Source organism: Phoenix dactylifera, chromosome 10 (genome assembly GCF_051530095.1).
Source record: "Phoenix dactylifera cultivar Ajwa chromosome 10, Ajwa_hap1_PhDact_Kaust_v1.1, whole genome shotgun sequence".
NCBI classification, from domain to species: domain Eukaryota; kingdom Viridiplantae; phylum Streptophyta; class Magnoliopsida; order Arecales; family Arecaceae; genus Phoenix; species Phoenix dactylifera.
In genome coordinates, this window is record NC_143199.1 from 22,714,861 (window position 1) to 22,786,949 (window position 72,089).

Here is a 72,089-nt window from a genome sequence, read left to right on the forward strand (position 1 = left end):
AAAACAAGAACAAAGAGTGATATAATAACATTTGCTGCAGTTAATAGAAGTTTTAGCTCTTTGTTTATTCTTCCTGTGTTGCCTTGATGTTTCTTTGATTCTTGATTGATTGCCTCAAACCTAGGGGTTCATGCCATGCCTTAAGAACATATATATACATATAGACACACCCTTCTAGCTGATTTTCAACAAATAGGCTGTTATTATCAGATTTAAACAAAATAGAGATGAATATTTAATATAAGATCTAGGGACTTGCAGGAGATCCCTATGCAGGTTGTCAACCCTAAAGGATGAATTTTGATGATTACAAAACACTTGAGATCATATTGTGTACTAATGACATTGGCCTAATTGTGAAGATTTCTAAGTCAAGAAAAATTAGAAGGAATGAAGCACTGCAAAATCATAAGTTCTTCGCAAACATCTCATTGGACATGTTTCAAAAGAAAATGATCATAATCTAATCCATGGAGATCAGAGATGAAGTCTAAAGCTTTCTATTTGAAAAACTTGAGTCAACCCCCTAAGCAAAAAGGACAAGTTTAAGTTGATTCTGATAAGTTTTATTCAAGGAACACAGTCAATGAGTCGACCCCCGCAAAACATGAGTCGACCCTTGTAGTTTAAAGTAAACAGAAAGTTTTTACCACCTGAGAGAAGCTTGAAGAGTCGATCCTTGTTCAAAATGAGTCAACCCCCGAAATTGAAGAGTCAACCCTTGCGTTTGAAGAGTCGACCCCAGCTCAGTTTAAGCGACAGACGGAAAATTATGGTATGAGTCGACTCTTGCATTTAAAGAGGCGACTCCTGAAGACGATGAGTCGACCCTTGTGTTTAAAGAGGCGACTCCTAATGAAGATGAGCCGACCCTTAAGAATTAAGAGTCGACCCTTTGAAGATGACAGCAAAAGCTTTCTCCACATTTTGAAGTGCCGACCCAGAATGAACATGAGTCGACCCCTGAGTTATATGAGTTGACCCTTGTACTACTGGGACCACAACGGAAAGCTGTGAATGACTTTTGTCTTCTTCTGTAACAGAAAAAGATTCTCATCAGAACGGAAAGAAAGAAATTCAAATCCCGCCGAAGAATTTGTCTATAAATACGAGGGAACCTCAAAATGGAAACAACAAGGAAAGAAAAAAGATTATATTGAAAACAAAAGGTTTCCACTGAGTAAAAGAGAAGAAAAGCTTAACAGTTCATCATCCTCACCAGCATTGTAATCTGAAACTTTCTCTCGAGGAGATCAGTCGAAGTTTCTCACTGCATCGTGAAGAGCTGCTGTTCGGACATTGGAACATCCTTCCACAACCAACTTCTTCATCAGCTTCAGCTTTTACTTTCATTGATTTATTCTTTATATGCTCTGAAGCTTTAAGTTTTCTAGTTACAGCATTCTTTTAGTTGGATTAATTGCTGCTGTAACAGTTTCATTGATTTGAAACTTGTAAAGACTCTTCCAAGCCTCGATTGGAAGTTGCTGAATCGGGAATATTCAATAAGGAAAAAGTTTCTAGTTGGTTTATCTGAAAACCAACTGGGTTGTTTGTGAGCCCAGAAAAACAAACGGTGTAAAATTTTTGGTTGGTTTATTTGAAAACCAACTGGGTTGTTTGTGATCCCGGAAAACAAAAGATTTTCGGTTGGTTGCCTGGGAAAACCAACTGGGTTTTGATTGTGAGCCCGGAAAATAATCAGGCTGTAATCTACTAGGTTATAGTGAAATCTCAAGCTAGGCTTGAGGAGTGGACGTAGGTGCTAGGAGTGCACCGAACCACTATAAACCTTGGTATTTGTGATTGTAGTTCTTCTCTTCCTTTCCTCTGCATATTCCTGACTGCTTTCCTAACTTTATTCACTGTCGTATTTGTAATCTTATTTCCGCTGCTGAATCTATAAAATAACAGTAACTCATACTCTCCATACGTTTTAACTTTAATTATTTTTAAAGAGACCCAATTCACCCCCCTTCTTGGGCTGCATCTCTGGGCAACACAGGTCCTGCTGCATCAAACTCCCTTCAATTTCTCATTACTATCATGAGCTTACTTTTCGTTCTCCTTATCTTAATCACTTTCTTTTGAGTAACAGTAATTCTCCCCACTACCCTTGTGCAGTTTTTCATACTCAATAATAGCAGTTCTACCAGGAGGTTGCTCAACATTTACACTCGTAGGCATGACATGACAAAGGAGCTTTGTTCTCTCTCCGCACCAATCAGCACATGCACGGAATCTTGTTGCCCTCCTGGAGGGTAGACTTCCATTGCCTTAAAGTGAGTTTACAGAGTCAATAGACTTCTGTTGGGAGCTATAACACTTGTTCCTCATGGTTTACTCAAGGTCAAGGCCAACATCCACAGCGAGGAACCAATTGTTGTTGCAACTAAGGCCAAGGACATAAGCATAAAATGTTGGTTATAGGTTGGCATGGTATTGTACCATGCCAACCAACCTTGTGTCCAGAATCATTCCAAGGCCCATCTCAAAATATAGGGATCCATAACAGTTCAATATCAGTCTATAATGATCGATATGAAATAGCATGAACTGGCACACACAATACAAATAGTACTGTGCTCATATGTGAGGGTGAGCCTTGGCACAATTATAAGATTGCTCCATTGTGACCTAGGAGTCACGGGTTCGAAGCACAGAAACAACCTCTTCACACATGTGGGTAAGGCTGCGTATATCTAAGCCTCCCTAGGCCTTGCAATGACACAAGCCTCATGCACAGGGCCACCCTTTTATTAATGTGCTCATCTATAGCCAATAATGTACGTAGAATACAGTATAGATAGGTACATGATGGAATTTAAATATTTTGCCAAGGTTAACCCCAAAATGTGAAGAATGTCACAGCACAGTTTGCATTCAATTACGAGTTAACGACTTTCAAAACCCTTCTCAACATTCTGTTACTTGTTTATGTTATTGAAGATTGGCAGAGCACATAACATCAAGATAAGTTGACTCCAATTGTATAATTTCCGACATGAGTAGATACTCTCTCTTCGAGATAAGGTGGAGATTAGAGAGAAGCAACAGACTGAATAATGAAATTTGAGTACCGAACGTATGAATTATGAAAATACTTAGAACAGTTTGGATCTTTTGCTTAGTTTAAGCATCCTGGTTTGGACCTTTTTGCTTAGTTTAAGCATTCTGGTTTGGACCTTTTTGCTTAGTTTAAGCATTCAGATCAAGTAGGACTTAAAAATAGATCCACCAAGAACCTCCACATCTATGCTTAGTACAATATCTTTCTCAGTCCTTATTTATATGAATGACATGGTATTGTATTGACACTGAATTGAAAACAGCTTGCAAACTCTTGGTCCATGACATAAAGAGCTTTGACCTTTCTATAAGTTTGATTTACATAATAAACCCAATAATTTTATACATTAAGTTAAAGAGCTTTGATATATCAAAATTTTCAGGTTTGACATTTAAACAAATGCTAGAATGATATTGCAGTACTTATAATTAATTTATTGACTCTTTGTCTGGTTTAAAAGATGATACTAATGTGAATTTTTCGATGTTTACTTATATATCATTACCAACATGAGAAACCTATATTGCCATCCACTCTAAGAGCTCTACCCTTGAGTTCCCATTTATGACTTCTCCTTTTATATAACACTACAGCTCAATTAGTCTGGGTAGAAAAGAAAACTATAAACCATTCAAGGCCACTTCCTATAGCATGCTATGCATTTCTTAAGAAGTAAACCATGTTAAAAAAAGAGTTGCAGCCAAGAACTTGACATGCTTTCTGCATACGCAATTCTTACCATTAAGAACATGTGCAGAAAACGATTTTCTGTAACTCCCAATAACTGATTGTTGCTGACATCCATTCCATTCTTTCCTGATATAAAGAATGCTTATAATTGCCAACAGTGCAGCTGGAGCTGAGGGGGAAAAGAATCCTTTGTCAAAATCCTTGAATAATAAATTTGCCAGCCCTTGACTTCCAACAAGAGATGCAGATTCAAAAAAGGTCATTAGCCAAAAGGTGTCACTTAGACAATCCTGCCTGTGACCTTGCTGCAAAGTAAGAAAAGGACATTAACTGGAAGACGTAGGTAACATTACGAATAAACAACAGACTAAAGCACAAACCTTCTCATGTTCAGTTACCATCCATGTCTCAAAGCAGAAGGAGAAAACAGATGAGGCGAGTGACAGGCATACACTTGCTACCCATACACTTGGATGCCTGCTTATGCTTTTCAAGACACCCAGAAGAAGATGAAGGATGCAGAATAGCAGACAAGCCTTTCTTGGGCCTCTACAGATATCAATAAATGAATCATTAATTTCGATGCACCGGATAACCAATAGCAGAAATCATGAATGTGATAATTTACTACAATATAAATAGGAAAAATTGTTTCTTTTAGAACATAAATAATGACATCAAGAAGATAAATCATAATTCCATATCAAAGTATGTGGCTAAAATGGATGGAAGTGAATCAAATTGTTCATGGACAGCTCACTTTCAGCTCATTAACAAGCTAATTCAAGCTCACAAGCCAATAGCTTTTGTCAAGCTCAACTGGAGTTTGGCTCAAGCTTGACTAACACTTTCATATAATATGCTGAGCCTGAGAAGCCAAGTACTTGGTTCAGCTCATTTTCTTTCGTAATGGTCAACAAAACTCATACCAAACTAGGGAACTAATTGGAATTTATAACCAGAGTGGCTACAGGTCATAGAATCAGAGACAATGTAGCAAGTAGATTGGATCTACAATGCGGTGATTTAAAAGTTGAGCCAACCTTATGCTCAAAGTATGATCCATCAAGAATTGAGAACAAGCTACAATTGAATCTCACCCCAAAATTTACTCTCCATAAATTGGTGCAAAGTTATTGGTCAAGGCAAATTGAGGCAAGGGATGGACTTGCAGTGAAAACAGAAAATCCAAATCACACGAATACAAGCCAAACTTAGTAGTTACATAATTTGACCTCATACGAATAAGGAAAACCCTGTAAATCAGAATGGGAATAAAAGGAAAAGAGTAGACTTGATCCAGACACAGAAACATAAAACAAATATACTCTGAAAATATGAAGCTGTCAGTAAGGCAAACTCTGTTGGGGGATACTATGGCAATGGGGATACTATGGCAATGATGAACAATGGAATGTGAAGTTAACAGTGCTTGAGAGTTCTTTAATTGGATTTGTCTCGAAGACACTTGCAGAACTTGAAATAAAGTATTGCATGAACCTCCTGTTTGGGGAAGCATTTCCATTAGTTATAGCTAACTATGTGTTTGCTTCAAGTGTTCTAGAAGACTCACTAGAAACAAGAAATAAATCCTACTGATGCAGATGAAGACCATCACAGAACTAGCCTATGCTGCAAATCTGTAGGGCCTGCAAGAACAAATGAACACCAAAGTTCTCAGAAGGAAAAAATGCCACAATACAACCTGTCTATACTCTATAGTAATGGTAGATTTTCCTACCATGTGTCAAAGTTTTGTAGCTTATATATATATTTTACCTAGGGTATCATATAGGGATGTCAAACAAACAATGCAGTTTGAGCTAAAAAGCAAGCTTGACCTAGCAAATAGGCTCAAAATTAATTTCATACCACAAGCCAAAGACAGACCTAGCTCAATCAAGCTTGGCTTGATAAGACTCAAATATATAAAAATATAGTACTATTACATATAATATATCATTTGATTAAATCCTAAATTAGAAGATATTATTCAAGAGCACAAAACTCTATTCTATGCCTACAATTTCTAGGTACTTCCATACACTAGAGTTACAAGAGCTTTGCTTCCCTACTCATCCACCCAAATGCAATACAATGCATGTTCCCAATTACAGTTACTGATTGCGAACCATCAATGACATTTACTAGAGCACTATAGAGCTCAGTTAGCAGAGTAATCTATGATAATTACATGTCCTTTTCTACACCAGACATGAGAATCCAATGCTTGAATTTATATCTGCACTACACCAGCTCCCGCTGCAATTGAGCACAAGTTAGATCCTGCCATCTTTAATTATTTTGCTGTAATAGGGAACTGATGAGAGGCCAGGATTGCAAAAAGGTCAGAGCAATTAAATTTATGGAATGATCAAGCTATCTACACATTAAAAACTTTGACCACACTTCCAAAGTTCACAGTTACAACCATCTCTAAATGCCAGCCATCAATAATGAATCTGATATTATGCACCGGCTGTAGTTAACTTGGATTATGAACGAAACAGCAGCTATACTGTCTGGATATTCTTGCCTAAATTTGTCCAGGCTCAAAAAGAATGTTGGACCATTAAGCATACTTGGAGGGAATTAAGCCCCTGCAGACTAACCAGCTACCAATATGAAGAAATTTGAAGTTTAGTGATATCCATTTGTCCTAGGCAAATTAAATTTATAGTGAAAAAGATGTGCATTGAGATTCATTAGAATGTGAGCAGCCCTGTGCCAGCCTGTAAAGCTCATTAACAAACCAATTCTAAGCCTAGAAAAGCAAGACCTTGTCGACATGATTATGGATTGGATTACTCAAGGTAGTCCTTCTGGCAATCCCAATCTATGCACTAGCAAGCAACTTCTGGCATGCATCTACACAAGGCAGTCAACTTTAGAGTCAGATGTACAGCCATAATTTTCTCTAGAAAGAAAAATATGTGAATAGCAAAGGCATTGACCCACTAAACTGGCAAGTTATTACAAGGAAAAAGGAAATAGAACTTGCAGTTAGAGATGCAGAACTTATTAGACTGGCTCTATTATGCAAGCGAGAGGCAAGCTTTTGAGGAATAACAATCAGTTTTGGACCAGATAGTTAAAGAACAATACACTAATAGTGCTGGGTAATGGACTATGCCACCTCGCAGATAATTTTCTCCTGTTTGGAAAATGAAAACTAGTCTTTCAAGTATTTCTTAAGATTCATCAGCGGATAGACAGAGCATTGGAATGGAGACAATCAAATTTTATAAGGATCACTTGTTATGTGGCCCACCTTTAAATCATCGAGTATTCCTACTGACATGAATAAAGTGCCACACTACAGAAAGGTATATCAACTACTTTTACAGAGCACAGAAAGTTCAAGTGCTAAAAGACTTATTCCCAGATGATATAAAAGAGGAAATCATCAGCCAAAATGTGCCTTGGCACTATTCCAAAGATAACAAAATTACGAGTTAGGGCCTTCACTCCTCATGGACATATAAATATCAATACAGCATACCATTACCCAGGGTAACCAAAGCAGCAATCAACCACCTAGCTGGATGAAAAAATGGCTTCTCCAGTCCACCTGCAGGTCCAGCTATTTCTGTCTAACTCTTTGCATGGCACACTTCATGCACTTTCTTTTCTTCAATCTCATATATATAGTTATACATCTAATTGAACCCTATGTGATTTCTCAAATGATGATATTGAATACATTCTCTATTATTGTCACCCGACATCCTAGGAACAAATAAAACATCACCTTTATACGTGGTGAACTATGATTAATGTTGGGAAAGTTATAGCCCAATGGTTCTGTTGGGCTGTTATTTCAAGTTCTTGTTGCATCCTCAAAAAAACAGATGTTCATACATATACACTCATTATTAATAAAGCTCAACGAAAGTCCTTATTCAATCTTTGGCACTACCAGCACTGTCTCGAGAGTATTTGAACTCAATTTAGCAGTGCATGGCATGTGATGCATCTAACAAGCATTAAGAAGGAGATTTCAGAATGAGCCAGCTAATCAATTAGCAACAAAAGTTCGTACCAAGATATGACATAATACTTAGCAGATGTTTCATCAACTCCATTGCCCCTTAGATCTCCAATACAAAATGATTAAATCAATGATCACCGAATCGACCCAAATCAGGTGACTCAGCCCACAATGAACCAAACTGACACCAAGTTGGAATGGTTCAGCAAGTCAAGTCGGTTCGGCTATAAATCCATCACCCCCACTGGTTCGATGCTTTGAGAGCATAAAGAGGCTCTTGTTTGTTGTTCAATGGTTCGAGGGTTCTCCTTTGCTGTTTGATGGTTCGAGGGCTCTCGTTCGTTGCTCAACACCGTTCGCTTCACCGGTAAGCCTCTCTCTCCCTCTCTTCTCCCTCGCATCCACGGCGGCTCCCCCCTCCACTGCTAGCACTTCTTCTTCGCCATTGGAAGGCTAGGTTTAAGATAGAAACAAGGGATTCTTTTCCCCATCTCTCTCTCTCCCTGCATCCACGACAACCCTCTTCCTTGGATTCCAACCTCCCTCCTCTCTCTCCCCTTTCCTCCCTCCCTTCCTCTCCCTCCCTCTTCCTTTGACTCCCTCCCTCTCCCTCTTTTCCTCTCTTTTTAGTACATCCCGAAACAGCATGATACGGTTCCATGCCATAGCAAACCGGTCACCGGCCGATACGAGCCCCAGTACTGGTTCGGCAAACCTTGGATTAAATTGTAAAATATGTACAATTCTAATGTAATGCCTTAGGGCCTTCTCTTACCACCACCCTCCCACCTTCCCACCCCCAAAAAAAGAAAGAAAAAGGAAGAAAAAGCAATTGACAAACTACATGAGATCAATAGAGGGGAATGTCCCCTATATGAAACTTATTCACAAGTTGATGCTGCCATACTGTTGAAAGAAAGCATTTTGTTAACCATTTATATTGACAAAGTTTGCACCTATTATCATAGAACCTTTCAACATGAAAGAGGGAGAGGATAATCACAAGATATATCAAGACCAATATTAAAAAACTCCAATAACCATGGAGACAATTTACACATGGACAAGTGCAGAAAGATTTCAAGAGAGGAGAATGAACCAGCATGTAATTGATATTAACTTGGATGAAGCACATTATTAAATACCTAGAAAAGTAGTCTGGTCTATGATACAAAGGAAAAGTGGATTGATTGATATTTATAAAGTGGATGGGGAACATTTTGATTGATGAGTGCACATCTAACAAAAGTAAAAAAAAATGAAACTAAGTAGGAATCTGACAACATATATAAATCAATATATAAAAAATGAAAATAAAATACCTTTAGAGTCCTCAATCATATATAAATCAATATGTACAACAATAGAGGGTCCAAGCACATGAGTGATTGAGATGGGAATGTTATGATAGATGTCAATAAGCTAAGAATAAGAGTAGAAATGGGTATATTTTACAAAGCACAGTAGTTGCACAATTTGCAAAACAAATGTACAGAAAGAATTGACATGGTATCATCACAAGCAACAATAATCTTAGGATACCTTTAGTAAGAAGAATACTTCAGATTTATTTAACAGTACTAAGAAATGCTCGCTAGAAAAGACTTTGTGGAGGCAATGGGAAGATCTATGAAAAAACTGATGTTACAAAAAACAAAAAAAAAACAAAATGATGAAACAGAGAAAGGATGCAACTCTTAGTATGAATAAAGCGAGACAGATCTGTAAAGTCTACCAAGCTGCTTTAAAACATGGATAAGCCTTACTATCTCTAATAATGGTTTGAGTAAATATGCAGCATGATAGGCGGTGCAGGATATGCAGAGGACTGCACAATTTAAATTACAAAAGCTCCAAATAGTTCCACCTTCATTGAATATGTCATTGTTATTGAATCAATTTTTTTGCCCAACTGGTCAACTATAGGTTTTTATATTCTCGGCCATTTCCAGGTATTAGTTGACTTTTGGCATCCAATGAAGCAGCCCCACCATCTAAATTTGAGAATATAGAATGTCTAAAGGAATTAATTACCAAGAAGGTAATTTTCAAACAAGCCTCAAAGTAGGAAGTCATGCAAGAAATAGTTATATTCGAGGTCTTTTATACCAACCGTATTGTACCATTCACAGTATCGAGATTTGGTTTGATATACGAGCTAAACCGATTCGTACCCACCCGAATTGAGTGAAATTGCCTGGTATCGACCCATACCACCTGATTTTAGGCAATACTATGGTTGCAAATGAAGAAAATGTTGAAATCTTGTCTCAGTGGAATGCATACCATACCGTACCCGACCATTCCATACCGACTGTACCATACCAAATTGGTAACATACCGATATAGTTCTTGGTACCAATTTTGTGGACCTTAGTTATACTTCTAGATCATAATTGATGAAAAGAAACATCAGAGAGTATGAAAAGTATTCTAGTCATTATTTCCAAAATGAGATGGAAGAGTTCCTACTGAACATTCAAAAACTACAATAAGATGAAGGTATTTATGATATTTTAAAGAAAGTTATTCATTAAAAAAGAAGAAGAAGAGGAAGAAGAAAGTCCTCCAGCTTGAGTACCCAGATTTCTCAAGAATGATGAGATTGTTTTGACATTACTCTCAAATTCATCACAAAGATGAAACAATCTTGTGCTGAAGCGGAGATAAAAGAAACAATTATGAGATTTTAGAAACTCCCTGATAAAATCCTGATAACTAATTAAGCTACTTATTTGCTTAATCCACCATTGGATGATTAAAATAAAGTCTTCAGAACTAGAGATCAACTGAAGATGATAGTGCAGAAAGATAGGAATTGAGTGGATGGGTAAATCTCACAGGATAATTTCCGAATTCTATTCCATTAAACCTTTTCAGATGCAACTGAAGCAGATTAAAAATATATATATCATGGGAAGATGATTCAGGTTGTCATCATTTACAACTAAAACCAATGTGACTGAGGATATCAAAAATCCTTTTTTTTTTTTTTTTGAGGAAAGGGAGGGCAAGAGCCCACTCTGATCTCAGAGGATACCAAAAAGTCATCACTTCGTCTCATCAATTTTCTGAGTATAATGATTTCATCCTGAATGTTCACCTAACAGGATATTCAAGAATGTGTCCAGCAATATGCCCTCTACCCAAAGTGGAACATTTTGGAGTACTGTCATAATACCACTGCAAATGATTAAAAAAAAAAAGAAGAAGAAAAAAAGGAGAACAGACTTACTTGACATCAGAAAGAATGCCTAAGAAAGGACCCACAAAGAGAGCAGCAGCAGCTCCAGCCGCGAGACACATCGCCATCTGCTCCCCCTTAATTCCATAATGTGCATACTCATACTCCCCAAACACCGACTCAAGCCCTTCCATTACTGGGGGGGGAAACAAAGAAAGGAAAGGAAAAGAAAAAGAATCCATAAATACCAGAGAAACCTGCAACAAATTCGAAAACAACCCAAAATCCAACACCCATATCTCAACCCGCAGATCCCAAAACTATACATAAAATTCACAAAACAAGAAATGGTATTCAAGAAACCGGATCCAGAAACCTGAGGCGAGGGAGTAGAGGAGCAAGAACTTCCTCTGGAACCGCAGGAACGGCGCCGTAGAGGCGCCGCCGCCGCTCCTCGAGCGGAAGGGGCGAAGGGAGATGGACGCGAAGCACGACGCGAAGAGGAACACATACGAGATCGGCTTCGGCTCCCATACCTCCCTCTCGATCACCACCCCCATCGAAACAGAATCCCCCCTCCGGTCTCCCAAACCTTGGATCGCGTCTCGACGTCCGACGTCCCGCTTGCGTTCTTCTCTCTCGGCAGTCGGCACCCAAACCGAAGACGAAATAATAATTTCCGACGAACGCGTGATGGGCTTCGACGGCGACCTCCCCCGTCTCCCGCGCTAGGCCCATTATGACCCGCTGCCGATCGGACGGCCACTGTTGCTCCGGTTTCCCATGATCTACGTCATTCCGACTCCGAGGAACCGCTAATGAAACTGAAAGCGGTCTGGTGAGCCCTCTTTCATTTGTCGGCCTCTCTTTGCTGTCTCCATCTCGGCTTCTCGTCCGTGCCATCCTTTTTCGGGCTTGCGGGTCTTTGTTGGAAGTTGGAAAATGGTATGCTTAACTAGATTGAGCGAGAGGTACATCATAACTGGTCATTAAGGGATCTAACAATTTGCTGTGAGACCCATAAATATGGTGCTATTATTGATGGCAATGCCTGCCCTTCATAAAAGCATCGAGGACTCGTGGTTGAGACGGCATCAGCAAAATTGGATACGGCAAAAGGCAACTTCGACCCATCGCAAAAAGCATTCTTAATTGGAGGGAGCTGAACTTGAGAATGGAAATAAAAATAAACGGCTTACAGTTCAGCGATTTAGTTAAAAAGAGTTTTATCCCTGCTCCGTAGGAATGCTCTAATCTTCTAAAATTCAATCTCAATTTTTTTCTAATATTAAAATTTTGTTTTGATTCTAATCTTGATTCTAGTCACCAACCAAACGCATCGAAGAATATAATTATTTCAATTTTTATTTTAATTCATTCCAATTTTGATTTCGATTATGAACCAAATATACTTTAGATGAATCCTGCCTGGGAAGCTGATGGAGGACCACTGCAAGGAGAATAGAGAAAGAAGAGGAAGAAGAAAAGAGGAGGAGGAAGAAAAAGAAGAGGAGAGGAGGAAGGAGGAGAAAGAGAGGATAATTTTATTCAATTCTTCAATGCCCTAATTTTTGAGAGGGGTGGCCTTTATATAGGCCTTATATTAGGTCAATCAGTTGACTACATACCAAACTTGGCCCCTTACAAATTAGACCTTACATCACATCAATTAAACACTTACTAATATTAGATCATTAAACCAAATGATTACACCCAAAATTAGACCTTTATAATTAGGTCTTACATCGATCAATTGATCTAATCACTTGACTCAATAACTAACCAAATCGACTCAAGCAATAACAAAAGCAACTAATAATGCAATAAAGTAGAAATGACGCAAACTTGATTGGACCCAATTCGGAGCCCATCTCAAGTTGGTGGCTCAAGATCATCTTTTAGCCATAATGATGTCAATCTCTGATGCGAACAGCGAGTGGCTCTGATGGCGCGATTATTTGAATGAATAGCTCTGATGTCCTTATCAACTCATCCTAGATGGAAAAAACTCGACCCCGTCGAGTGCAGGTCTGGCCGGCTGTCGTACTGCTCCAAAAGGTCAGGATCAATGCGCTGCAACTCAGCTCTCGAGATCCATGTCACGTCAGCCTCTGGTCGGCCTTTCCATCGAACAAGGTAACGTTGGTATCCACCGTTTTTGGTTGACATAACCTGCTCATCTAATATATATTCTATTTGTTCTCTGCGTGCATGAAATTTTAAAGATGGCGGATCAACAACAGGTAACGGATCAGGGTGATCAGGTCAGAAGAAATAATTGTTCTCTTTTTGTAGAGGACTAAATCTTCAATATTAAATGTCACATTAATCCCACGGTCCTCAGGAAGATCCACAACATAAGCATTGGAGTTGATTTTCTTTAGAACTTTGAACGATCCCGCACTACGAGCTTGTAATTTCTTGAACGTTCCTAAAGAAAATCGTTCAGGTCTAATTCTTACTATGACATAATCTCCTATATTTAGCTCTTGATAACGTTTGTACAAATCAGCAAGAGATTTATATTTTAAGTTATTAGAGTGAATGCGTTTGCTGAGTTCTTGATGCAATGAACGCAGGTGCGATACAAATGACTATGTAGACTCAAATAGTCTATGCTGATGAGACATGGAGATCAGGTCTAGGGCTGCCTAGGTATGTAACCATGCACCACTTTGAATGGACTCATCCCTATGGACTTATTGACCGAACTATTATATACAAACTCAGCTGTCGGTAACACTAAATTTCAGATCCTAGCTGTTAGATGTATGCCCTAGAAGCCAATCTAGCATACACATTATTTATTCTGTGACATAAATTTGTACTTGACTTTATTATTATTGAATAATAAATGGGCATCTTTTCATTCATATTGTTTATGTGTCTATGAATCATCCAAGAATTAATAAGATGATGATACATATTCTCAAGAGTTGAGAATTTGAGCCATGTATCATTGGTGATTAATTTCTAAATGCTCCTGATCAATGGATCATCACGAGGACGGTAATCGATCCGATCAGTGCACAGATCGCTTTCCTTATGGATGGACGAGACTCGAGTCCACAGTGTAGGGACACTGAAGTGAGAGTGCAGGTGCTTGTTAGAGAATAAGGGTACTGAGCGTGACCAAGACAAGAAATCACTTGGATGTCTATCCACTCGTCAGTGACTTACTTGATGTTGCAGTAGTGTGACTGGTCCTTTGACCTGCGGTGCTTCGGCTACTCACAGTGATTATTGTAGTTTGACTGCACATATACATGGTCTCTAGTCATATGGGTCCTTGTTGTGTAGATTGGCTGCAGTAGGTTCACTGTAGGAGTAGGGTATGCACTTACATGGAATCTATCGACCTTGATAGAAGAGGAGTGATCCTATATGATTTATTAGACAGAGTTCTAAGACCTTGGCCAAGGCAATAATATACAATGGAGAAAGAGTTTTCCACTATGGAACTCAAGTCGAATAAATCTAGACATATGACAAACGACGGGGTTTGACGAGTTATCCATGACCTCCGGTCTGTAGGGATCCACGATAGAAGAACTATATCATACGATAACTGCACCTAGAGGTTCATCATTCTATTCTGCTGGGTGGCCACTACATACTGCTAGGTGTCACTGGTGGATGGTGAGACTCACAGGGATCATCTTGATGGTCGATAAACCCTGATGAGTTGAGTTGAAATTGTTTCAACCCATTGAAAAGAGTTTTCAATGATATTGTGATAGAGATCGCAATATATCTCACTACCAGTCAGAATAGAACCTATGGGGTCACACACATTAGAGGTAATGACCGATCCGATGGTTGAATGTGATTAGGAATCACAAATAATCAATTAGATTGATAAATGAAAACCCGCTAAGAGTTAGTGGTTAGAAGAAGGAACAATTGCAATCGGATTGCAATTTAATTTAATTAATTAAATTTAATTAATTGGACTTGATCATGAGTCCTACTTGGAGTAGGATCCTTGGAGTCCTAATTGGATTAGGATTTCAAATTAAATAAGAATCCTATTTGGAATAGAATTTCTAAAGACCTAATTGTCTTAGGGCTGAAATTTAATAAGTCCTAATTAGATTAGGATTATTTTAAGTCCTAATTAATTTTAAATTTAATCTAATTAATTTCATGACTCCTAATTGGATTAGGATTGAAGAGTTCAATAGAGTCATGGTTCAATTAAATCCTAATTAGATTAGGATTTGGAGGAAATTGAAATGGGTTCATAAAAATCCTATTTTGACTAGGATTAGACTCATGCAAATTAAATAGCAGATTTAAATGAACCCATTAAATCCTATTTTGACTAGGATTTGGAGGAAATTGAAATGGGACCCAAATTAAAACCCCCTTTAATTTATTTAAATAGCAGATTTAAATGAACTTGAGGGAGGGGCCCACGCCCCTCCCCTTGGGGTGTGCGTGGGAGAAAGAGGAGGGGCGCACGCCCCTCCTTGTTGGCCAAAACAAAAGATAAAGATGAGTTCCTAAAAAATAGAAACTCATCCTTATCACTTTAGGGATTAAAAGAGGAGGCGTGTGACCCCTCTTCATGATCCTTTTCTGATGCATTTCGACAGCAACCTTTCTCCTCCATCTTCCTCCTTTGAGCCGCCATCAAGAGAAGAAAAAGAAGAGCCTTGATCGCCCTCTTCCTTCTTCATTTCGGTTTTAAAAGGGAAGAAAAAGAAAAAGGCTGTAGGGCTTTGTTCTTGTTCCTTTTGATCCATCCTTCTTCCTCCTCCTCCCTAAGCATTTAAGAGTTGATTGAAAGGGAGGACTTCAGCCATCAAAAGCCATCTCTGCAAGGGAGCTAGCACCCCGGGGAGATACGTAGGCTTCGATCGAATCATTACCTCGTGTGGATACCTGTAGAGGCCGGACGCGTGTACGGCTTCCATTGAACCTTCTACAAATCCACGTGAATCAGATTTGCGGAGACCATCTACCCGCACAAGGTGAAGATCTAATCTTCTTAATAATTTAAAAATAATTTAAAATAATTTAATTCTACTCTATCTACAAACGAATGGTTTTAAAATACGTTCATGCGATGAACGGATCCTGCATAGTTTTTCGGCTGCAATCTGAAAATTATTTCGAATTTTCATGACATATGTGGGATCCTAACGGTGGTATCAGAGCCATGGTTATGTAGATTAAGATTAGAATTAAATTTTTCAAGGCATTTTAGATCTGAAATTTAAGGGATTATGCTTGCTGAAATTTATGTATGCAGAATTTTCAGCTTGCTGATTTTTCTGCATACTAATTATTGGATGCTTGGATTAATGATTCTAATATTTGATAATGTGATTACAAATGTTTAGAATCATTTCTTGCATAATCAGCAAGTCATGAGATGAAATAATCAGTTAAATATCAGATCTGAAAATATTTTTTATGCATGTGATGCGTATGGTGATCATCATGGATGGACCCTTTGAATGTGCTGAAATGTTTTGCAATGTTCTGTGATGCATGTAATTTTAATTTTCAGATGCCTGCGTGCATTTTAAATTCATGTATTAGAGACCTGCGTGTCTCATGAAAAGGGTTGTAATTTATTCTTTTATTTTAATTTTAATTTTTAAAGCAATCTGGGATGTAATCTGTGATGTGTGTTGCACGTCGATGGTTGATCGATATGTACATCAACAAGCTCAACATGCGCGGATCAAGATCAAGGGTTGATTGAAGATGGATCAAGGAGTTGATCACAATTGGACCTAAGGGATCAAGATCGAGTCAAGAGTTGAAGACGATCAAACCAATTGACGTGTATGTGCTTGTAAAATGACCCCATCCTGGATCCATGATCATCACCATTTAGTTTTATTTGATAAATGTCTGGATGTTTAATGCTTATGTCTATGCGGGTAGACTTATATTTGCATGAGATGTGAATACGCGATCGAGTGAGACCTAAATCGAAACCTTCCTAATCAGTCGAGGGTGAACCAACATAAGTTAGTCATATTAGATTAATTGATCTAATTAGTGTCTAGGCAAGCCTATAAAGTAGTTACTTAGTTAGGACCTTACTCTCTGAGAAAGGGGAGCCTCCCACCTGCTTACCTAGCCAATTGTTCGATTACCTCTTATGAAGAACTCAAGTTGCAAACACTAAAACTTAATTATGCAATATTAAATCCATAGGTCTTCCACCGTAGTAGAGCTGCTAAGGTCTTTTTGGTGTTGATTTGTCTCGGCTGGACACAGTGGGCAAGTTGCATCGGGGGACTGGACCTCTCTATTAGACATGAGATGTTATGGGGTAAAGGTGGGGTTGGGCACCAATAACTGTTAGGTGAGGACCCAATGACGACTTTATTTCTGCGGTTATACGGTGGGTCCGACTTAACTAAGTAATGGGGCCAATAACTGTTAGGTGAGGTCTTCATCACTTAGAGACCAAGTACCACTGCAATATGCTTGAGAAGCATTGTACAAGAGTTGTACACTCATCCATTTATATGTCACCAATAACTGTTAGGTGAGGCGGCATGTAAATCGGTGAGACCGCAGTATCCACTAAAAATCCTAGTCGCGTAGGTTTTTCGTTTCTCCATCAGGGAAGTATGAGGAATTCGAGAAAATAGTGGAAGCATATTGTTTTAAAAGTCCATAGAACAAATTAAGTTCAAGTACAAAGTCTAACTAAAATCTTTACTCTCTACAGATCACAATGTCAGCTTCAAACCCTTTGACACGTATCCTTGAGACCAATCGACTGACCGGAATCAACTATAAAGACTGGCTTAGAAACCTGAAAATTGTTCTGAATTGTGAGAAACTAGGGTATGTGCTCGAGAACGATATCCCTAGGTTACCAGCACATCCTACTGATGATCAGCGTGAGACGCATCAAAAGTGGACAGATGACGACATTAGGGTCAAGTGCTACATCATGGCATCCATGACTAACGAACTTCAATGCCAGCATGAGAACATGAAGACTGCTAGAAAAATACTGGCTCATCTGCAAGAGTTGTATGGTGAGCAGAGTCGCACTGCACGCTTTGAAGTGTCCAAGAGGCTCTTCAAGGCAAAGATGCGCGAGGGGCAGTCTGTTCACGATCACTGTTTGACTATGATCAAGGACCTCGAGGAGCTTGAGAAGCTCGGTATGTCCATGCATAAGGAACTGCAGATAGATCTAATCCTGCAATCCCTTTCTGATTCATTTGGTCAGTTTATAGTAAACTACCATATGAATAAAATTGAATGCACTAAGACCGAATTGTTGAATATGTTGGTAACTACTGAAGGGGCCTGGAAAGGTTCAAGGGGCTCTGTTCTGGCTGCTGAGCTGACTTCTGGTTCCAAGAGAAAGTCTACTTGGAAGAAAAAGAAGCCTGCAAAGAAGCACAAGAAAGACAAAAAGCCTAAGAAGGAAGTTCATAAGAAAAGGACTGATGACAAAGGAAAATGTTTTCACTGCAACGTCAACGGCCACTGGAAAAGGAACTGCCCTTCATACCTCGAGAGCCTGAAGAACAAAAGGGACACACCTTCTGAAGGTATGCTAGACTTGCTCGTGATTGAAACTAACCTTACGGTTTCTTCTACTTCTAGTTGGGTTATAGATTCTGGTTCTAGTGCTCATTTGTGCACTACTATGCAGGGTCTAAAGGAAAGTAGGAGGCTGGCGGAAGGTGCAGTAAGCCTTCGGGTTGGCAACGGGGCAAGAGTTGCTGCTGTAGCTGTGGGCACCTACCCTCTGCGATTACCGTCTGGATTTAGTTTATTGCTTAGAGACTGTTATTATGTCCCTGCTGCTAGCAGAAATTTAATTTCTGTTTCGTGTTTAGCACAGGATGGTCATGTTTTGACTTTTGACAAAGACTGATGTTCTATTTATTTCAGAAATAAATTAGTTACACGTGGTTTTATGATTGACAGTCTCTATCACTTGCATATTGATGTATCTGTGAATGTGTCTGAGCAAGTAGTGAGTGCCATAGGATCTAAAAGATCCAGAGATGAGATAAACCAGAAGTATTTGTGGCACCTCAGGCTTGGCCATATTGGAGAGGACAGAATGAACAAAATGGAGAAAGATGGGCTTCTTGGCCCATTGACTTCCGAGTCATATCCAGTTTGTGAGTCCTGTCTTCAAGGAAAAATGGCTAGATTACCTTTTGTAGGACATGGGGAGAGGACCACTGAAATACTTACCCTGGTACACACTGATGTATGTGGCCCATTCGATGTGCTAGCCAGGGGTCGTTATTCATACTTCATTACCTTTACCGATGACTATTCACGATATGGGTATGTGTATCTTATGAGATACAAATTTGAGTCTTTTGAAAAGTTCAAAGAGTTCAGAAATGAAGTAGAAAAACAGACTGGAAAAACCCTTAAGGTTCTTCGATCAGATCGAGGAGGAGAATACCTTAGTGGGAAATTCCGGGACTATCTCAAGAAAAATGGCATAGTCTCACAATGGACGCCTCCGGGTATATCTCAACTCAACGGGGTGTCAGAAAGGAGGAATCGGACTCTATTGGATATGGTCCGATCCATGATGAGCTTCACTGATCTACCTATGTTTCTTTGGGGAGATGCCTTATTATCCGCGATTTATTTATTAAATAGAGTTCCCTCTAAATCCGTTCCTACCACACCGTATGAGATGTGGCATGGTAAGAAGCCGAGTCTTGGTCATCTCAAGATTTGGGGATGTCCGGCCCACGTCAAGCGACTACAGGCGGACAAGTTATAGCCTAGGACCATTAGTGCTCATTTCATTAGATATCCTAAAGAGTCATTAGGATACAATTTTTACATCTCAGTGGATCACAATGTGTTTGTGAGCCGACATGCCGTCTTCCTGGAAAAACAGTTTATCCTTGATAGAGGCAGTGGGAGGAAAATTGAGCTTGAAGAGAAAGTCTCTGAAAAGCAACGAGTAATGGATCCTATAGAACCTATTCACATAGAGCCAGTACACATAGTACCTCCTCCACCTTGTAGATCTAGTAGGGTCTCCCATCCTTTCGATAGATACTTAGGTATACTAGTAGAGGACACCGAGGAAATGTTTCTCATGGGAGATAGGGAACATGTACAGGATCCCAATACCTACAATGAGGCGATATCAGATATCGATTCCGAGAAATGGCTGGAAGCCATGAAGTCAGAGATAGACTCCATGTATTCTAACCAAGTCTGGACCTTAGTAGATCCACCAGAAGGTATAGTACCTATTGGATGCAAATGGATCTATAAAAGGAAGATAGGTTCGGATGGAAAGGTAGAGACCTATAAGGCAAGGCTAGTGGCGAAAGGGTATAGTCAGCGCGAAGGCATTGACTATCAGGAGACTTTTTCACCTGTAGCCATGCTAAAATCCATTCAAACATTGCTTGCCATCGCAGCATTTCAAGATTATGAAATATGGCAGATGGATGTGAAACTGCTTTCCTGAATGGATATCTTGATGAAGATATCTATATGGAGCAGCCTTTGGGTTTCACTTCCAGTGATGGAGATCACAAGGTCTGCAAGTTGCAAAGGTCCATCTATGGACTAAAGCAAGCATCTCGGAGCTGGAATACTCGTTTCAATGATGCAATCAAATCGTTTGATTTCATCAAGAACGAAGAGGAACCGTATGTTTACAAGAAGGTTAGTGGGAGTGCTGTCGTGTTCCTCGTACTGTACGTGGATGATATCCTCTTGATTGGGAATGATGTTCCCATGCTAACCTCGGTCAAGGTCTGGTTGTCAAAAGAGTTCTCCATGAAAGACCTTGGGGAAGCATCCTACATTTTGGGGATTAAGATCTATAGAGATAGATCTAAGAGGTTGCTTGGCCTATCACAGAAGATGTACATAGAGGAGGTACTGAAGAGGTTCAGTATGGAAAACTCCAAGAGGGGTCTATTACCCCTTAGGCATGGGATTCATCTCTCCAAAAAGATGTGCCCCAACACATCTAAAGAGATTCAACGCATGAGCAGGATTCCTTATGCTTCTGCAATAGGGAGCCTCATGTATGCCATGCTATATACACGACCTGATATAGCCCTTGCTGTGAGTGTCACTAGCAGATATCAGTCGAATCCAGGCGAAGAGCACTAGACAGATGTGAAGAACATTCTTAAGTACTTAAGAAGAACTAAAGATTTGTTCTTGGTCTTTGGAGGAGCATCGGAGTTAAAGGTAGAAGAATACACAGATTCAGACTTTATGACTGATATTGATGATAGAAAGTCTACATCTGGATATGTGTTCTTGTGCAATGGAGGTACGGTAAATTGGAAGAGTTCCAAACAACCGATCATTGCTGATTCTACCATGGAAGCTGAGTATATCGCCGCCTCTAAAGCTGCAAAGGAAGCCTTCTGGTTCAAGAAATTCATTGCAGAGCTAGATGTAATGCCATTAGATGCCATCACACTCTACTACGATAATAATGGCGCCATAGCTCTCGCTAAGGAGCTAAGGTCTCATCAGAAGTCCAAGCACATAGAGCGGCGTTTCCACCTCATACGCGACTATCTCGAGAAGAAATATGTCGAGGTACAGAGAGTAGACTCCGCGGACAACGTGGCAGACCCGCTCACTAAACAGCTAAGTCAGCAGAAGACTGAAGCCCACCTTGAGAAGATGGGACTTAGATATATGGCTGATTGGCTTTAGTGCAAGTGGGAGATTGTTAGATGTATGCCCTAGAAGCCAATCTGGCAGACACATTATTTATTCTGGGACATAAATTTGTACTTGACTTTATTATTATTGAATAATAAATGGGCATCTTTTCATTCATATTGTTTATGTGTCTATGAATCGTCCAAGAAATTAATAAGATGATGATACATATTCTCAAGAGTTGAGAATTTGATCCATGTATCATTGGTAATTAATTTCTAAATGCTCCTGCTCAATGGATCATCACGAGGACGGTGATCGATCCGATCAGTGCACAGATCGCTTTCCTTATGGATGGACGAGACTCGAGTCCATAGTGTAGGGACACTGAAGTGAGAGTGCAGGTGCTTGTTAGAGAACAAGGGTACTGAGCGTGACCAAGACAAGAAGTCACTTGGATATCTATCCACTCGTCAGTGACTTACTTGATGTTGCAGTAGTGTGACTGGTCCTTTGACCTGCAGTGCTTCGGCTACTCACAGTGAGGTTATTGTAGTTTGACTGCACATATACATGGTCTCTAGTCATATGGGTCCTTGTTGTGTAGATTGGCTGCAGTAGGTTCACTGTAGGAGTAGGGTATGCACTTACATGGAATCTATCGACCTTGATAGAAGAGGAGTGATCCTATGTGATTTATTAGACAGAGTTCTAAGACCTTGGCCAGGGCAATAATATACAGTGGAGAAAGAGTTTTCCACTATCGAACTCAAGTCGAATAAATCTAGACATATGACAGACGACGGTGTTTGACGAGTTATCCATGACCTTCGATCTGTAGGGATCCACGATAGAAGAACTGTATCATACGATAACTGCACCTAGAGGTTCATCATTCTATTCTGCTGGGTGGCCACTACATACTACTAGGTGTCACTGGTGGATGGTGAGACTCACAGGGATCATCTTGATGGTCGATAAACACTGATGAGTTGAGTTGAAATTGTTTCAACCCATTGAAAAGAGTTTTTAATGATATTGTGATAGAGATCGCAATATATCTCACTACCAGTCAGAATGGAACCTATGGGGTCACACACATTAGAGGTAATGACCGATCCGATGGTTGAATGTGATTAGGAATCACAAATAATCAATTAGATTGATAAATGAAAACCCGCTAAGAGTTAGTGGTTAGAAGAAGGAACAATTGCAATCGGATTGCAATTTAATTTAATTAATTAAATTTAATTAATTGGACTTGATCATGAGTCCTACTTGGAGTAGGATCCTTGGAGTCCTAATTGGATTAGGATTTCAAATTAAATAAGAATCCTATTTGGAATAGGATTTCTAAAGTCCTAATTATCTTAGGGCTGAAATTTAATAAGTCCTAATTAGATTAGGATTATTTTAAGTCCTAATTAATTTTAAATTTAATCTAATTAATTTCATGACTCCTAATTGGATTAGGATTGAAGAGTTCAATAGAGTCATGGTTCAATTAAATCCTAATTAGATTAAGATTTGGAGGAAATTGAAATGGGTTCATAAAAATCCTATTTTGACTAGGATTAGACTCATGCAATGGACCCAAATTAAAACCCCCTTTAATTTATTTAAATAGCAGATTTAAATGAACTTGAGGAAGGGGCCCACGCCCCTCCCCTTGGGGTGTGCGTGGGAGAAAGAGGAGGGGCGCACGCCCCTCCTTGTTGGCCAAAACAAAAGATAAAGATGAGTTCCTAAAAAATAGGAACTCATCCTTATCACTTTAGGGATTAAAAGAGGAGGCGTGTGACCCCTCTTCATGATCCTTTTCTGATGCATTTCGACAGCAACCTTTCTCCTCCATCTTCCTCCTTTGAGCCGCCATCAAGAGAAGAAAAAGAAGAGCCTTGATCGCCCTCTTCCTTCTTCATTTCGGTTTTAAAAGGGAAGAAAAAGAAAAAGGCTGTAGGGCTTTGTTCTTGTTCCTTTTAATCCATCCTTCTTCCTCCTCCTCCCTAAGCATTTAAGAGTTGATTGAAAGGGAGGACTTCAGCCATCAAAAGCCATCTCTGCAAGGGAGCTATTACCCCGGGGAGATACGTAGGCTTCGATCGAATCATTACCTCGTGTGGATACCCGTAGAGGCCGGACGCGTGTGCGGCTTCCATCGAACCTTCTACAAATCCACGTGAATCAAATTTGCGGAGACCATCTACCCGCACAAGGTGAAGATCTAATCTTCTTAATGATTTAAAAATAGTTTAAAATAATTTAATTCTAATCTATCTACAAACAAATGGTTTTAAAATACGTTCATGCGATGAACGGATCCCGCATAGTTTTTCCGCTGCAATCTGAAAATTATTTCGAATTGTCATGGCATATGTGGGATCCTAACAGTGGTATCAGAGCCATGGTTATGTAGATTAAGATTAGAATTAAATTTTTCAAGGCATTTTAGATCTGAAATTTAAGGGATTATGCTTGCTGAAATTTATGTATGCAGAATTTTCAGCTTGCTGATTTTTCTGCATACTAATTATTGGATGCTTGGATTAATGATTCTAATACTTTGATAATATGATTACAAATGTTTAGAATCATATCTTGCATAATCAGCAAGTCATGAGATGAAATAATCAGTTAAATATCAGATCTGAAAATAATTTTTATGCATGTGATGCGTATGGTGATCATCATGGATGGACCCTTTGAATGTGCTGAAATATTCTGCAATGTTCTGTGATGCATGTAATTTTAATTTTCAGATGCCTGCGTGCATTTTAAATTCATGTATTAGAGACCTGCATGTCTCATGAAAAGGATTGTAATTTATTCTTTTATTTTAATTTTAATTTTTAAAGCAATCTGGGATGTAATCTGTGATGTGTGTTGCACGTCGATGGTTGATCGATATGTACATCAACAAGCCCAACATGCGCGGATCGAGATCAAGGGTTGATTGAAGATGGATCAAGGAGTTGATCACAATTGGACCTCGAGTCAAGAGTTGAAGACGATCAAACCAATTGACGTGCATGTGCTTGTAAAATGACCCCATCCTGGATCCATGATCATCACCATTTAATTTTATTTTGATAAATGCCTGGATGTTTAATGCTTATGTCTATGCGGGTAGACTTATATTGGCATGAGATGTGAATACGCGATCAAGTGAGACCTAAATCGAAACCTCCCTAATCAGTCGAGGGTGAACGAACATAAGTTAGTCATATTAGATTAATTGATCTAATTGGTGTCTAGGCAAGCCTATAAGGTGGTTACTTAATTAGGACCTTACTCTCTGAGTAAGGGGAGCCTCCCACCTGCTTACCTAGCCAATTGTTCGATTACCTCTTATGAAGAACTCCAGTTGTAAACACTAAAACTTGATTATGCAATATTAAGTCCATAGGTCTTCCACCGTAGTAGAGCTGCTAAGGTCTTTTCGGTGTTGATTTGTCTCGGCTGGACACAGTGGGCAAGTTGCATCGGGGGACTGGACCTTTCTATTAGACATGAGATGTTGTGAGGTAAAGGTGGGGTTGGGCACCAATAACTGTTAGGTGAGGACCCAATGACGACTTTATTTCTGCGGTTATACGGTGGGTCCGACTTAACTAAGTAATGGGGCCAATAACTGTTAGGTGAGAACAAGTAGTATATGGTTCCCTGATCCTCTCAAAACCAATCACTTCAGTGCTCATCATGGATAGGAAAAAGATTCGTCGACTGAGTGCGTCCGCAGCTTTGTTCTCAACCTCAGTCTTGTGCTTTAAAACAAAGGTGTAAGCTTGGAGAAACTCGACCCATCGGCCGTGTCTATGGTTCAGTTTCTTTTGAAAGTTAAGATATTTTAAAGCCTCGTGGTCTGAATATAAGACAAACTCTTTAGGTAGCAAATAGTGTCGCCAATGTCTAAGGCTTGCACTACCGCATAGAATTCTTTGTCATAGGTGGAGTAGCGTAAGCTACCGTCATTTAATTTTTCACTAAAGAATGCGACAGGGTGACCTTCTTGACTTAACACACCACCTATGCCAACTCCAGAGCCATCACATGCGACCTCAAATACTTTAGTGAAATCAAAGAGGTGCCAAACAAAAGCTTTGGTCATTCTTTTCTTAATTTCGTGAAATGCTTGGGATGTCGATTTTGTCCAGATAAAGTCTCCTTTCTTCATACAATCCATAATGGAAAACATTATCAAATTAAAACTCCTAATAAAGCAGCGGTAGAAAGTGGCCAAGCCATGAAAACTACATACTTCCGTTAGAGACTTGGGCTCGGGCCAATCTACTATCACGCCAACCTTCGCAGGATTGGCAGAGACACCCTTAGAAGACATTATGAACCCTAAGAAAGTAACATGATCGATCAGGAAGGTACACTTCTTGGGGTTTTTAAGAAGCTTTCTCTTCTAAGGACATCGCAGACTTGCCTTAACTGTGTGAGATAGAGCTCTTGAGTTCGACTATATATGAGAATGTCATCGAAGTACACAACGACAAATTTATTCAGAAAAGGTCTAAAGATCTGAGTCATCACCCTCATAAAAGTATTGGAAGCATTTGTTAACCATTCGTAGAGTCCATCTTTTGTTTTAAAAGCAGTCTTCCATTCATCCCTAAGACGAATCCAAATCTAGTGGTACCCACTCTTCAGATCGATCTTGAAAAATACCGTGGTACCAAATATAGAATCTAAGAGGTCGTCCAGCCTAGGAATGGAAAAGCGATACATAACCGTGATTTTATTGATGGCACGGCTATCAACGCACATCCTCCAAAAACCATCTTTCTTGGGTGAGGAGTGCAGGCACAGCACAGGGACTTAGGCTCTCACGAACATACCCTCTTGCGAGGAGTTCGTCCATTTGACGTTTCAGCTCAGCATTTTCATTTGGGTTGAGCCTATGATGTGGAAGGTTGGCCAGAGATGCTTCCGAAACTAAATCAATTATGTGCTCGGCATCACACACCGGAGGAAGTGTATCCGAAAGATCATCAGGGAAGCATAGTGAAACTCCTCCAGAAGGGGAGCTACGGCGGCGGGGTGCTGAAAACTGGACTCCACACTGATAACTCGAGCCACAAGTGCAAACACAGGTGATTGGCTATCGATATCTTTCACTACCTCTTTCGAAGTAATGATGTGAAGTGGTTCGTTTTTGCATAGATCAACACTCTTTTTTTCAGGGGCGGGCACTCTAGGAGGCATTGGGTTCAGTCTAATTTTTCGATCCTGAAAAATAAAATTACACGAGTTCGAATGTCCATGAAGTGTAACGTCTAAATCTTATAGCCAAGATCTTCCTAAGATGACCTGACCTACATCCATCGGAATGCGGTCACACCAAATTTCGTCCTTATATGAAAGGAATTGAATTGGGACAAGGCATCTTTCCGATACAGAGATAGATGTGTTATTTACCCATGCTACTTTATACGGGTGGGGATGAGAGGTAGATTTCAGGCCAAGGCGGGAGACAACTTCTGAAGCAATGGCGTTGATACAACTTCCGCTATCAAAAAGAATTTTGCAAGTTTTTTCGTTGATCCTAACAAGAGTGTAGAATAGGGAGGTCTTATGCCAATCTTATTCAGTCTTTGTTGCGAGGGTACACCTAACCATATGAAGCCTAGGATTTTGGTTACTTGGATCAGTAAGCTCCTTTTGTAGTTCAGTCTGGACAAATTCTAATCCGGCCTGTTCGTCTCCAAAGTCTTCTACATAATCTTCGATGTTTGGCTCATAGACTTCTTTGACATACTCAGTCTTGTGAGTCCTAACTTCTGGTTCAGTGATCAGGTAGATCTTGGCAGTACATTGGGATGCTATGTTGTCGAACTTTTGACATCGAAAGCACTGGGTTTGGTTTCGAGAAGGAGGGTTAGGACCTAATATTCCTTTTTTCTTATCATTTGAAGGGTTCGGGATAGGCAACGGGGATGTCCTAGCTAGAGCTTGGATAGGGCCGGGCTGATTAGGAGGATTGGGAAGTGGTCTGGGTTGAGAGAGATAGTTTTGGGTAGGTCGGACTCCTGAGGTCATAGGTTGAGGGTCGATACGCCTCATCACTGGTGTCCTTAAGAAACTATTCACATCTTGAGCCAACTAGTATGCTTGGCTAAGAGTGGTAATCTCTCATAGGATGAGTTCCTTCTGGATCTCCTCGCAGAGCCCTGCCCAAAATCTAGAAAGAGTGACAGTCTCCTCTTCTACTACACCACGCCTCATATGAAACTCTTCAAATCGTGCGATGTAATCAGCAATAGTTGATGTTCCTTAAGTTAGTTTCTGCCACCTATTCATAAGGGGTTGTCGGTAAGAAAATGGTAGATACTTTTCATTCGATTTTTCTTTCAAATCTTTCCATGTGGTAATATGAAGAAGTCTTTGGGTCTCGCGTATATGTTCAACATTATTTCAGTACCAATGAGCTTGCCCAATAAGCTTCATCTTGGTAAATCGCACATTCTTATCATCGGACATCTCATACCATTCAAAGTAGTTATCCATGCTCGCTCTCCAATCAAGATACACGCTTAGTTTGATTTGACCGGCAAAGGTAGGGGCCTCTACTCTTACAACACGTAGTAGCCTCTCATCGAGTTCGCGTTGGTAATCAGAAGGTGGTTGGTTCCTAGGAGGATGGGGAAGGACTACGGGTGGTGCGACCAAACCGAATTCAGGTTAGGCGGCAACGGGGGTTGGTGGTTCAGGAGTCCTAATGTTTCGCATAGCTCACGGACCTCTTGTTTGAATTCTTCATTTTTAGCTCGCATGGCAGCGAACTGTTCCATGAGAAATTTCAGAGTGTCAGAATCCATGGTAGCTAAGAAGTCTTTAGGTTGAGTGGCTTAGTACTCCTTACAGCTATGGGTTGGCATGCAATGATGACACTATGGATGATGATGTGAGATGCAATGTCAATAATGAAACCCAAGATATGCAGGACAACCTACCTATGCAACCTAATATGATTTCCGAGTTCAACAAGCTTTCACATAAGTAACTTAAAATCTAGATGTTGCTGATTTTTATTCAACCCCAATAAATCTGTGTTGTAGTATCCCTTAGTCCACATAGATTATGAGCCAAATTCACTCTGATACCATTTGTCATAACCCGGGACCTCACCCAAAAAAGCTGGCCATATGGTATTATTTAGGGTTTCTTGATTCTGTATAAGTACCCAAGATCTACCCAGCGAATAACCGATATGAGACTAAATACACGCCCACACAAGTCCTCACATATTCTCCCCATTTAAGCCCGGACGTCCTTATTAAGCTAACGGTTCAAATTCATTCAAATCTAATCACAAACACCACGATCGGCCCTGGTCAACTCCAATGGATTCATACTGCAGTGTCCTCTAATCCATATATGTTATGGGTCGAATCTGCTCTAATACTATTTGCAACAATCCAGGAGCTTACAAAAAAGGCTAGCCGAAATATATTATTTAGGTTTCTTGATCCTATATATAAATACCCAAGATCTACCAAGCGAATAATTGATAGGGGACTAAACACACGCCAGCACGGGTCTTAGGTTGTTAAAAATGGTATCAGAGCGGACCTGGCCCATATCCTATGTGAACTAGGGGACACTGCAGTACGGATCTATTGGGGCTAACTACAGACCGATCATGATGCTTGTGATTAGATTTGAATGGATTTGAACCCTTAGCCTGACAAGAACGTCAGGGCTTAAACGGAGGGAGTATGTGAGGACCCGTGTGGGCGTGTGTTTAGTCCTACATCGGTTATTCGCTAAATAGATCTTTGGTACTTTTACAGAATCAAGAAATCCAAATAATACTTTTTGACTAATCTTTTTTGGATGAGATTCTAGGTTATTACAAATATGTGTACTCTTAAAGTAAAACCATAGTTACACATTATTGTATATTTTATTTCTCAATATCTCTATCACCTGATTTCACCTTTTCCTATTAACACCAAGCGGAACACCAGTTCCAGATTACAATTGTCCATTCTTTGCTTTTTCCTTATTGAGGAAATGTCTCCCTATACTTCATAGAAACACATTTCCCACTCAAGCAAGTGTTTCATAGGAAATTGATGCAATTCTTTTAAGAAACTCTCTCAGAAATCTAAATTCGGATTGAAAGGGAGATTATATAAATTAGGATCCTATTGAATAATCTGTGAGAGAAGAGCATGGGAAGGAGTGGGGAGAAAGTTGGGAGGAAAAGAGAAAATTCTAAATCAAATATTCTCTTTGACAATCTGGACCAAACATTATGATAAACCATCTATCTTATTGTCTACTTATAGGAGGAGAATAAATACTAGTGAAAGTTTGAGTCTTTATCAATGTTTATGGATTGATTTTGAAAAATCAATGAAAATTAATTTAAAACTAGCTTACAAACGATATTTCTATGATCTTAATGCACTTTTGATATATGTTTTTGTTAATACTCTTGTTTTTTTTAAAATCACATTTCCATTTTAGCGTATTAGGGCATTTCCCATTACTCGCATTTGTATTAGTTCCCAGATCAAATTTCGCTAATATCATCTATGCTCTGCTTTCGTTCTCGATTAACACGACTTTTAATCCCTCTCAAATTTCACCCTCTATTTAATGCTCCTCTTCCATAAGCATCACATGGCATGGCTAGATCTATATAATTTGGTCATCTTCAAATCACACTTCAACCTCACCCATGCCTTATAAATAAAAATTCAACAAGAGAAGTTCAGAGCTACCAGGGTTAAATCCAGCAAATTCATTGTGCCGATTAATATTACAATAAAGTTCGATAAAGGGAATACCATGATGTGAAACAAATTAGAACCCTGCAATCCTTACCTGGTCCGAGTAGGCTTACCTATCTCGTATCCAATCCATAAAACACAAGAAGATCAGCTCAAGTCAACAAGTCAAAACTAGTGCTCATGTCATGCCCTATGTTTTAGAAGATTACCCAAACAAAATCATATCGAGCACTATGTTTAAACATATCAACATATAGAATCAACCACACAAAATATATGCAACCTCAACCTCATTTAAATGAAACCAGAGAGATAAAACTGGATGAAAATATGCAACTAAGATGAGATGAGAGCAGAGCAGATGTAATCTGGAACAATAAATGAGAAAAATCATAAACTATCCAATCCAATCTCCCTTCTCATTAAGATATTGCATTGGAAAAAAAAATAAAACAAAGGCAAATCAAATCTACTATATGCAATACATCAATCTAATCCCTTCGGATTAGACTAATACAAGAAACCGGGTTTAAGTTTTAAAATAATAAAGTCGATACCATTCTCCTTCTTGGATCCCAAAAGCCTTGTTAATGGAAGCAACCCAACCACCTTATCAACATTGCATGGCTCTTTATTTTCTCTTGAAGTAATCATCTATAAACCCCCTATTTCTCCCTTCTTCTCTCTCTATATAAAATTGTTTTAAATTTGTTTTGCCGGCCATATAATTATTGTATCATATGGGGCAAATTATAATTACATAAGAAAGTGAGAAAATAGTAGTGGGCAGAGGATTGTTGCAAAAGAAAGGAAGGCAAATTAATTAAAAAAAAAAAGAGGGAGAGATAAGGATGGAGTACTGGAAGGATCAAAGGTGGAGTGGCTTGGGGGAGAGGACCCAATGCTGGCCGTGGGGACGGAGGCGGAGGCCGTTGAGCTTGGCGAAGAGGGTGACGGCTCGGCGGACGCCGTGGTCGTCGGCGGAGGTGTAGTAGTCGTGGCCGAAGAGGACGCCGCCGGGGCGGAGGACGGCGTAGGCCATGTTGATGTCGGCCCAGGCGGAGTGGAAGTCGTGGCCGGCGTCGACCTCGATGAGATCCCCGTAGACGCCCCAGTCGCAGAGGGCGGTGAGGGCGGAGCTCGTGGAGAAGGGGACGGGGATGACGCGGTCGGCCTCGCCGGCGGCGGCGACGGCTTGCATGAACTGGGGGAGAAGGAGGGCGTCGGCATGGAGGGGAGGGGGGACATCGCGGGGGAAGCGTTGGCGGAAGCCCGGCCAGCCGCGGAAGTCGTCGAGGCAGAGGATGAGGGAGGAGAGGGAGAGGTTGCGGGAGAGGGCGGCCATGTGGAGGGCGGAGGCGCCGAGGAAGGTGCCGAGCTCGATGATGGTGAGGGGGCGGACGGTTTCGACGAGCTCGCGGAAGACGGGGGTGGTGGAGCCCCAGCCGCGGAGGCGGCGGGCTGGTGGGTAAAGAAGCGGGGCGATGGCCGGAGGGGGGAAGCCGGCGTAGGGGGAGCTGCCGTTGTAGACGCGGTCGAGCACCGTGCGGAGGATGTCCGGCTGGGGGACGGGGTCGGCGCACTTGGTGCGGAAGCGGAGCAGGTCGTGCGGCGGCGCCGCCGAGGGCGGCTGCGATGTGGTGACCGGGATTTCGTTGTCGGGTTGGGATTGGAACTGCGTTTGGACGTGGAATTGGGGGGGCTCGGGGGGAGAGGAGGAGGAGGAGGAGAGGAAGCCGAGGGTGTAGCCGAGGGAGAAGAGGAGGACGAAGGAGACGGCTCTCGGCAAGAGGCGGCGGAGGGCGGGTGGAGAAGGAGAGAAGGGAGGAGAAGATGGCGGGTGAGGCTTCATAACTCTCTCTCTCTCTCCTGCTTGTTTTGAGCTTATGTTCGAGAATTGAGGTGGAGAGATGGAAGAGAAGTTATGAGGTGTTTGAAGGTGGGAGGAGGTTAGAGGGGGGGTTAAAAGGATTTAGGGGAAGAGTGGCATTGAGTTTAGATGGGAAAGAATCACCTAGAGACTGAATTGGATTGGGAAGAAGTAGAAGTAAATGACCAGAAAAAATCATGTTTATCCAGGCTCTACTCCAAGTTACGTTGTTGTAGAATTTCCTATTATTAAATGAGCTTCCTTACCTTTTTATTTTCTTTGATGAGATTATGACTTTTAATCTACCAAGTCTGGTATGGAGGATCGGTGGGGCCATTCAATTTTATAATATACGAAATTTTGTGTTTTTGGGTTGTGTATTTAAGAATCTTGTAGTTTTTTTTTTTTCTTTTGCTAAACTAGAATCTTGTAGTTCGGCAGCAATAATCTGCTTGAAGGTCAACGACATAGTCAGGAAACAGATGGAGGCATGGTATTTGGCTACAAGCCTCGAGGGTTGTTTAAAGGCATAGCATTAAAAGAGGCACAATTTAGCAAAGTTCGATAGAAAAAGTAGACTCTGGTACCAGGAACGTCCGGAACTCCTCTTCAAAATTAGTCCGATAAGTATTAATTTGGAAGATAGGGAGGGTGACCTTTTTCTTTAATGCACCTTCCTTCTTCAAAAGGGAAAAGATTTCTAAATCCTTATTTTTACTTTATTTATTCTATATATATCTATATCTATATTTTATATATATATATATATATATATATATATATATATATATATATATATATATATATATAAAGAGTGATATATTTGGCTACAGTCGAGTGGATTCCAATCACATTAGATCGAGATTGAGACTTCTAACCATACTTCTTTATAGAAAAAACCAAACCGGTGATTGGGTTTTGTCCAAAAATAATACAATTTGTTTAGGCCTGAACCGTGCCCTGCCTGGAATTTGGGCCTAGTTTATGGGCCTAAACTCGACGCTTACTTGACCTTTGGGCACCAGGCTAGATATCCAACTTCTCAACATTTTTTCTGATTTCTAAAAAAAAATACTAAAATGCTATAAAAATATTAAAGATGAATAATTAAATATATTAACAGCAGTTTGAATACCTGATAACTATTCTAAGATTATCGATCTTCTCCTATTAAATTGCATATCAACAAAACTTACAATTTAATCGTAAAAATATAAAGTTAAATAAAAGAAAGAGCCAACTTGGCTCAAATCAGGCTTTAATCCTCAAGCCTGAGCCAGCCTATAATAAGCAAGCTTATTTTTTAGATGCCTAAAACCTTGGCCCAAGCCTGCTGAGATGGCCGTCCAGCTCTTGAATAGGCCTACTCTTAGTTTATGCATTGAATGGTAAAAATGGATGTATTATTGTCTGCTATTTAAACTATACAATTTTTTTTACCACTTAGTACATAAACTATATATATATACATATAATTTAGAGATTGTAATTTATATTCAACAGCTTGAATTACCGATGTGAAGCTTTAATCATCTAATCCAGATCTAAATAGATTTCCCATGAAAGATCCACTCTAAGTGTAGAAGTTTGTATATTATGGTTAAGCAGATAGGACATGATAGGAATGGGAGAAGGGGCAGGCACATATGTTTGGTTCAGTGGAAACGGGCATGATAAGATTGCCCTTCCCCTTCCAAGACGACATCGGAATGCACGAATGGGAGAAAACTTGCTCTCTCAAAAAGGTGAAAGCAGCACAGAAATCTAACACAGACTGTTGCACCAGCTGATGTTTCGGTTGCGTCCCACCACCACTGATGGAAGCAACAGAAGCATCACAAGGTTTGACCAGATCACCACCATGCGAACAAGTTGTTCGATCACAACTCTTTGCAGAATTTGATGATGTTAACGCATGCTTTCTTTTGTCTGCGAGTAGACGTGCAATAAAAAAGAAGAATATTCTTTAACACGATTTAACCAAAAAGACGGAACACAATAATAATAATAGCAGAATAATATATTAAAATAATGCACAATCCCACATTACTTTATTATTAGAAATAATTAAGTTAAATTTTATTAGTATATTAAGAAATATACTGACTAATTGCTCCGCTGTTTCTGGGGAACAAGCACTCCTGCAGCTCTTTTAAGCGGAGCCTTCGGTGCATGAGGAGTCGCCGAGGAATGTAGACAGCCAGGCCGAGCTGTTGGGGGAACGGGTACCACTTACGGTGCCAATGATTCAAGACCTTGAACCATGGCGTGGTACCGACGGCACTGCTGATACCTGATAAAGGCTGGAGGGCGGAAGCTAATTTAGGTAGTGGTTGCATCGTCTCCATCGCAGTAAGCCACGGAAAACGTTTGGTGGTGTTTGAGTTCGTCTAAGACGATGACGACGAAGCACCAGCCAAATGGGTCCAGCTATATTCAGTGCACAGGTAGGGGCCACCAAGCAATGTGAAGTTTAATACGCTACATTCACCACTCACAGGTTCTGAGGAATCACATATTTAATACGGAAAGAAATTGATCTATTAACCGACTTTGCATTGCAACCGGAAATTTCCTGAAATCCCTACTTTGAGTCGCAAATCGATACCTATTATAGAAAATTTTTCTTTTGTTCTGAAGGTTTCAAAACCGAAAATTGAGAAGCAAAGAATAAAGAAGACAGTTAGTGAGCCGTAGGCGAGCGAGAAACTTTTGTTGGGTCAACAACCCTCTATATATCCTCGTAACGTTTAGTCTTAAACAGAATTATTGCATCCCAGTTCGTGTAACCATGAATTCACCCCTATAATCGGTATTTAACCAAGTAATGTACATATTCCAAAAGAGCTTGCGTCGCAGTGCTAGCTTAAAAGCAACTCAAGTCATTTTCATTGAATGATATAGTCAATAACCTTATTCGCATATCTCTTATTTAAGTTAAGCTGGTAATCAAGCAGAGTCATTCCGAATAATATATGTGAAAACAATACATGCATGATGGAAGACAATACCTAACGTTTAGTGTTTCTATTAAAAAATTGCATAATATATTTGGCAAATAGCAACACTTGCAGGAAGGCGATATGGAAGCAAACATCAAGCTTTTGGTCGTATGAGTTGTGCTGAAGTGAACTTCAGAACAAGCGAGCCAACATACAGCTTGGGGAATTTAAATAACAGGTTTAGACACAACAGACCAGGAGACCACCATTCTATGTACTTTTTAACCACATTCAATTGATTAAACAGAATGCAGCAAATATTGCAGTTGCAAAATCTTTTCCAATTTTACTGCCTTCCATTGTTAATACAGATTCAAAAACAGACTGGCGGAGCAAAAAATTCCACACAGAATGGAAGGCACAAGATTTAATAAGAAAATTGTGAAAGAAATGGTCAGCAGGAATCCAACCTGAGGACATCAAGAGAAAATGCAACGCTTCACAGCTGTTCATCAGGTCCAGTGGTATTTCACATCTATCAAATTCTGCCAAATTAAAGAATTGATGTCAGGCTCAAAATTGAAGAATAATGCATATGTCAAGCAATATTCCGTAACTACGACTTCAATATAAAAATTAACTCCAATACAAAGTGGTAAACTGGTATCTGTAATTGGACCAGTAAGATTTGTATTTGTGGGTTGTTTTCCACTGTCCATTCCTACGAAGGTAACATCCTCAATGAAAACAAACACTTCCAAACCGAACTCTGTTCTCAGTTTTGAGTGGACAAGATAAACTTGGAAATCTTAAAATGATATTTGTAGCACATGATCACCATCACAATCTTGTTTCCATTAAAGACCAAATTCCTGAACTATCCTAATCATAGCCATACTAAACATCGAAAGAAACAAAGAACAGTAAAAAGTACGATGCAGACAGGACAATTAACATGAGCAAAACTCTCGAGCTAAAGCCAAAATTACTTCTATGGCAAACACAGATTTTGTTAGAAACATATAGAACAGGGCAAGATCATTCATAGAAACTATTTACTTGGTATTTTCCAGATAAGAGCATGTATAATGCAAATGTAGATGGTCAAGTAGTTGCAATATAACATTATAGCATCAAAAATCTGAAGTCGCCTCACATTTTTTTATTAGACTTTACAAATTCACAAACAGATCTCCCAAATCACAAGCAGAGCAAAGTTCATGTTACATGATTGTAAGTTCTAATTTACCTCATTTTTGAATAAATATGAAATGCAAAAATTTATTGCAAGAATGTCAGTCCAAACCAACATGCATCAACAAAACATTTTTCTCGATTAATTTATTGCTGCCCAAGAATATACAATTACCGACAATTAGGGTACGTTTGGTTTCTTGGTAAAGGCTTTGGAAAGCTCAAGTTTTCGGAAAAACTAAATTTTCTAGTTGTTTGGATGGTGGGAAAACTAAAACAATATAGAGACGAGTCTTTTCCAAATATGACTATATTTATCTTTACAGTGTATTCAAATTCCAAACAACCCAACATACTCTTAGTCAAATTCTACAAACTTGCAAGCGCCATTCGGTGCTGGTTCATGCCCGCCAGCATGCAGTGTGCCGAGCTAATACTAGCATCCAAAACAAATCATTAAATATTTTCTACTATTGCTAAATTAAAATGAGTTTTTCGATCCCTTTTTTACCTTCTATTTCTGCACAAAACAGCACATTTGCTGGCTACGACAGTTACAGTCCCACATGCCCCATTCTATTGAGACTTTAATTCTTGCTTATCATAGAGTTGGCCAGAACTATCTCATAATAGGTTAGAAGTTTCAGCTGATTTAAATTGCTTTTGGCAAAAGACCAAAACAGGGTTTTAAATTCTAGTCCAATTCAGTATCAGTTAGGGACTGGACACAACAATGCTATTCCAACAGTTGGGGCAGCTTAGCATTCTGGTGATTCACTGAGATGCCAATTTTTTTTTGTTTTTGTTTTTTTATTGTTGTTTGTTGTTTTTAATGATTGTTAAAAGGGTTTTTTGGGGTTTGTTGTCATTATGATTAGGAAAGGTTTTGAGCCCATGATTGGGGTTTATGGTATTGATGCCGGTACTGGAATAAATTTAGTACCAATCAGGCATTGGATTTATGGTACACATGATCTGAGTTCTCTTCCCCCTTCTTCCTCTTATTATCCCTTTTTTTATAATATTGTGTCTTGTATTTATGTGCTAGCAAATCATTGCTCGAGCCTTCAACCCTAGGCGTTTGAGACCAAAACCCAAACCCTAAACTATCAAAAACATCCCCTATCTTAAATAATAATATTAATAAATCCTAAAAAGCCTCTAAACAACCATTAAAAATAACAAACGAGACCAAGAATTTTTTTTAAAAAAAAAATAGCACCCCTATGAAGTACTGGGACATTGCCATCCCAAAATGTTGGGACGGTGTCATCACCCACCCTGCTTACTATCTTAATCCATCGAGGCTGGTACCAACTAGAACAAACGAGGAACGCTTGTTCATATGGACCTAGGGTTCACAGCCACACTAGGACCCAGTCTCTCACCAACCAAATGTAGGGCAACCGAGAAGGACCGAGTCAGAACTAGTCCTAAATCCTTGGATCAAACTGAAATTGATAGGTCAATTTTGAGTTTCAGTCAATTTCAATTAATTTCAGCCAAAACTAATCAAAACTAACCATAGATTTTTTATATAAAAAAAATTGCTTACACATTTATTGTCATTGGGGTCATTTTTTAATGTATGATGCTTAATGAAGGAAAAATAAATAAAAAATACCTCAATAATTCTTCATGTGCCCTAGTCCCTATCTTGCTTTCAATTCACTCTCAATCCCACCACAATTTTTTCAAACTAGTGGTTTCTGATGGCTGGTGACTGGCTAGGGAACAATCAAGGGAGAGACAGTTATCAAGAAGGCCAATGAGCGGAATTATAGTAGAAGTTAATTGGAGATGCGGAGGTGGGGAGGTGCTCAACATGAACATGATAGTTAAGGAAAGCAATGTTGATGGGGCTCAAGTTAAAGGCGATAAAGAGTGCAATGTCATAGGCCTCCAATTGAAGGTGATCTAGAAAAGGGGAGCTGTTGGCAAAGCTCGATAAAAACGTTGCTGTATGTTGGAGGCCTTGGAGAAGAAAATGCTGGGATGTAGATGGCGATGCAGGCATAAGAGATGGTGAAGGAGATGGCCTCTATAGTAGGGGGTTAGAAGAAGCTGAAAAGGTCTACATTGGTAGAGAAGAGAGATGGATGTGGAAAGAAAAAGATTCTTTAAGATTGTATCACAATTTATCTCTAATCCTGGTCAACTCATTGAACAGCGGTCAGCCACAAACTCATGAACAGCTACCCAATCAATTTGGCCCAAGTCAATGGATTCAAAACACCGGATGCACAATGGTGTAGCTTATATTGAGATACCTTAGTCATCCTTTCAATCATATAAAATATGTGAATTGAATATTTGATACCTATTGGAAGGTTAAAGAGAACTTGAAAGGTCAAAAAAAAAGAACAATCCATGCAGAGGAGGCAGAATCCCTATCAAAAGTTATGTTTAAAGCAAGGTTTTTAAGTCCCGTCGGGATAAGAGGCGTCCCTACAAATAAACTGGACCGAGACGGCATGGGACTCCAAAACCCATCCATGCAAGGAGAGAGAAAGAAAGAGGAAAGAAAGGAAGGAAAGATGAAGAAAAGGAAAAAGTAAAAGGAAAGAAAAAGAAAAGAAAAGAAAGAAAGGAAAAAGAAAAAGAAAGGAAGGAAAGAAGGAAGAAAGGAAAGAGAAAGAAGAAAAAAAAAAAAAAGAAATAATCGGATAAGAAAAGGATAGAAAAAGGAAAGGAAAGGAAAGAAAGGAATGTAGAAGAACAAGAAAGAAAAGAAGAAAAAAAAAAGAAAGGAAAGAAGAAGGGGGATATCCAAAGGAATGCATGACCGAGACTACCACTGGGACAGAGCAGGATTAGGGCTGGAAGTGGGCTCGGGCCGGCCCGAAGCCCATCGGGTCGGGCCGCCCGCGGGCCGGGCTATGGGCCCGGCTCACTGCATTTCGGGCCGGGCTCGGGCTTAATCATTCAGCCCATTTTTATTTCGGGCCGGGCTCGGGTATTTGGTTGGCCCGGCCCGGGCCCGTCCAAGCCCGAGCCCATTTCCAGCCCGACGCGGGCCACCGATTGTCGAATGCCTTATTTCAACTTTATTTCAAGTTTCATAATGCAAGCATGGATCATCTTTCCTGTTTCTAAATCCTTTTGCATAGCACAAGACTTCAGAATGCTTGCCATAATGAACTCATCAAATTCTGTTCCCATGGACTGGAGGCATCTGAAGAGCTTAAGAGGGACCATACTACTGCTATAATCTGATGTCATGGAGATTGTGAGTGTAGCAGGTGATGGTAGTATTCCACGAAACCAAATCCTTGTAAACAGAGACTGCCTTGAAGTTTATTGGCAAACGGGCCGGCCCAAACGGGCTGGCCCAAATGGGCCCGGGCCGGGCCCGGGCCGGGCTCGGGCCTCGATCCTGTAAAATTGTTCGGGCCTTGGCCCGGCCCGAAGCCCGGAAAAAAATTTCGGGCCGGGCTTGGGTAGGGGTGTGGCCCGGCCCAGCCCGGCCCACTTCCAGCCCTAAGCAGGATAGAGGGGCTTCTCGTTCCATGGAGAAACCGGCACACTCCCATCTTATAGGATTTAAATCCTTGGTTTAAAGATTACATTCTTATCGAAATTGCCAATTGAAAGATAAAATACAAGAAATCATTCTGGACCAATAGATGAACAGAAAAGCCTATTTAAAATGAGCAAATCTGTAAAAGGGAAAAGGCTAAGCTGGACACCATACCTTTAAATTTTTTCACTGTTTCATTTGTTCATTTTTATCCTTTCTGCACAAATCATGTGGATGGATAACTATAAGAGCCCTCCAAATTTATTGAAGAGAAAACTTGGAGGAAAGGGGAATCGTGGCACCTTCTTGGGAAAAAATTAGCAGCAAAGAATTGTTTAAGAGAACAGAAAATAAATCAAAAGAGTAAGGGAAGAGAAAAGCAAAGGAAAAATTAAAAAGAAATGGAAAAGAATGGGATAAAGAATCTAGAAAAAAATGAGCCACTAAAGAAGATTAATAAGAAACCTCTAAAGCACTAAATCATTCATTTCAAACATTTTAGCTGATGTGGGTCATGTTGAAAGAGAATTATCAACCTTGACTGGTCTCTCATGCTGTCATGCAAACTACACCTATACTACCTGGATTTAGATCTTATCAACATCATTCTACTCATCTCTCTCCCAATAATCAACTTTGAACAACACCTCACTTAAACTGCACCAACATACTTCGGCTCAAATTTTTCAGAGACAAAAAGTAAGCCTCATAGAAGCCATTTTATTTGGCTCACATATGGTTTTAACCCTCGCTTATGAGCCATATGTTACAGTAACTGCATAAGGTGAGTTAAGCCTCAGACCACTTTTTATACACCACTTGGTGGAACAAAACATACCAGTCTACGGCAGATACATGATAACATGGTTCTTTTCTTTAGTAGAGATTCATATATGAACATCTACAATATAAAATAGCTCACTTAAACCAGAAAGTTCAGACTAAAAGATGTATATGATAGCACCTAGATTAGAAACCAATATGAAAATAGGTCAAGCTAACCAGTCCAAGCACAGTAAGTTTCATAATTTAAATTATCATTTTAAAAAAAAAACATTGTTAAAACTTTTTGGAGTTCAGTTGATAAAAGCTGGATTTTCTTTGTTAGTCAACATGCATGAAGACAGATCATGGCATTGTCATTGCCTAGTTTGCTACCATATCTATTCACTTACAGCTGCATTTCAATGTATAATTCAACTAATTCATTAATACCTACATGCCAAACTAATGTAGTCTCAGGACTCCATCTTATACATAGTTTACATTTTTTTCTTGTTTCTGTATTTTTCATCCAAAGCCATGTTTAAGCTTGGAATTTTCAGTCGAGTCATGTACTAATACTGCCAAGCAAAAAGGGTCCACCTAGGTGTGATAGGAAGCCTAACCCAAGTCCAAACCACCACACTTAATTGCTTAAGCCTTAACCTTTCTTCAATGCCCACAGTCATCACTCATCTCTACAAACGGAGGAGGATGGATGATGGTCTTAAAAATAGAATTGTGCATATATGGAAAAGGGGAGAAGAAAGTTAGAAAAGAGAAAAAAATACGCAAAAATCCGCAGAAAACAGCACAAAAAAAAATACTGTTCACGTGAACGATAACCGAACCCGTTATTGTTCATGAAATAGTAACCCGACCCATTACTGTTCACATAACAGTAACCCGACCCAGTTACTATTCATGGAACAGTAACTTGGCCTATAAAAAGAGAGGACAACAACCAAAAAGAAAAAAAAGAAGAAAAAACCCTAGAAATGTGAGTACCACCGTGAGCGAAGCTCTGAGAGACCCTTGTTCTTCTACTTTCACCCTGCATCTTGACCTATTTCTTCTTGAAGCCACCTCTTTGACCTTGTCATCCTTCATCTCGATACTTTGGTTGAGCGCAGCCTGAAGATTCTCATTAAATTGGAGGGACCAAACTCGCAGAGGTAATTATCAGACTAGTTTTATCACCATCTTTTGCCCATCCCTCATTTTTTCATCCATCAATCATTATATCCACCCATCATCATTACCATCGTTGCCATCTATCACATTCTTGGAACCCGAATTTACTGACAGTATTTTTTTATTGTTCTATTGTGATTATTTTCAGTTTGTTGTGCTAGTATATTTCATTGATTAGGCTTCATTAATAAAATATCTATCATGTTCTGTTTTGCGTTCACGTACCTCTATGATGATCTTTTAGAATGATGAGTATTTGCTAAAGTGTCTAATCAATCGCACCATAATTAATTATTATGAAACCAATCTATACCTATAATAATCGATTCTAGGTTGCATCAGAGTAATAGGTCCTGCATATTTAGAAATCCTTATTAGTGTGTTTGCATCATAACATTCATTTTTTCTGCACTTAAAATTCTGAAAATTAAATTTCTTCACTTCAAAACATAGAAATATATTTTCTGGATTAAAAAAATAGTAAATTACATTTTCTGCATTTAAAACTACAGAAATTTTAATTTTCGGAGTTAAAAATAAAGAAAAATTAGTTTCTGCATTAAAAAAAATTCTGCATTCATTTTCCGCATTTAAAAAAATAAAAAAATATTTCTGCATTAAAATATTAATTTCTGTATTAAAATATTCATTTTTGGCATTAAAAAAATAAAAAAATCGAAAAAAAATCTAAAAAAAAAAATCTGTTTCACCTTCATAACATTAGAAGCACCTTCAAAACAGTTTTGAGTCAAATCTTAGCCTACAGTTACATCTGATAATTGGCAATATGCATTTAGAACTCAACAACAAATCTTAAAACAGATCCAACGACAGGTAGAACACCTCTCCAACTTCATGACTAGACTAGAATTGAACATACCTGAGATAGTGAGACCTAGGAGAGAGGAAAACCATCAGGATGAACTGAAAAGAGACTTGGTAGTTTGTCAGGGAAAGGGAAGTTGCCTATTCCTAATGGCTCTTGGGAGGATATCACCATGGACTTCATTGTAGGATTACTCATAACTGCTAGGAAGGTTAACTCGATTTTTGTTATGGTGGACCGATTTTCAAAAATGGCATATTTCATTACATGTAGAAAAACATCTGATGCATCTCATATAGCACATTTATTTTAAAAAAAAATTTGTTAGACTGCATGGTATTCCAAGATCATTCACATCTGATAGGGACACAAAATTCACTAGTTATTTTTGGAAAACTTTTTGGCAAATTAGAAACAAAACTAAACTTCAGCAGTGCTTATCACTCCCAAACAGATGGTCAGACAGAGATAGCGAACCGTACACTTGGTAACATACTTAGATGTTTGGTTAGCGAGCGTCCTACTCAGTGGGATTTGATTTTAGCACAAGCTGAATTTACATACAACAGTTTTATAAATCGTACTACTGGTAAATCTCCATTTGAAATCATCTAAGGTTTTTCTATTCCACACATACTCGATTGTGCTTCCATTCCCTATCATGGTCGGATAAGTGCTGAAGCAGAGGACAATATTGAGCAGGTATGTCACATCCAACGAAAAGTTCATCAGCGCTTGCTTGACTCCAGTGCCAAGTATAAAGATGATGATAACCTTCATCACAGGGAGGTTCACTTTGCAGAGGGCGATCTGGTGATAGTCTATTTCAGAAGAGAGATTTTCATTAGGCAGTTACAGCAAACTCAGCCCGCAAAAGTATGGTTCATTCCGCATACGTCGAAAGCTGGAGGAGAACGCCTATTTATTGGAGTTTCCAGACAACATCCAGACTTTCCCAATTTTCAACGTCGCCGACCTATACCAGTTCCATGGATATCCACCAGAGACTGTTGCAGTTCCAGATCTACCTAGCACCAGCTCAGAGTCCAGTTTTCATGAGGGTATTGAGGATATTCTTGACGTGCGAGTAGTAGACACTAGGCGTGGGTAGTACCGCAAATTCCTTATGCATTGGCAAAGGAGACCTATATCAGACAGTTCAGGATCAAAGAGGACGAGTTAAGGCGCCAGAGACCTGATTTGTTGCAGCGCATATAGAAGGCCTACTCGTCAGGAGTCGAGTTCTTCCCAGTTGGGGGGAACTAATGTAGTCTCAGGACTCCATCTTATACATAGTTTATGTTTTTTTTGTTGCATCTGTGTTTTCCATCCAAAGCCATGTTAGGCTTGAATTTTCAGTCGAGTCATGTACTAATACTGCCAAGCAAAAAGAGTCCACCTAGGTGTGATAGGAAGCCTAACCCAACTCCAAACCACCATACTTAATTGTTTGAGCCTTAGCCTTTCTTCAATGCCCACGGTCATCACTCATCTCTAGAAACGAAGGATAGATGATAGTCTTAAAAATAGAATTGTGCATATATGGAAGGAGGGAAGTTAGAAAAAAAAAATATGCAGAAATCCGCAGAAAACAGTAAAAAAAAATATTGTTCACGTGAACGGTAACCCGACCCGTTACTGTTCATGGAATAGTAACCCGACCCATTACTATTCACAGAACAGTAACCCGATCCAGTTACTATTCATGGAACAGTAACTCGGCCTATAGAAAGAGAGGACAACAGCCAAAAAGAAAAAAAAAGAGAAAAAACCCTAGAAAGGTGAGTGCCACCATGGACGAAGCCCTAAGAGACCCTTTTTCTTCCACTTTCATCATGCTTCTTAACCTATTTCTTCTTGGAGCCCTCTTCTTGACCCCGTCATCCTTCATCTCGATACTTTGATGGAGCACGGCCTGAAAATTTTTATTGGATTTGAGGGACCAAACTCGCAAAGGTAATTATCCGACTAGTTCTATCACCATCTTTTGCCCATCCCTCGTTTCTTCATCCATCAATCATTATCTCCACCCATCATCATTACCATCGTTGCCATCTATCACATTCTTGGAACCCGAGTTTACTGGCAGTATTTTTTTTATTGTTCTGTTGTGGTTATTTTCAGTTTGTTGCACTAGTATATTTCATTGATTAGGCTTCATTAATGAGATATCTATCATGTTCTGTTTTGCGTTCACAAACCTATATGATGATCTTTTAGAATGATGAGTATTTGCTGAAGTGTCTAATCAATCGCGCCATAATTGATTATTATAAAATTAATCTACACTTGTAGTAATCGATTATAGGTTGCACCACAAATACTCCTACTTATATTTAAAGATCTCTTTCAAATTTTCTATGACTATAATCCTAATCCTTAGCCAAAGCATGTTCCACAGTCAAAAATCTTTGGTAGATATATAATTCGTCGTCTCTTATAATCCTAATTCTTTTTAAGGTCTTTCTAACATACAGCATGAAACTTAATAATGATTAATTATAAGCACTCAAAAAATAAAAAAGAGAATTAGGAGTAATATGAGTTGTGATGGGAATATATCTATTTCTTTAAGCAAAAACCATGTGATGGATAACTCAAGTAATTGGTACTTACTATCTTCTGGAAATCAAGCCAACCCCAGAAAGCCTAGAAAAGAGATGTGCAGTTAGCCTCCTAGACTGAAATAGGCAAAGACTTGCAATAAATTTAAATAGAAATCCAGATGACATTATGGTGCCAGTACCTTCCATGCTGTTTCCCTCCAAAACCATGTCTCCCATTACTTAGTCCTTTACTTTGAGTAGAGGACAAACCTGTTCTATCAATATTTGCTCCATTTCCAACTGCGATGTGTATGGATGAATGACCAGGTCCTATTTCAGACAACAAACCATTGACTTCCTGGAGATTTTTTGACTTGCTTGAAATTTTAATATCTGAGAGCCCTTGAATAATGTTAAAGCTGACACCATTTGATTGTTGATCGTGCACTTTTGAAATCTGTGAGTGCTTGTTGTATGAATCTCCAGAGTTTATCAGGACAGAACCATCCGTGAATGACATATTATTTGCAGGTCTCAAATCAACTGTCAGTGCCTTTTTTTGGCGGTTGCTCTGTGCAACAGGAGTGACAGCTACAGAAGGCATCAATGATGAGTAAGGCACAGAAGATGCAGCAGCAGCAGCAACCTTCGCAACAGCTGTAGTAGCTGATATAATTTCTTGAGCTCCTTCACGAAGGTGAATAAAGTCCCCTTCGATTACAAATAACTGAAATTGCATAGTGAGCATGTCCAGCTACGAAACACAAAATTATGAAACAGTTCAAATGCCAAAGGAAGAAAACATACTTCTGGATGATGAGCCACAAAGTCATCAAGCTTGCCATAGTGTTTCTTGTAATCATGCCAGTGAAGAGGTGCAAGCATTTTTGCTAGCCTATTTGGTAGCTGAATGTAAAATGGTACCAAAACCCCAATCAGTTCACTTACAAAGGACAACAAAAGACCATCCATCATTGACCAGTGAGTTTGCTACTGCTATACTATTAAAAAGATATACTCACAGTTGTGCTGATCCTGATTCGACCATCAGATCCAGCTGGAATAGCACGCACTATACAAGCCAAAAGTGACCTTTCATCTAGAAGAGTGGGCTCCACAGATTTTGCAGGTATCATTGGATTTGATGTTCGAACAGCTGAGACAGAAACTTCAGGAAAATTCATTTTGTTCTCATTGCAGTCTGCTGCAATATTGGAGCTTAAAGAGCTGTTTGGAGCAACAGACTCAACCACACTCGAAGCTGACCATTGTTGTCCTGATGTCAAAACTGGATCCTGTGATTGGTAGACTGCAGCCACTGTCTTATCCTGTACCTGAAAAGTTGAAAGATGGAACATAATATAACCTCCCCTAACTCTATGGTTCATTGAGGCTGCCTTCTGAAATCCAAACGATAAGAGTGGATGGATATCATGTTTTTTCTTATAGCATTTAAAAAAGGTCAAATAAGTGAACAAACCTTAAGCTCACTATTATGTCCTGGTGGTTCAAATCCTAATGTAGAACTCAACTGAGAGTTTGCATTCAAGGTCTCCTGTGGTTCTTGGGACACTGGGTATGGTTTGCCATTCAATTCAAGAACCTGATATCAGAGATTTAGCACAAAACATAACACTTACCTCTGGTAATAATGAGTAATACATGTGTAAAGAAAAATGTTCACATTTAACACCTGAACTTCTTCACTTGATCCACTGATTACAGGACTAGATCTCTGCTGTTGGCTAATGTGGTTGTGAAGATTGTCTGGATGGACTACCTGTCTTTCAACAGCAAGCTCGTACCTATAGTTAGCATCTGATCTTAAAAGATTTTGCTCCATTTCAGATGGTTGATATTTGTTCTGATTGGGTATCTGTGAGATATCCGGCGCCGCCTATAAAACCAAGAAAAAAGAATTTATTCGCAAAAGAAAAAATATTCCATCTTGTTACTGCTAACCTATGATCTTAGTAACCTTTATGCTATTGATACCTGTTCATTTTGCCACTGCTCGTGAGCTGGAATTGTAGATAATGGCTGAAAATGGCCCATTTGAGGTGGAGGAATGGGAGAGTTGGTTGATGATGCAGACTGCGGAACACCTTGTGGATGCATCACGTAAGGATGCAAAGAAGTCATCTGGCCAGGAGGAAGAAATACACCAATCCCAAGTATGGAAGATGGAACAACTGGAACACCAGGAACATGTTCACTCTGAAAAAGAAAAATAAAGATTCTCAAAAAAAAATAAAATATTATTTGATTAAATTACACTTAAAAGAGCTCATCTAAGGTCAGGCAATGAAAATCTCCAAGCATTGTATAACAATTAATAAGAAATTTCTTGCAAGACCAGGACACATAAAAAACTTTCTGTAATATGGTCATCATATCAAGCTTCCATAGTCATGAGCTTCATAAGTCAGGGATACAATTGAGTAATTGACATCCAAATATGATCATATAGGCGATATTTTGGAGATATATGAATACTATTCCAGTATAGATAACTTGAATTCAATCAATAATTTCAAACTTTCAGATAATCATCATTATGAGATGGCCACACCATGGGAGAAAATGTCAATTTAATAAAGGGTGCCCCATCTAACTTGGTCCTGGAGATAGTCTTCTGAAGGAAGAAGTACGAGAAAATCAGTAATCCCCCTTTCTGCACCATATATTTATATTAAGAGCATGACAGATTCAGTCCCATCTACTATCTCATCTAGTATCAGCTTCAGCAATTAAAATGTAGAAATAAAATACTTTTAAAAGTTTAATGGCGAACATTAAAGCACAGAGAACCAAACGAACCTTCCTTCAAACTTAACCCACAACTTTGAATAAGGAAGCTACAGCATCTTCACTTTTAGCCCCAAGAATTAACTACTCGAAGCACAACGTATTCCATCTTGTTTTACCAGAACTTATCAGTCACTTAGGACTATCAAATAACCAATCAATGTTGCTAACCAATCAATATTGCTTACCAAAAACTATAGCCAATCAATGGACCAAGGACCTCAAGACATACTATATAAAAACACAGTCGCAGTAGGACAACCCTAGAATATGCAATGCAAAAAAAATCAAGGGCATGCTGACTAATGTAGAAGGTTTTCACTAATAAAGTTAATATAAGGATACTAATTTAACTTTATCAACAAAGTTTTGGTAAGTTGTATGAAGGACATGAAAGAATTGCTCAAAAGTATACATGAGCCTTCTAACAAGCACTAATAAATGTTTTTCAAACACAACTTTCATACAATCCATATGCAATAGAGTAAAATTATTTTTAACATTTTGCATAAAAGTTCATACAGCAATATGGATAGTTGATATTAACAATAAAAAGTTCTCAGAATAGAAAACATTTTTGATTAGTTACCTACATGCATCATAAATGCAAGAGTTTTTCTAATCATGAGATCTTAAATGGGGCAGCATAAGGCCTGTAGGTATGCAGATTTGCTTTCACAAGGGACAAGAGAAGAACTTCACATATCCGTTAATTTGGGCATGTTAGAGCAACTCGAGATTTTAAATACCACAGTATCAGGCCATCCCAGATTTTCTGTGCAATGGGATTCCCATGTCCAAATACCAGGGACATCTTCCCATACCATCCCAGTATATTTCCCAACTCGTCCCACCCCAACACTCTGGACTGCAGGACATCTTACCATCCCATCAGGAGTTAAAACCTTGAAGCAACTAGTTGGACTAAACATTAACAAACTACAGAATAAGCAATGTTAGTTTCGTCTTCATCTTTTACACAAAACTGAGTAGAACAACTATTACAGGCATCTACACATCAGAAAGAAGATGTTTGAATGTTTGACACTGATGTAACATTATAACTTTGAAAAGCTTTAACCTTTTATCCTACCTTTTTAGATGCACTGGAAGCTGAAACAAAAGATGAACCCCCATCCAAATTTCCATTAGATAAGAACCCCATGTTTCCATTTGATGTGCCATCATCATTCGCATTAATCAGGTTTCCATTGCTTTGTACATATGAAGATGAATCCTTTGAGTTCTCATGAGCCACTCGTGAATTATCTTTGTATATTTCACTTCGTTCCCTTGCCTCAGCTAACTCTAGCTGGAGCTGCTGTATGGCTTGCAGATGATGCCGCTCCATATCCACAAACTAGCATCAATTTATCAAACAAGACTATCAGAATCAAAATTTGACAGTGATCTGCAGATTCCAACTATATCATAAATGAATTTGTAAAATAAAATACAGATTGACAAACTTATTGTAGCTGAGCTATTCATGCATACATTCAGTAAATAAAAAGGGAAAAAAAGGTAACTACGAGACATGATAAAGCAACCTGTTGTTGAAGACCAAGCCAACATTGGTTAAACTGTTCAGTGCGTTCTCGTAGCTCAGCTTGTAGTGACTGGTTGGTTGTGGATTGCAAAGCATCCATTTCTCGAACACGACCAATCCAAGTTTGTGCCTCTCTTAATTGTTCATCCTTGTAAAGAATAGTTTCTTGTGCAATCCTATGCTGAAAGGCAGATAATCATTAGGATCTGACGTCAAGAATTGCATTATTCATAACAGATTGAACATGACAAAATATTCTAATAAAATAATTAAACAAGAATTGAAACTTATCTAAATCAAATAGTCCCTTAAAAAAATTGAAAGCATGTTGTTTTACCACCTCCACTGTTTGCCAAGAACTGAGATAATCAGATCAATTCAATCCATTAAACCAAAAAAAAATCCCAAAATTGTTTGTAAGAATTCCTGTTTCCTGTATGATTGAATATTCCGTACCAGCTCTTATCTATCATGTTGTACATGCTAACACCTAATATTCATTTATTATGTGCATATCTAGCATATGAAATAATACTATTATATTAGGGCTGCAAGCAGGTCAGGTTGGATAGGTGTGGCACACACCAATCCAAATCCATATTTGAATTAGGTCAAAAATTTGAATCCAAGCCAAATGTGTTTCCTCTCAGGTAGAACCAGATCAGGTTAAAAATTTATTTTACTGATCCATTGGATTTTTCAGGTTCAATCAGGTAAAAATAATCTGAACATAAACCAAAATTAAGATGTACAATTGGTTATTTAATTAATTCTAAGCATGCCATGATAGAAAATAATAATTGAACAAAATCTACATATTATCAACAACCCACTTAGCATAACATTTGATTGCCAAACATATATAAACTACAGCTAAAAACAAATGTTGACGATATGCTACATGACAACTATTCAGAGAAAATTAATTTCTTCAATTCAAGATGAGTTGTGATTATTACTTTTGGATACCTCTGATCAGTTTGCATTCAAATTGGGCTACTTAGTGATCCATATCCAATTAATATGTCATGATTTTTGATCCAAGCTTACTACAAGTAACTTTTATATGAAATATTACTCTTTTTTTGTGGGTTGGGTGGGGGGGAGGGGGGTGGGGGAGGGGGCTAATTATATGTAAACACTGTCCCCACATTAAGTAGCTCAAACATTCACTAGAACACTTTGCAATATCATGATAGCAAGGGGTTAGTGTCTTTATATTCATATTCCCTTCAAAGATCTGCCATCCAAATTCCATCCATCTATCTCACTCTTAAGTATCAGATGTAATCATCATCAGCTCGCCTTGAAAACCAAAACTTCACCAAAAAAAAAGGTCACTAGAAACATCTTTTAAGAAGGCCTGTATTAGGTTTGTCTTGCTCTATGCTCAAGGCAAGTCTCTCCATAACACCTTGAGGCTTATTAGTATGTATCCGTAACATAAAAATATAATATCAAAAGGCCTACATAAGATGCAGACCAGATAGCATTAGCTTACGTAGAAGGAATACAAGTTAGATTTTGATTATTTCTGAACTAAATAGATTGGACCAAATATATAGTATTTGTACTATTGCATGACATTGCGGGTGGATTCAAATTTTAATCCAAGGTATATGAGATATGTCAACTGTCACTAAACAATAAAATTAGTATACAGTTGGCATGTGAAATGTCTAGTTCATCACAATTTTCACAATCAAGTTCAAAAATGAGACCTGAATCCTTTACCTGGTTTATTTTCAAAAGGTGTTCTCACATTACTAAACTATTAGGTAACGTTAATAAGACTTACACCTCATATTTTGATGCTTTATGCCTTGGGCTTTATAAACTTTAAAGAATTGCTGGATATAAGCAAGGTTTACATGCCACAGGCAGTGCCAGCCTGGCACTGGCTTGTTACGTGCCTTCCAACACCGTGTCTTGCTAGTGCTTGGCACAGCTGGCATGCATCAGCATGCATAGGCACACATGCACTAGCACACAGTAAGGCAACTTAAATGAAATATGCAAGTCCTTTCCAGTCGGCAACAAACTACACTTTAATTCATGAATGCTAGAACTCCCCATGAGTTGATAGTGGACAAGAGCATGTAACTAGTGTTCTGTTTACATGACTGCTCTGTTATAAACAGAAACCAGTTAGACAACTTATTTATAGCCAGAATTGCTGAATTTTGTTTGATTTGGTGAATGCCAGCCTTCAAATAGACTTTGAACTGTTCTCTATCATTGAGACAATGGTTTGTTGTTTTTTCATCTCCTGTCTCATCCACAAGATGCCTCAACCCTCTTTCTTGAATACGTTGAAGATCAATATTCTAATCACTGGCCACCATCTAAATTAAATAGTATTCTGTCAGGGCTAATCTAATCCTATTTACATCTTGATTCAAATCAACAATGGAATTCTAATATAGGTTGGTTGCAACAATTAAATCCCCTTGATGTTTCTTTTTCGTCCCTTTAGAACTTGTTACATTTTCTGAGAACATGTATCCTATGTGTCTAAATTCCTTGGTAGCTTAAACAAAATAGATCTTAGGATAACCTGAACCATCTCATGGAAAATATAACTTGAAAAGGATTGAACAATGTGCTGAACTTTATAGACTGCAGATCTATGAGAAATGGATGATACAGGAATGTGGATCAACTAAGAAAGACTGAGAGGAACAACCTGCTCTTGCAAAGCAAGAAACTGGTTTTCTTTTTCTTGTATATGTTGTTGCAGATCATGCATTTGCTTAAGGTGCTGTGTTCTTTCTGCTTCCGTGTTATCTCGCTCTCTTCTGCAACAAAAAATGTTTAAGGAGCTTAACATCCACATTACAAAGTTGCCTTACCAAACCTGTATACAGAAGAGCAATTAGAAGCACGGTAAAACCACTAGTAGTAAAACATTCACAATAATTTGATTTTCTGAATTAGGTAAGGCAAATTGACTTGGTGCCTTCAGTATAAAATACTTCATTACAGTGAACAGATGATAAGAGTATTTCTTGGCAGGTAATATAAGATTCACTAGGGCACTACCATCCCTATGGTTGTAATAGATGCACCCATCAATTATATGACATCCAACAGGAGGTCATTGGTGTTAATATCCAGAAACCCTTATAGTATTGTTCGATGATGCTATGTACTGCATGAAGGGTTTTCTTTTCCTCCTTGATAAGAGAAGCACATGAAGGCTAACTGAATAGAGATACATGAGTCCTTGAAGAAAGATGCATCTTGATTAGAGACACTTTAATCATTAAACAAAAAGATGCCATGCTAAAAGAGGGTGCATTCACTAAAATTTAAGAATGACAGGTGCAGCTTGATTTCTATGCCATCACAAAATATGACAAACAACAGAAGACAAACATATACATCCATATACAAGAGATATATATTATATATTTCACAGATTGAAGTGTGCATCAGTGAAGGATACCATATAGCATAGAACAAATGTTACAAAGATGAGAATGTTAAGGTGAAATTTTGGTAAAAGTAGAAGTGATGAAAAATGGGGCATAGTAGTGGAACTGCAGAAGGTTAGAAGAAAATCAATAGAAGAGAAAGTGTAGGAAAATTAATACTTTCATAAGCAATATATGCCAACAAAGATCCTAGTAAAGAGTCAATCTCAAATATAAACCAGAGGGTCAAAATTGAGGTGACGAAATAAACTGACTTCAACCAGAGTAGCCATAACGATTTCCAAATATTATACATTTGAAATAACTTGCCATTGGAATAGGACCAGCAACAATATATACATTATATACTTTACATCAAATCATGATACTGAGCCCATACCTGAAGGTGGCTAACTCTTTATTTTGTTCTCTAAGAAGGTCCTCCTTAGCCCAAGCCTTGGCAAAAGAAAGGAAATGCGTCATGGAGATATTGATGTACAACATGCAAGCCACCTGTTAAGAAAGCAATACAAATTCTGAAGATCAAAACAAACCGCTTCATTGTCAATTTTCATAGCACGTAGCTCTCCATCCTTATCTTCCAATTTCATCTCCAACTCATGTATGTGTTGTTCTCTTTCTTGCAGTTGTTCCTGTATGATCAATAGAGAAGGAAAAAAACAGAGAGAGAAAAGAGATGAGTTTGAAGGGAACATGAACAGGAGTCATGAAATCTATGTATCTATTGTCTGAGTAGAGCAGCTAAATGTGGGCATATGCATAAGATGCAAAATAATCTGATGGCATTTATCAACTAGTAGAATAAAGGGACAAAAATCTTTGTTGTTAAGTTATTTGTTGAAATTTGAAACAACACAATCAAATCCTCAGTGAAAATTGGCTAGGAGCATAAGTGACCTGGAAAAGCTAGGACACTTGCAAATTAATCACTGCCAACAACTCTATGTTTGTGCAATCAACCAAGTAATGCATCATCTCTAAATGTCCTGTGCTACAAGGATTGGAGGCAGTTTTGGTAAGTTGGAGCAACTATCATGCAAAACTCAATCAGCAACACTACAGGGTGGATTCATTCACAGCTACATATTGTGGATAGATTAGATAGAAAATAAGCATCTCCGGTCTGTCTTGTCCCATCCATACAAGATTGTCAAATGACATTAATTATTGAATCATATTTTCCAGGTATTTATCTGTGCCTAAATTAATGATTGTATTGGGATGGTAAAAACAGATTGATGATCATGTAAGCAGAATGCCCAATTAGATGATGGTGACTAATATCACAGACCCAAATTCATTAAGTGATTATGTCCAGCATTCCAACAGAGTAGAACAGGAACCGAATCTACATGGTTGTAGAGGTAGCCAACATGGTGCCTTCCTTGCACACAATAAATGTAGCTGCAAATTGGCAAAGAGTCCACCAATGAACCAGCATAAAAAAGACGAGATTTTGAGTAAGACAAGATTGTGAATAAGACGAAATTTTCAGTAGCCATAGTTTTCTGTAACACGCCAATAAGGAAAGCACCGTGAATGTACATTGACCAAGAAAGAAGAAAAAAAGATGTCATTGAGTATGTAACCTTTAGTTTAGAAGCAGCATTGGCATGCTCCTTGATCTGGGCTTCAAAGCTGTTCTGCGCCTCTAAAATTTCCGACCTGGCAATGAACTGCGCTTGCAGCTGAATCTCCATCTGCTGCAGCTCCGTTCTCTGCCTGGTAATACTTTGCAGCCTCTGGTGCAATAAATCATCATTCAAAGCCGCGCCATCGATTGTGATCGTACAGAAGTCCACATCCAGTGGCCCAATTTCCTCCTGCACCTTACAACGAGGCATGATCACTCCAAAACCATCAAGCAACCGCTCACAAAAACCTTCTTACTGCTTGAAAAATCTAAAATTTGTTTTATATAACAACATCATATACCGTTCTCTCGTCGGATTGCCCTGGTTTAACATATTCCCGCTCCTGCGGCCCATCAAGGGTTTCAGAAAGAAATCCAAGAAGCAAAAAGACATTATCGAACAAGAAAAAAAAAAGGAGGCGCCTTTTACCTCGCCTCCATTATTTCGGAAGGAATGTTGGGAGACGGCACGCCATTCTTTTCTGGCTGGCTGAGAGGAAGGCACGGGAAGGGACCCGCCGCGGCCGGAGGCAGCCTCCATTGAGATCGAAATCTCACTCGAGCCCCCTCAAACTCAACGGATCGAGCTGAGCTCCGAGGGCAAACAAAGGAGCAAGCACGAAAAGAAGCGAGCGCTCTTCCACCCCTAGAGAGCAAGGCGGAGCCTCCAAGAACAAGATCGGAGGCGAAGGAGGGAGGGTAGGGTTTTTGAATAGGGTTCGAGAGAGAGGGGTCTCGAGAAACCCTAATCTGGGAGGAAAACCTAAGAGGAGGAGTTGGGTTCTAGGTTTTTACGGATCGAGGTGGGATGGGCGAGAATCGGGGGCTTTTGGGAGGGGAATTTCAGGGAGATTGGGAGGCACGGAAGGATGAGAGAGGGTGGGCCGGTTAACCAAGCCGGGAGATGGGCGGCGAGAATAGGAAAGAAGGGAAAGCTCCCGCCATTTATAAGGATAGGATGAGAAGGGAGAGAGGAATCGGCGCCCGGGTGAAGCGGGTCCGATCACCGTGCGGTCGATGTTGGTAGCCGCACGAGTCCACAGCTAGTCGAAAGAGAGGGGGAGGGGATGGGTGTACAGTAGGGCTGGAAATGGGCCGGGAGGCCACACCACTATCCGAGCCTAGCTCGTAATGTTTTTGAGGGCTTTGGATCGGATCTAGATCTGAATATTTTTCAAAATTCCGGCCCAAGCCCAGGTTGAATCCAATATGGGGCTGAAGCAAAGCATTATCCAGGCCCGAGACCTGGCTCAATTAGAAAAACCCGAACTTTTCTTTCAACCTGACTCTTGCCACCAGGAATGGATCTGGTGGACTTCCCTCCCACACAAGGATTCGAAACTCAACAATATATGTATTTCTTTGCATATTTGCAACTATTACTTTTAAAAGCACTTTAATATCTCACATAAGAATCTTCGAAACTCCACACATTTATATTGAGAGGTGGACTACCTCAATCCCAACGGAACTCGTGGCTTCAGCCATATGGTCAATTACCGGGAAAAAAAAACTGAAATTAATATCTTTAAGAGGCTGAACATCAAAATCATGCATAAATTAGAAAATATCCACTACAACCATAGTAATTCATACAATGACTAAGAACTAAGAGTCGGAAATTAAAAAGAAGCAAATAGCTCTTGAACCATCATGCTTACACTATATATGGGAAGAAACATGAGTCTACCAAAATAAATAAATAGGTCATTATTTCTTACTGTAATAGTAGCTTTTATTTAAGGGTGGAAACACCTATGGCTTTTATTCACAAATGCAAAGAATACTTTCAAAGGACATTTATGATCATGGAATATTGCAGGCGTGTGACCACTATAAGATAAATTGCAAACAACTAATATTGCTTTTGTCAAAGCTACAGGTTCACCTAGAAGTGCAAACACTATGAGCTTGTTATATAACTAGTAAACACAATTATTATTGTTAAAAATATTAATCTACTTAACATGACAATCACCTGCACTGCCAATAATAGGTAGTCAATACCAAGAACAACAGTTAACAAATCACCATCAGCAAGAGGAAGAACAACCACATCTACAGCTATTCTCCACCTACAGCCATATACAATAAAAAGAATGACACAAAGAAGAACCACCACAACTACAAAAGTTATATCTACTATTTAAAAAGGCACATACATCTTAACAAACATGGCATTAAAGAAGAAAATCATTAGCCATGATCATTACAACCATAACCATGATCAAACCATAAACATATAATCAATATGTATCGAGCAACTTGACAAATTGCATAAACAAATCAAATTAAAAGGCATTTGCATGGGCAAGTTATCAATGCAATAGCTAAACAAAAAGTTTTCAGCAAATATTTTTCCTCCATCTTCATTCATCCATTATCGTGAATACCTAGATTTTGAATAAAGAAATAATTAGAACATGAAGAAAGTTAAATATGGAAACTTGTAAATTGATTTGGATAAAAAAAATATAAAGATGATTACTAAATATTCTTGTCTAATATTCATTGCCAGGCTCGCTCCAGGGTGCCAACATCCGCATTCAACTTTAAAATACTCGAGCAAATTGTAATTGTTAACACACATATCAATCATAAATTTTTGAAATATAAGCATAATAAGCAAATGAAAAATATTACATAAATATAAAAGATTTATATAGCTTTGTTAATATTCTTCATGAAGCCAATTCTGGGTACAAACCAAGACGTCTATAGTAGAAGGGCTCAAAAAACTTTGATACTAATCTACAACTCTATCGCCAGTGCTAAATGTTAACTTAGATAAAATAATTGAGGCTAGAATAGCTAGAATATCTTAAGTCATTCTTGATAGTATAGGATAGACTATTGCATTGCTAGGCTTGAAAATAATGCCTTCAATTCAAAAGCAAACAAATGGTTCGGTGTCCCTTCTAAGCAATGTCTAAAAATCTATTGCTAGGTATAAATGACAATGCCATACTATTGGCCTTTTACAGTATATAATAGCTGAACTTTTAAATAATTTGTAGAGGGCCTTGCCCAAATTTTTACTCTTAGAAAATTTGTCACAATGGTATATTTCTGTTTCTGTTTGTTACAATTATCACACCCTTATGAACCATGATCTTCATGTTTCATAAAATAGAAACATAAGAGCAATAAAGTATAAGGCAAAAGTTTTCATTGTCACCTCCTAAAACATAAACTAACATAATAGTTTTTAATAAGTATTTGATTTCATATACAAGTCTAATAAGGTGGCTCCTAGCTAGGGTAACATGGAAATATTTCTTTTTTTCCAAATTGGAATGCATAGAATTTTTATGCACAACTAATCAAGATGGTGTTGTTATTCTAAAACCATGCATATATATACCACTTTGTATCTTGCTAATAATTATTTACATTTCCATATTATGTTTCTTTTTATAAAAGTATAAGGTTCGTAGCACCTACACGAAATTATAATCCATATATATCATAGTTTTTCTTAATCATTTTGCACCATATAGTGCCCCTTCTAAACACAATTATATTTGGAAGATTTCAAAGATCGACAGAAATATCATGTCCGAGACCCATAGATAACCAACACCTTTCCAACACCCTTCTATCTCTCATCCTCATCTTAGTCCATCCATCACCACTTTCATTTTTTGCCAACATCTTGGCAAATGTTCTACATAGTAAGTGATCAAAATACCCTCGATAGCCATGTACTTTCTTGAACCTGTCAAATTCTTATACGAGAAAACCCGATTGAATTTGAAAAAAAGATCAACCTCTTTAATATATGATTACATCAATTACTATATATAAATGTACATAATTGGTTTATTGTCCATCTTGGCAAAGGTTGTACAAAGCAGGTAATACATAGTGTTGATATTCTTCAAGCATTGAACATGCATAATTTCTCGATAACTTATTAACAAAGATCGTCACATTATTAATTATTCAAAAATTTCACTTAATGAAAGCTTGAATTATATAACCAATATAACAAGTATAAAATCCAAAAACCAACATGAGGTTGATCCAAGAAGCATTCAACCTAGTATATCTTATTGATCTAGAAAGATTTTTGTGCCACAAAAATCTTGATACAATAAGTAACTATCTTATCATCGATCTAGATGCCCACATAGCTACAAAATTAATGGGTACCTTATAGTGAAATAGAAGAATAAAAGCAAGAGAAATAGACTATAAAGTATACGAGACCCTCTAATGAGATCGCTCAAGTATTAGTATGTTACAAGTCTGTTGCCCAGATAGACAACCCAAGAGGAGGGGGTGAATTGGGTTTTAAAATAATTTAGATATTTAAAACGTTGTGGATGACTAATTAAAACTATTGCAAGTTGTTTAATTAAATGCTATGTGCTGTGAGTGATAAGAGAGGAAGAAGAAGAGAGACAATCAAACACAAACACCAAGTTTTATAGTGGTTCGGAGCTAACCCTTGCTCCTACGTCCACTCCCCAAGTCTCACTTGGGAATTCACTATAACCCCCTTGGATTACAGCCGGTTGTTTTCCAAGCTCACAACCAAACTTGTTGTTTTACGAGCTCACAACGAACTCGGTCGGTTTTTCCAGGCTCACCGACTAGAACCACCCCGATTGTTTTCCCGGAATCACAATCAAACCCTTACACACGTTGGTTTTAATAACTAGGCTCACCAACTAACCTCTATACCCTTGATTCAATCCCCCGATTGAATCAAGCAAATACAAGTTGTAAATAAAATAGACAAACAGAAAAACAAGCTTCTCAAAAGCAGATGAAAGACAATATAATCTAAAAGGAGTTTAGAAGCCCTCAAACGCTTTTAAGTTGGAGAAGAGGAATGGCTTCTTAAACTTCGGTCTCCTCTTGAATGTGTAGTCGACTTGAATGCAGGAGGAGCTTCTTTAATTGCTGGGAAGATGTAGGTGAATGCAGTAAATGCAGATCTTCCCTTTTTCTCGTTGAAGAACAAGTTGCAGAGTTGAATGCTTGAATACTTGGAGTGGAATGGTTGTTGTCTGCCTTGCTACAGTCCTCTGTGGCTATTTAAACCAACCCCCACGGAAACTAGCCGTTAGAGAGCTTTTTCTGCCCGTTCTACACACTCTGTACAGTCTGACAATGTGTCCGTTGGTGGGTTGGAGTCGACTCGCGCGATCAGGAGTCGACTCGTCTGTAGCGGGAGTCGACTCATACTCTTCCGGAGTCGACTCTGCAACTATTCCAGATTTGAATTAAAGTTGCCTTCGCGACTGGGAGTCGACTCGTCTTGACCCAGAGTCGACTCGCCAACTTCTGGAGCTGACTTGGCTTTCTCGGAGTCGGCTCATCCCATGAAGTCCGTGGACGTATTTTTGAATTTGGTCCACTCGAGTCGACTCGACTGTCCTGGGAGTCGACTCGGCGCTCAGAGCCCGAACTCCCTATCTTCTGTCTTTTGGCTCGTCCAGTCTTGGAGTCGACTCGAGCTTCCTAGGAGTCGACTCGGCTCTCAGTTTCCGAAACTTGGTCTTCTGCCCTTTTGATGTGAAGCTGCCTTGGAGTCGACTCTAGCTGTCTGGGAGTCGACTCGAATCTCAGAGGCAGTAACTTGGTCTTCTGTCTTCTTTGTGGTCGCGGAGTCTCGGAGTCGACTCGCGTAATGCGGGAGTCGACTCGAATCTCAGAGTCCAGAATCTGCCCTCTGACTTTTTCTTTGTGTACTGCTGAGAGTCGACTCTTGCTGTCTTTGGAGTCGACCTGCCAACCATCGGAGTCGACTCGCGTTCCACTGGAGTCGACTCGAATCTCAGACCCGAAAACTGCTCTCTGACTTTTTCTTTGTATTCCTCTTGGAGTCGACTCTTACTATCCTGGAGTCGACTCGGTGAACATCGGAGTCGACTCGCACACTTCGGGAGTCGACTCGTTGACAGATTCTGAGTTGAAGCTTTCTGTTCGTCTGTCTGTTCTCAGTCGGAGTCGACTCGTCCTCATCCGGAGTCGACTCGAGCTCGTGCCAGTGAACTTGATACGCTTGGAGTCGACTCGTGATACTCTGGAGTCGACTCGAGTCTCAGACTTTGGTTCAAGCTGACTTCTTAACTTATCCAAAAATTATGAACCAAGTCATGAGACACTTAGACAAGATTTTCACTGAAATACTTAATTGAATTCATTAGTAAACAAGAAATATACTCAAATGCTTTGAGCTCATCAAAATCAAATAGGGTTTTAATCAATCACTCCACAATCTCCCCCTTTTTGATGATGACAAAACATTGAGTATATGTAAAGTGAATTGCACAATAAACAATCAAATAAAATCCATAAATGAATTCAAATGTCCGGTAATTCAATTTATCCAAGCTTGAAAGGAGTGAAACAATAAATTTCGGAGTTAAAGCTCCCCCTTTCATTTGGAATTATATAAGCCTTCATATCATGCATTCAATTGTTTGGCTTATATATAATTAATGATTTAGCTTTCTTAAAATTTCAGATTCTCCCCCTCAACATATGCATTCTACTTTGTTTTGATTCTTTGAATTTCCTTTTAATGCTTTGAACTTTTTGAACTGAAATTTTGGTTTTTAGAGGAAAAATCTGTCAATTTGTTCTTGAGTAGGATTCAGTTAATCTCCGAATATCCCTTGAATAGATTCTGGAGATTACTCCATTAGGAGCCCCAAAAGAGAGATAATGAGCCTCGAGGTACCGAATCCACTTAGAACAAATTTGTGTGTTTTAAGAGTTTATCTTTTTATTGATTTCCATTGATTCCTTTTACATATTTTATACATATTTTTTCTTTTACATATTTTATACATATTTCTCTCCCTTTTACATATTTTATACATATTTCTCCCCCTTTTTGTCATCATATCAAAAAGGAGGTAAACAGAACACACAATCAAACATAGATCAAAAGGCACATTATTGAAGAAAAATGCGGCTACTCATTGTATTAATTTGTATGTAAGTACATTTCAGAATACAATAAGTAACGTAAAGCAATACATGTCAAAGCAAAATACAAAAAGTAGCTACGGTCTCCTCGAGGATGTAGGTCCTCCTCTCGAGGATGTATCTCCTCCTCTCGAGGATGTGACTCCTCCTCTCGAGGATGTATCTCCTCGAGGCATGCGCTCCACGAGTGATTGGACCGCATTGGTCACGTTCTCTAGCTGGCGAATGATGGCCTGGATGGCCCTGCTCTGTGTCGTATCCAGCTCGAGTACTGACTTCTGCAGTCCGTCCAGCTTGTCGATGAGCACATTCGACAAGCGCTCGGCCCCTGCGGTGGTGGTGGACATGTCACGGCCGATGTCATCCCGCATCCGTCGAGTGGTGCTCGTGACCTCACTCATGCTGTGGAACTGGGCCTGTATCAAGGTCCTCATGTTGTATATCTCTTGCCGCACCTCAGCCGTCATGTCTGTCACGGCTGTCAGGGAAGGGACCAATGCGGAAGATGTGGGCGCAGGAGAGGGAGTAGGCACCGAACCTCGGAGCTCCCGAAGCAACTCATCCCTCAGATCTCGGACTATCTCCTGCCGCAGCTCCCGGAGCTGCTCAGAATCAATGCGGACCTCCATGGATGGTGGAGCCGAGGAGGAAGGTCCAGCGGAGGTGGTAGGAGCAGGAGTGGATGGAAGATCTGGTAAGTCTGGAAAGTCAGAGTCTGGCTCAGGACTGGGGGAAGGTCTGGTGGTCTGTGTGGTGAGGGAAGACTTCCTAACCCAGATCCCCTCTCTCTTCCGAAACCCCATCCTGTGTAGGGTCCCTGCACGCGTGCGATCAGTCCATCGCAATGCGCGAAAGGGTTCCCCCTCAGAAATGGGAATCTCGTACTCCCTAAACAGAAGAGTGAATATCATGCCGTATGGGAGGGTGAGCCTAGGTCTATCTAGGGGCTCACACAGATACCTATAGATGAGTTTGGGGAAGTTGATTGGAGTGTCCTGAAGAATATAAAACATCAGAGCTAGGTCTCTCTCATTTACAAAATCAAATCTCCCTGTCTTAGGGAAGATGGACCTAGACAATATACTCAAGAGGATCCGCACCTCAATCGGTAGTGAGCTAGCGGATACCTCGTCTAGAGGTGACTGGGGTGGATGCCCTAGAACGGCCGTAAGGGCCTCAACCCTATCCTCAGGGTGTGTGGGAGCCACCCCTACTTGTGGAAGGTGGAGGATGTGGGCAATGAGATCCTCCGTAACGAATAGAGGGACACCGGCTACTGTGCCCTCGATACCCCCATCTCCCCGATGGACGGTACCGTAAAACTCTCTAACAAGGCCAGGGTAAGTGGGGAGGTCTAATGTAAGGAAAAACTCTAAGCCCTGGACCCTAAGTCTATCACCTATGGTGAACCCTTCCCGGGAGAGATAGTCGAAGTCGACATATCTCCCGGTGGTGACGGCCTTCCCGGCCAATGGCCTCACGGGAACCGCCCTAGGCGGGGAACGAGCCGGAGGTGGTGGCCTCGCGGGATCGTGCCGCGCCTTGGAGCGCCGCTCGGGACCGGCCTCGGGTCGGGACCTCTTCCGGACTACGGTCTTACGCGGCATAATGACCTAGACGGGATAAAAAAAAACTAAAGGACGGAGAAAGGTCGACGGAGAAGGCTTGGGACCGACCGGGGACGACCTAGGAAGGGATGAAAACCCAAAGACCGGTGAAGAATCGATTGGAAAAAGCCTTGGGAAGGATTGGGGACGACCTAGGAGTCGGCTCTAGGGCTTGTGAACAGTGGCGGCTTGAGAAAGAAGTATTTTCGAAACGACAAATCTAGGATTAAAAAGTCGGATCCCGACTGCGAGTCGACTCCACTGAGTCGCGAGTCGACTCGACCTCGAGTCGACTCCAGAATATGCGCGAGTCGACTCTCCTTATGCGCCTGTAGACCTCGAGTCGACTCCCGACTATATGTGAGTCGACTCCCCCTCTGCTGCCATCTATGCGAGTCGACTCCCGCAAATGCGCGAGTCGACTCCCCCTTAGGAGCCGACTCTGAAACTTACTCGAGTCGTCTCTAACTTTGGCACGCACCTAAAAATCATGCTTCGTTTGTGCCAAACGAGGGAAAATCACTAAATTAATATCTGATTTGATGATCATTGAAGAGAAACTCTATTTTAACCACAAACTAATCATCAAAATCAATGAATCTAGTGGAAACTACCACTAGGATGGATCAATCACTCCTAATCCCCTCCTAAGCACACTAAACCTCTCTTCACTTAGGGATTTTGTAAAAATATCTGCTAATTGATCATCAGTACAAACAAATTGGAGTGTCACATCACCATTCAATACATGATCTCTTATGAAGTGATGTCGTATCTCAATATGTTTAGTTCTTGAATGTTGAATTAGATTTTTAGTTAGATTAATGGCACTTGTATTATCACAATTAATGGAAATTTTATCTTATTTAATGCCATAATCTTCTAGTTGTTGTTTAATCCACAAGATTTGAGCACAACAACTCCCGGCTGCAACATATTCAGCTTCAGCAGTAGATAATGCAACTGAGTTTTGTTTCTTGCTAAACCATGAGATAAGATTTTCTCCTAGAAATTGACACGACCCGCTGGTACTTTTTCTATCAAGCTTACATCCAGCGAAGTCTGAATCTGTGTATCCTATTAAGTTTAGGCTAGATTCTTTAGAGTACCATAGCCCTATATTCTTAGTTCCTATTAAATATTTAAAAATTCTCTTAACTGCAACTAGATGTGATTCTTTAGGATTAGCCTGATATCTAGCACACATGCAAACACTAAACATAATATCAGGTCTACTTGCAGTAAGATACAATAAGGATCCTATCATACCTCGATATAGTTTCTGATCTACAGATTTACCTGATTCATCTTGGTCTAATTTGCATGATGAACTCATGGGGGTGCTGATTGATTTGTTTCCCTCCATATCAAACTTCTTGAGCATCTCCTTGATATATTTGGCTTGATTGATGAAGATGCCTCCTTCAGATTGTTTGATTTGGAGTCCAAGGAAGTAAGTCAGCTCTTCCATCATGCTCATCTCAAATTCACTCTGCATCAAGTTAGCAAATTCTTCGCAGAGACGATTGTTAGTAGCACCGAAAATAATATCATCAACATAAATCTGTACTAACAGCATATCTTGGTTTTTCTTTTTCAGAAATAGAGTTGTATCTACATTACCCCTAGAGAACTCATGTTCTAATAGGAATTTGCTAAGTCTCTCATACCATGCTCTAGGTGCTTGTTTCAAACCATAAAGTGCTTTGTTCAATTTATAAACATGATTAGGGTATTGATGATTTTCAAAACCAGGAGGTTGTTCTACATATACCTCCTCATTAATATACCCATTTAAAAATGCACTTTTTACATCCATTTGAAATAGTTTGAAGTCCTTAGAGCATGCATATGCTAATAATAGTCTAATAGCCTCAAGTCTAGCTACAGGAGCAAAGGTTTCATCAAAATCTATACCTTCTTCTTGATTATAACCCTTTGCTACTAGTCTAGCCTTATTCCTTATAACAGTTCCATTTTCATCAAGTTTATTTTTATAAATCCATTTAGTACCTGTTACGGGGGAATTTAGCCACCATGCCCCACGTGACCGGCACGCGCGCCCAGGAAGACTACGGCAGTCCCTTGATCCAGCAATCCGACCTCGAGTCGGATATCTTCGGCTCCGCAGCCCGACCCCGAGTCGGCTGCCCTCTGATCCAGTCATCCGACCCCGAGTCGGCAATCCCTCGACAACAACAGACTGTTCCTCTGAGGCACGCCGCGGCCCCCTGCTCCACTACTCCCTGCAACGGCCGTATCCGGCGCTGCCCCACGATCCCCTGTAACAGCCGTACAAAGCGGAGCTCCACTATGCCCTGCCAGGGCCGTACCCAGCGCTGCCCCACGACGCCCTGTAACGGCCATGTCAGTGGCAGCCCCATCGTGCCACACGATGACGAATCCCCGGAAAAACCCCCCAGCCTGATATATATGAGGCTGGGGGGGGAAGGGGGAGGGTAAGCAAAGGTTTTCCAGAGTATTCTCTTATCCGTTACTACTATCTCTCCTTCTCCTTCAATCTCCTCTGACTTGATCGTCGGAGGGCCCCCACTACCCCAGTGGTGGTGCGAGGCTTGCCTGCAGGTTTCCCGGTGGAAGGTGGAGCGCAATCAACCCAACTCCAAGGGAACCCCGTTCACACCGCTGTGCCAATCGTTCTCGGTTTGGACCACCAGCAACAGTTGGCGCTAGAGGAAGGGACGGATCTCAGAGCGATCGTAATGGCACGGCGAGGTGGTCGTGGAGCTTCCAATGCTTCCGGTCGCGGGGCCTCTCGCGCCACTGGCCGGGAGGCCGCTGCATCCCCAACACGCTCTCAGCAACACTCCACTGCCCCACCGCCCATTCAGATGGTCGAAGCCGCCCAGTTCGACCAGCTAACCCAGCAGGTTCGCACCCTCGCGGAGGCGGTGCAGAATCTGCAGGGTGCGATGTCCCAGGCGCCGCAGCAGGCTCAGGAGCCGCCGCTGCCTGAGCGTTCGCCTGTCCTCCTCAACCTGCATTCCTTCCTCTCCCATGGGGAGGAGCGCCGACGCGAGGAGGATTCTCGAGCACGCTCCATTCTGCCGGGACCTTCCCACCGGAGCTGCGCGGGGTACGAGGGGCGGGCCCGGGCGCGTTCCCAGACCCCCCAGTCCTCGAGGAACCCGCGCTCCAGTCGGTCCCCCTCTCGCCGCTCCTTGTCTCCCACCCACCGGTCGCGTTCCCTGGACCGGCGGGTGGACGATCTCCACCGACAACTCCAGGTCCTGAAGGGCCATTCCAAAGATCCCTTCGCCGACTTAGAGATCTCCTCCCAGCCGGCGCTCGCCTCGAGGATCCTGCGGACCCCGAATCCGCCGGGGTTCAAAATGCCGGCGATCGAGCCCTATGACGGGGCGGCGGACCCGCGGGATCACGTCGAGAGTTTCAGGACCCTTATGCTCCTCCACGGAGCATCAGATTCCCTTCTCTGCAAGGCTTTTCCGGCAACCCTCCGTGGCCCGGCGAGGGCATGGTTCGCCGGGCTGGAGGCTGACTCAATCCGGTCCTTCGACCAGTTCACTCGCCTCTTCATCACTCATTTCGCCGTCAGTAGCCGGCGGCGACTGGTCTCCGACTCCCTCTTTGATGTCCGGCAAAACGAGGGAGAAAGCCTGCGGGATTATCTTACCCGCTTCAACAGGGCTACGCTGGAGGTCCGGAACCTGAGTCAGGAGGTAGCTCTTTCAGCCCTGAAGCGTGGCTTCCGGAAGGGCAGACTCACCTTCTTCCTGGACAAACGCCTGCCGCGGAGCTTCCCAGAGCTGTTGTCCCGGGCGAACCAGTATGCGGACGCCGAGGAGGCGGCCGCCCACCGGAGCAAGGAGGCCGCCGAGATCCCACAAAAGCTTGGGAAGAAAAGGCGGAAAGAGGCACGCCAGAGGAGGAGCCCGACGCCCCAGCGTCGGCGCAGAAGCCCGTCGCCGGTGAAGAACCACGGCGCCCCACGCCCTCGTTCTCCGCCCCGACGTTTCAACCGGTACACCCCTCTCCTGACTCCCCGGGCCCAGATCCTTATGGAGATCAAGGGGCGGGAGGACCTCCCGGCTCCGAGACAGATACGAAGGATCCCTGGAAAGAGGCCCTCCCGGGCGTACTGTGAGTACCACCGAGACCACGGCCACGACACAGAGGACTGCTTCCAGCTTCGGGACGAGATCGAGGCTCTTATCCGTCGGGGGCGTCTCGGTCGGTATGTGAGCGACCGACGTCCCCCCGCAGACCCACGTCCGGCCGACCCGGCTCCTCCGAAGCCTCGGGAGCAGAATCGACCTGTTGCGGGCGTGATCCACACTATCACTGGGGGCTGCTCTCGGCCCGTGAGGAACGCAGGGGGCTCGACGGAAGCGTCAGGGACGGCCGTCGTAAAGAGGCAGAGGGTCGGCAATGTAATCACCTTTTCTGATGAGGATGTAAAGGGGGTTCAGACTCCCCACGATGACGCCATGGTGATCTCCCTCACTATGGCAAACTATGATGTAAGGCGTGTTCTTGTGGATAGTGGAAGCTCAGCTGATATTTTGTTTTACGAGGCCTTCCAAAAGATGAGCTTGTCCAGACAGTTGTTGCACAAAATGTCCACCCCCCTCGTAGGATTCACCGGTGACGCTGTCCCGGCGGAAGGTGTCGTTGAGCTGCCTGTGACTGCGGGCGTCGCACCCGCAGAAGCCACGGTGCGACTCGGGTTCTTGGTCGTCCGTATTCCCTCGGCCTACAACGCTATCCTCGGGCGACCCGGGCTGAACGCCCTTCGCGCGGTGGTCTCCACGTACCACTTGCTCATGCGGTTCCCCACGGCGGTCGGGATCGGAGAGGTCCGAGGTGACCAACCGACCGCACGGCAATGTTTTCTAGCAACCCTCAAAGGGAAGAAGCCCGTGGAAGCCCTAAGCGTCGAGTCCCTTGATGCCAGAGACGAGGTGGCCTTGCGGCACGGGGAGCCGGCCGAGGGAGTGGTCGAAGTCCCCCTTGAGGAAGGCCGCCCCGACCGGGCGGTCCGGGTCGGCGCCAATCTCGACCCGGGAGCTCGGGCCCGGTTGGTGGAATTCCTCCGAGCCAATGCCGATGTACCTGGGATCGACCCGGAGGTCATTTCTCACGCCCTCAACGTCGACCCGACCCACCGACCAATAAAGCAGAAGAAGAGACACTGTGCCCCGGATCGGATCCGGGTGGTCGACCAGGAGGTAGACAAGCTCTTGGAGGCAGGATTCATAAGGGAGGTAAGCTACCCCGAGTGGCTGGCAAATGTTGTACTTGTCCGGAAGGCGAGCGGGAAGTGGAGGATGTGCATCGACTATACCGACCTGAACAAGGCGTGCCCTAAGGATAGCTTTCCGCTTCCGCGAATAGACTAACTGGTCGACGCGACTTCCGGATATCAGCTGCTGTCTTTCATGGACGCCTTCTCCGGTTACAACCAGATAATGATGGCCCCACAGGACGAGGAGAAAACTGCCTTTATAACAGACTGGGGGCTGTACTGCTACAAGGTAATGCCCTTCGGTCTGAAGAATGCTGGCGCCACTTACCAGCGCCTCGTCAACAAAATCTTCTAAGAGCAAATCGGCCGGAACATGGAGGTGTACGTGGACGATATGCTGGTGAAGAGCCGCCATGCAGACCAGCACATCGCGGATTTGGAGGAGACTTTCACCACCTTGCGGAAGTTTTGCATGAAGCTGAACCCAGCGAAGTGCGCCTTCGGCGCTTCGGCCGGGAGGTTCCTCGGTTTCATTGTCAACCAGCGGGGTATCGAAGCCAACCCAGACAAAATCAAGGCCATCCAAGGTATGTCCCCTCCGACCAAAGTAAAGGAGGTTCAGGAGCTCGCTGGAAGGGTCGCCGCGCTTGGACGATTTGTGGCAAAATCGGCCGAACGCTGCCAACCATTCTTCAAGGTGTTAAAACGCCCGAAAGACTTCCTCTGGACGGCCGAGTGTCAAGCAGCATTCGACCAGCTCAAGGAATACCTGGCGTCTCCTCCCCTACTGTCCAAGCCGCAAGAAGGGGAGATGCTCTACCTCTATCTGGCGGTCTCCCCAACCGCGGTCAGTGCGGTGCTGGTTCGGGAAGAGGCAAAGCTCCAGAAGCCTGTGTACTACATCAGCCGGGTCCTACGGGATGCCGAGACGCGGTACACGAAGGCTGAAAAGATCGCCTTCGCGCTGCTGACCGCGACCAGGAGGCTTCGCCCCTATTTCCAGGCTCATTCGGTCACCCTCTTAACCGATCAACCACTACGGCAGATCCTCAGCAACCCCGAGAATGCGGGACGACTGGTGAAGTGGGCAGTAGAACTCGGTGAGTTCGACATCCACTACCAGCCTCGACCTGCCATCAAGGCCCAGGTGCTCGCAGACTTCCTCGCTGAGTGCACGGTGCAGGAGGCGGAACCTAGACCGCCGGAAACGCCCAGCCTCGACCTTCCGATTTGGACGCTTCACATCGATGGGTCGTCGAACCCCGAGGGTGGAGGGGCCGGGCTGGTCCTTACCAGTCCTGATGGAGTGATAGCCGAGTATGCCTTGAGGTTTGGATTTCCAGTGACCAACAACGAGGCGGAGTACGAGGCCCTAGTCACGAGACTCAAACTCACCAGAGAGCTCGGCATTCGGCGTTTGAAGGTCTTCACCGACTCCCAGCTGGTGGTCGGGCAGGTTCGTGGGGAGTTCGAGGCCCGGAGCCCGACCATGCAGAACTACGTCCGGAAGGTGCAAGCACTCATTCCCGACCTCGGCAGTGTCGACATTCAGCAGGTCCCCAGAAGCGAAAATGCTAGGGCCGACAGGTTGTCCCGCTTGGTGGGCACAGAGGCGCACAACTTGTCGAGGGCAATCTACCTGGAGATCCTGGATGCCCCGAGCATCGGCGAGGCTGGAGCGGTGATGGCGATTGATCCGGAGCCGTCTTGGATGGACCCGCTCGTCGCCTACCTCGCCGAAGGGATCCTCCCTGAAGACGAAGATCAAGCTCGGCGACTTGTCAAGAAGTCCGCCCACTACGTACTCTATGAAGGGAGGCTGTATCGGACCTCGTTTACCGCCCCCCTCTTAAGGTGCCTCCGCCCCTCGGAGGCGGCCTACGTCCTCGGCGAAGTCCATGAGGGCATCTGCGGATCGCACTTGGGGGCTAGGTCCTTAGCGCACAAGATCATGAGGCAAGGCTATTATTGGCCTACCTTGTTGGAGGACTCGAAGGATCACGTACGGAAATGCGACGCCTGCCAGTGCCACGCCAATGTCCAGAGAGTCCCTTCTGTCCCCTTGGCACCAATCACCGCGCCCTGGCCCTTCGCACAGTGGGGAATGGATATCCTCGGACCATTCCCCGTCGCTTCATCCCAGCGGAAATTTTTGATTGTTGCAATCGACTACTTCACCAAGTGGGTGGAGGCAGAGCCGCAGGCCACTATCACGGAGGCGCAAGTCCGGAAGTTCGTGAAGAAAAACATCATTGTCCGATTTGGGGTACCTCGGGTCCTCATCTCGGATAATGGTCGACAGTTCGACAACAAGCATTTCCGTGACTTCTGCGAGGAGTTCGGGATCGAGCATCGGTTCACATCTGTGTCGCATCCCCAAACCAACGGTGAGGCCGAGGTCACAAATCGGACAATCCTCCAAGGAATTAAGGCGCGAATCGGTTGGACGGGGCAAGCTTGGGTCGAAGAACTCGAGAATGTCCTTTGGGCGTATCGGACCACGCATCGGACCCCTACCGGGGAGACGCCTTTCAGCCTAACCTATGGCACGGAAGCGGTTGTTCCCGTGGAGCTCGGACTCCCCTCGCCCCGGGTCGCCGCGCACCGACCCGAGGCCAATTCGGAGCAACTCCGAGGGAACCTGGACCTCTTGGAAGAAGCAAGAGAAATGGCACAGGTTCGGATGGCGATGTATCAGCGGAGGGTGGCCCGATATTATAACTCCAAGGTCCGACCGAAACTTTTCAGAATCGGAGATCTGGTGCTAAGGCGAGCCAAAGCATCTCAACCCGCGGAAGGTGGGAAGCTGGCGCCAAATTGGGAGGGCCCGTATAGGGTTCGCTGGGTAAACCGACCTGGCTCCTACCAGTTGGAGACCCTAGATGGTCGAGAAATTCCGAGGAGCTGGAATTCCGCTAACCTGCGGGTGTATCACCAGTAGAGCGACAAAGCCAGGAAGACAGTTCGAAAAATGTACAATTCTTTTCATTTCAATAATTCCTGGTTACAACGGTGTGTTCGTGTGATTACAAAGAATTCCCAGAGGGAAATTGGGGAGTAAAGAAAACAAGGAAGAGGTGGAGACTCCGTGGAGCTGAAGATCTGGGACCCCGAACCCTCCATCCGAAGCAGCTGCAATCCCACCGGGCGTGGGTGCTTCTCCCCGGAGGCGCCATCCACGCCTCACGCAAAGGACGAAGAGCCGGCGCGGACGAAGAAGAAGTGGACGAAGGAGGAGTTCCCGCTGCCTCCAGAGAAACGCCACCTCCAAGGGATATTCCGGTCCTCCCCAGGAGAAGGGGAGGGAAGGAATACAAGGGAGAAGAGCGCGAGGAGGCGCGATCCCGGATGAAGCGTCTGGCGCAGAGCTCAATCGGGAGGCGGGGCTGAAAGGAGGGGGGATGTGATCCCGGATGAAACGCCTAGAGCGGAGTTCCGCCGGGGAGAACCTCCTTGTTGATCCCAGATGAAACGGCTAGTTGGCGGAAGTCGCGAGGGGCGCGCCTCCCGTTCCTCCGGCGGGGGTTTCCCAGCCACACGCCGGAGAGGAGGTCCACGATCCATGGTAACCTGAATAGCTCCGACTTGGCAGGCTCCACCGCGCCTGCACTTATATTTATAGCCAAACTGTGGCCCCCCGGTCGTTCCGATGCGGGTGGCTCCAATAAAGGCGGGCGCACCGAATCCGGAGCCGTTCCAGCTCTCGAGGCGTATCCTCCCACGA

At 41.4% G+C, this 72,089-nt stretch overlaps 2 protein-coding genes across 7 annotated transcripts; both read right to left on the reverse strand.

Annotated features, from left to right (window-relative positions):
- Positions 1-30,292: 30,292 nt before the first annotated feature.
- LOC103703430 (uncharacterized) lies at positions 30,293-32,410 on the reverse strand. The gene has a single exon (XM_008786268.6). It carries the CDS (start codon positions 32,152-32,154, stop codon positions 31,171-31,173), a length of 984 nt encoding a protein of 327 aa, XP_008784490.1. The 5' UTR covers positions 32,155-32,410; the 3' UTR covers positions 30,293-31,170.
- Positions 32,411-35,389: 2,979 nt separating this feature from the next.
- LOC103703392 (uncharacterized) lies at positions 35,390-55,690 on the reverse strand. 6 transcript variants are annotated; one of them, XM_008786238.6, is made up of 16 exons: positions 55,014-55,690; positions 54,886-54,927; positions 54,540-54,773; positions 53,484-53,582; positions 53,330-53,385; positions 52,200-52,311; positions 49,515-49,694; positions 49,058-49,324; positions 47,152-47,373; positions 46,850-47,053; positions 46,637-46,759; positions 46,179-46,490; positions 45,964-46,062; positions 45,357-45,883; positions 45,227-45,259; positions 35,390-35,659 (listed from the first exon to the last, which is right to left on the reverse strand). In XM_008786238.6, coding segments are annotated over exons 1-16 (2,622 nt in total). In that variant the 5' UTR covers positions 55,125-55,690; the 3' UTR covers positions 35,390-35,658. The 6 variants fall into 6 exon arrangements, with proteins under 6 accessions (XP_008784460.4, XP_088561661.2, XP_088561660.2 ...); XM_088705535.2 differs by having other exon boundaries at positions 52,200-52,370; positions 55,014-55,593; XM_088705532.2 differs by lacking the exon at positions 35,390-35,659 and adding an exon at positions 40,112-40,130 and having other exon boundaries at positions 55,014-55,632.
- Between the last annotated feature and the right edge of the window lie 16,399 nt (positions 55,691-72,089).

Bases quoted from the DNA above. Each gene is read 5' to 3' on its own strand.
- LOC103703430 (XM_008786268.6), bottom strand. From the start codon at position 32,154: ATGAAGCCTCACCCGCCATCTTCTCCTCCCTTCTCTCCTTCTCCACCC.
- LOC103703392 (XM_008786238.6), bottom strand. From the start codon at position 55,124: ATGGAGGCTGCCTCCGGCCGCGGCGGGTCCCTTCCCGTGCCTTCCTCT. The intron at 47,054-47,151 runs GTATCAATAGCA...TTGGTTTTATAG, and splicing joins AGCAGTGGCAAAATGAACAG to GCGGCGCCGGATATCTCACA. The intron at 46,491-46,636 runs GTTTGTTCACTT...TCAACTTTTCAG, and splicing joins GACATAATAGTGAGCTTAAG to GTACAGGATAAGACAGTGGC.